The sequence below is a fragment of the Vigna umbellata genome, chromosome 4 (assembly GCF_029865625.1).
Source record: "Vigna umbellata cultivar VRB3 chromosome 4, Vumbellata_1.0, whole genome shotgun sequence".
In the NCBI taxonomy this organism is placed as follows: Eukaryota; Viridiplantae; Streptophyta; class Magnoliopsida; order Fabales; family Fabaceae; genus Vigna; species Vigna umbellata.
The window spans coordinates 27264804-27323145 of NC_142168.1; the positions used below are offsets into that span (position 1 = coordinate 27264804).

At 32.1% G+C, this 58342-nt stretch overlaps 5 protein-coding genes and 1 pseudogene across 14 annotated transcripts; 2 read left to right on the plus strand and 4 right to left on the minus strand.

The window, feature by feature from the left end:
- Positions 1-7975: 7975 nt before the first annotated feature.
- Positions 7976-10377, minus strand: LHCB5 (light harvesting complex of photosystem II 5). The gene is made up of 6 exons (XM_047291215.2): positions 10128-10377; positions 9854-9938; positions 9710-9760; positions 9493-9613; positions 8824-8958; positions 7976-8325 (listed from the first exon to the last, which is right to left on the minus strand). Exons 1-6 carry the CDS (start codon positions 10348-10350, stop codon positions 8065-8067), a joined length of 876 nt encoding a protein of 291 aa, XP_047147171.1. The 5' UTR covers positions 10351-10377; the 3' UTR covers positions 7976-8064.
- Positions 10378-12633: 2256 nt separating this feature from the next.
- Positions 12634-13757, minus strand: LOC148199732 (uncharacterized). Its single transcript, XM_088112769.1, has 3 exons — positions 13648-13757; positions 13313-13558; positions 12634-13243 (listed from the first exon to the last, which is right to left on the minus strand). The coding sequence occupies exons 1-3, from the start codon at positions 13755-13757 to the stop codon at positions 12634-12636; spliced, it is 966 nt and encodes a 321-aa protein (XP_087968895.1).
- A 2924-nt stretch (positions 13758-16681) lies between these two features.
- Positions 16682-20100, minus strand: LOC124843101 (glycine-rich protein). Of its 2 annotated transcripts, XM_088113691.1 has the most exons (4): positions 19911-20100; positions 18539-18703; positions 17841-18015; positions 16682-16939 (listed from the first exon to the last, which is right to left on the minus strand). In XM_088113691.1, exons 1-4 carry the CDS (start codon positions 20041-20043, stop codon positions 16846-16848), a joined length of 567 nt encoding a protein of 188 aa, XP_087969817.1. In that variant the 5' UTR covers positions 20044-20100; the 3' UTR covers positions 16682-16845. The 2 variants fall into 2 exon arrangements, with proteins under 2 accessions (XP_087969817.1, XP_047175695.2); XM_047319739.2 differs by lacking the exon at positions 18539-18703 and having other exon boundaries at positions 19911-20094.
- A 10294-nt stretch (positions 20101-30394) lies between these two features.
- On the plus strand, positions 30395-31418 carry LOC124820580 (uncharacterized). The gene is made up of 2 exons (XM_047292303.2): positions 30395-30560; positions 31101-31418. The coding sequence occupies exons 1-2, from the start codon at positions 30469-30471 to the stop codon at positions 31297-31299; spliced, it is 291 nt and encodes a 96-aa protein (XP_047148259.1). The 5' UTR covers positions 30395-30468; the 3' UTR covers positions 31300-31418.
- A 7948-nt stretch (positions 31419-39366) lies between these two features.
- On the plus strand, positions 39367-43195 carry LOC124820578 (APO protein 1, chloroplastic-like). 8 transcript variants are annotated; one of them, XM_047292300.2, is made up of 6 exons: positions 39385-39590; positions 39809-39902; positions 40195-40272; positions 40429-40496; positions 41592-41959; positions 42055-43195. In XM_047292300.2, the coding sequence occupies exons 3-6, from the start codon at positions 40224-40226 to the stop codon at positions 42887-42889; spliced, it is 1320 nt and encodes a 439-aa protein (XP_047148256.2). In that variant the 5' UTR covers positions 39385-39590; positions 39809-39902; positions 40195-40223; the 3' UTR covers positions 42890-43195. The 8 variants fall into 8 exon arrangements, with proteins under 8 accessions (XP_047148255.2, XP_047148256.2, XP_047148257.2 ...); XM_047292297.2 differs by having other exon boundaries at positions 39386-39590; positions 40188-40272; XM_088113688.1 differs by having other exon boundaries at positions 39394-39470; positions 40188-40272.
- A 790-nt stretch (positions 43196-43985) lies between these two features.
- On the minus strand, positions 43986-48192 carry LOC124820577 (TMV resistance protein N-like; annotated as a pseudogene). The gene is made up of 5 exons (XR_015786100.1): positions 47545-48192; positions 46081-47188; positions 45707-45994; positions 44795-45595; positions 43986-44706 (listed from the first exon to the last, which is right to left on the minus strand). The product of XR_015786100.1 is annotated as a TMV resistance protein N-like (transcript).
- Between the last annotated feature and the right edge of the window lie 10150 nt (positions 48193-58342).

Below are 58342 nucleotides of genomic sequence, written 5' to 3' on the forward strand. Positions count from 1 at the left end.
GTAGTGTAATTGATGTTTAATTTAGCGAGTCATTGATAACATGTATTGGTTTTGGTTATTGGATGATTTATAGGTTGAAATTTGGTATTTAAATGATAATATGCTTGTTGATTGATGCTTGTTCTTGAGGAATGTTGGTATGAATGCTTGTGTTTGATTTGTACTTATTTGGATCACTTGAGATTGTTGTTATAGGATATAATTTAGTGGAAATATGATGTTATTTTGAGATTGGTGAATATTTAGAGTTTAGGGTTAGTTTTGAATCAAAATGGGGAGTTTTGATAGGCAAATTTTTTAAATAATGGTTGAAGGGGAAAAACTGAGATTTAAAATTTGTTCTTAGACTATTTAAGACTTGTGTAGCCTTTTAGTTCAACTAAATATAAGGTTAAATGTATAGAATCTAATATATATAGGTTTTAGAGTTTTGATTTTAGTCAATAGGTTGGTGTATGGATCAGTCTTAGTCAAGAAAGGGGGGTTTCAAGAGGTGAAATACGAGATGAATGGTCTTATGAGTAAAGTTGTTGTTTGATGTTTACCTTGAGACCGTTTAAGATTTAGTTGGCTAGTTAGTACTTTAAAAATCTGGTTTAAAGCATTATAATTCTAATACACGAGTTGTGAGTTGTAGGTTGCTCGGTTGAACCTTGATTCTTGACTAAATCATCGGATTGGTATCTAAATTAAGTTATAAACTTGTTTTTGGATCAATTCCAGTGTCTATGATGTCATTTTTATCATTTGGATGTATATTAGGGACAACCAAAACTAATTTTTAATTTGTTGTCATCTGGTATGATATTGAGTTGAGCGGTCCTGTGTGACACTTAGCATTGTCAAACCCAAGAGCCCTTAGGCTCCATGATGTTGAATGTCACTTTTGGCGCTGAGCGTCACGAAGTCAATGAGCTCTCTGACTTCAAGTGTTGAGCAATAAGTTTAAACATTGAATGCCATTTTATACTATATAGGTTGGAGGAAGAGGTGAGAACATATTACACTTTTAAAAGAAAACGTGTTTATGAAATAGAAAAAGAATATTTAAATACATACAAATTTTAAACATAGAAAAGAAAAATGTGATTTATTTATTTTTCTCAAACAACTTAAACACGAATTTTAATTTGAAACCACTTGAATAGTGAAATTTATAGAGAAAGACAAATTTCAAACTATCTCAACTATTTTTATTTCATCATTCATCATATCTTCTTATCTTTCACTTCTTTTCCATCGCACCATTTATCACGAATACCATTTTCCTTTTTCCTCCTCAATTGATCCAAAAACTAATACTTGTGAGTTCAAATATTCTTTTTTCCCACGGAAGTTAAATTTTTATCACTCACTTTCACGACGCTAAGGCACATACAATTATAGCATTCTAGAATATTGTTGGCCATTATGGGTTTTAACGTGGTCTTCAACTTGTCCCCACCACATATTTCTAACCCTTATCCTATCACACCCTCATTTACTCTTCACGTAATAGTTTTTTGTGATTCTTTCTCTCTTTTTTTTCTCAGTTTTAGTTTAGTTTTACTTTTATGACTGTGGAAGCTCTATTACAAATAATTTATAGCCACTTTTTTTTTTGTTAGTATCTTTAGACAAGATATAACATGTGTTGTGTAAGGTTGAGACCAGGAAATTTGTATTTGATTATTATTATTATTTTTATTTATATTATTTATAGTTTTTAAGTGTACAATAACATTTTTTTATTATTGTGTATTTATTGGTGAAAAGAGTGCATAATAAATAATATATATGTTTTTATCGAAAAAATATAGATATATTGAGGTGGAGCAAGAGAATTTTAAAAAGGTTGAATTATATTTATAAGGATTGGTTGTTGAGTTCCAAGCATAAGTACAATGAGAAATCTGCATCCAAAAAAATTATGTTATGTTTTGGTAAGAATATTTGACATGAGAAGAAAAGGAGTAAGTGAATGAAAAAGTGGTTATGAATCCTCGTTTTTTTTATTATTATAAATTTAATATAGTACGTTGAATAGTTTTATATTGTTAAAAAATATGACATTAAAAATATTTTTTAAAAAATCATTTAAAAAAATTATTAAAAAATCTTATACTTTAAAACAAATAATACTTCAAATATAATAATTGAGTTTAATAATCGATGTCATCTTAACTGAATTGAAGTCAGAATAATAATAATAATAATTAATATATATTACATTAAAATCGTTGTTGTATTATTTATAATTATAGTTGACTTTTTTTTTTTACTTTCACAACCTCTAAATTAATATTGAACATGTTCTTGAAAAGATTCCGATAGAATAATAAGCATTTTATTACCTAGTTATGATTAATCGAACTATTTTAAAATAGTATAAAAAAATCGTATAGTAATAATCACGTTAAGATGAACAACTTTAAGTCGATATCTCATATATTTAAAGACATCATATACCTCATTCATATGGTCCCAGATTTGAAAACAACGTAGGATGAAAAGTCTATGAATCATATTCTTTAATTACATATTGTTGAGTGTACACCCTATTTTACTTTTTTATTAATATTTTTTAATAAAAAACAATAATCACGATTAAAAAACATAATAATGATGGAAACAATAATCACGATTAAAAAACATAGACGTGATTATTTTTAAGGTCATGTGGCTAAAAATTATTAGCCGTCATTCTCTCATTCCTGTTGGGCACAATGGAGCAACTGCCAACATAGAAGGAAGGCACAAACATGGAAATTAATTATCATGCTTTCACATTATTCACATCTTCTATATAATTCTTGTTCTCTCTATTTATGTGCATAATTATTGAAAGGTAACTTTGCATCACTATAATTTTCAATGTGTAATTTTATTTTATTTGGGTTAAATTTTTAATTTTGACCATCCTTTTAATTTTCAATGTGTAATTTTATTTTCTAAAAAAGATTGAAATTTTGATTAAATTATCAAGCTTCCTTTACTTTTGGTCAACTAAACCCTAGATCTAAGAACATATGCAATCAAGGCACCATAAAAATAATTTAATTAGTTAAATATGAAAATAAATGTACCAAAAACTCAACATGGGATGAAATTATATTATGAGTTTTTTAAAATATGTAAAAGGAAAAGTTAAAAAAAAACTACAGGAAAGTTAAAAAAAATACCAAACTTATAATTTATTCTTGTATATTTTTTTAAAGTGTGAAAATTTGCATGATGATCTAGAGTTGTCTTAATTGGAGAAACTTTCTTGGAAGTTTTCTTTTGTCTAGTATGAGAATTGAAGTGGGTTTGCATGTGTGCTTTGTTTTGTGCATTCCACTTAGAAAAATGGACTCTTTTGGAATGGGTCAACATCAACATCAAGAGCATCTCTTTTTGATAGAATATGCAGAAAGCTTAGGCTGTCTTTCATACATTACACTACAAGAAAAGGGTGAATAGGAAAAACACAAAACCTAAAAAAAAAAATCTAGATTTCAAGCATAAAGTTGGAAATGATGACAATGGACCCAAGTATCCAACTTAAGTAAAAAATATTTATTAGGGTTTCCTTTATCCCTTTCCATAGAATGTTAACTAATTAATAAGTAACATGCTAAAAAGAGGTTTTTATTATACTAGTTTATCATGCATGCCCATGCTAGGTAAATCCATTAAAATAGCTTTAAAGTTTTAAAGAAAGTAGCTTTAAAAGCCAAATATTCTCTTATCTCTCATGAACTCCTTTGTACTATCACTACATGAAAACTATAAATAAAAAAGTTTGTATTGATTAGTTTAAAAGAAACCCCTCTCAACAAAGTTAAGCATTGTTCAATGAAGAACATGGTGCGTGACTTTAAATGAACTTATTTTAAGGAAATGAGAATTTCATTTGTTAGACTATCAAAAGAATTGGTTTAGATATTGTGATAAAAGGAAAAAAAAAAAAAAAAATATATATATATATATATATATATATATATATATATATATATATATATATATATATATATATATATATATATATATATATATATGGCAAAGATTAAATCAATTACAATCTTAATCATATAATTTTTAATTAATAATTGAAAGAAACACACAAATATGTAAGCTTCAGCAAATACTCGATTTTAAGTGGGATAATTTGTATGTTCCCTCCTTTTTTTTGAGCTATAAAATAGTTTTTGAAAACTTAATTTTCGAAATAGGAAATATAAAAATGTGTAAATAGAAAAAGAACGAAAAACGGTGAAATATTATCATCAGTTACATAAAGCAACTCATGTGTTAGAGCCCAGCCTTATTTCTACACGGCCCAAGTTCCATAAAGGTGCTTCTTACTGCAATTGCTATTAGAACCCCTTTATTACTATTTGAAATCTCAATATGTTTGATGAAAATATCTTTAAAGAAACAAGACTTTACTCTGTTTTTCCTTTAAGAAAAAACAATGCAGCAGAAATAATTTTTTGATGTATTAACTTTAAAAAAAAAATAACATAATGGACAATATTAACATTAGAAAATAAGTTTCCATTGTGTTATGTTAACTTTTTTGAAAAGAAAAATTAACGGTTTTGTTTGTGTTAAACTAATTCCTTTTATAAAAGATAATTTAAAAAATTAATACATCAAAAATTTGTTTATATAGTGTTATTTTTTAACGAAAACAAAGGTATTGAAAACTTGTAAAACTTCTGAGAATGGTATCTTAGGAGTAGTAGTAGGTTAAAAATAGTGAAACTCGATTATTTTAATATTAAATGATTTATTTAGAAATAGTTTTGTTATAAACAAGTTTTATTATTTTAAAATGTGTCATCTTTAAAGAAAACATTTTTCTAGAGTTCTCTACATTCTCTCTAAGAGTTTTAACTTCTGGGTAATCTATTTGACAACCAAGAAGTTCCTATGAGATCACAACTGAGTAGTCTCTATTTCTAACCAATTAGTTCTTGGTTTAGAGCAAGTAAGTTTCTACCTCTTTTTCCTTTAGTTCCCTGTTTATGATTATGCTTAGGAAACCTCGACGCATGTATCATTGGTGTTCATTCCTTAGTTATTTGTCAATCTGTGGTCATAGGGACTCTTTCCTACCACAATTTGGTGATTCGTAGATGTTTCTAGAGTTCCTTGTGTGGGAAGCAAAGGGTGTACGTTCTTAAAGCTCCGTAGTTTTGGTGTAAGGTAAGAGAAGCTAGAGTTTTCTTTAATTGATGTTTGTGGTGTAAGTTTAGTGTTTATATGTGTATTAAACTGATTTGGTATGATTTTTGTTTTTGTGCTAGTGTTAACTCATTTAAATGAGTGTATTTGAGTATTTGATGATGAAATGTTGATGTGAGATATCTTTGATGATATTTTGGTCATGAATTGTATGTGAATATGTTATATTACTGATTGAAATGTGTGTTTTAAAGTTTATGGAATAAGGAGTTGAAAATGTAGGAGTTTTGGTAGTTAAAATGAAGGTTTTGATATGCACTTTGGTGAGATAGTGTTTGGATGGAGAAATATGGTATTGCAGGTCTGTTTATATGTCATTGGAGGTTTGTTAGCACCATGAGTTGGTATAAATCTAATAGGGAAATTGATATGGGTTAATGTGACGGTTTTAGAAGGTTTTAAGTTCAAATAAGGGGGTTTTGACATGTGAATTTTGATATAAGAGTTAGGAAGGAAAATCATAAGTTTGGGGGTTAGTTATTTGGTCTTTTATAATTGGTTTTGATGTTGAAATGGGGGGAAATTTGATGCAAGAGTGTTTGGTAGTTGATAGGTGGAGTTTAACTTGGTTTGAGCTAGTTTTTGGGGATTTAGACTAATGAGATTTTGAATTTTGAATTCTATGTCTAAATGATCATTTTGAGGGGTGTTAGTAAGTCATTTGTAACTTGTTGGAGTCCCTAAGTTGTTTAAAAATAAGCTATAATTTGTGGAATTCAATTTGGGTCTCTAAAGTGAGGTTTTTATTAATTTTGGATTGAAATCTTGTGGTCAATCAATTTAAAATGAGTTTAGGTTGGTTTATATATATTTGGTTAGGTCAATTTTAGTTTAGAATACAATCTAGGAGTGTTAGAAATTGGAAAAGATACATAGAATAGGTCATGAGTGGTTGATGGATGCAAATTCTATAGTTTGAATGTTGTATAATCATGCAGTCTAGATGAGTGAGTGTATTTTAGCTAAGCGAGCAGAACACTTCTAGTTGAGAAAGTATAGTCACTAAGCGAGCAGAACCCATTGTCTTTGTTTTCGCATAGCGAGCTTGGACGTTGAGCGACCAGTCCTGAACCTGTTTTGATTCTTTCTTTCTTTGTTTTCTTATAACTTTGAGCTATGCTTTGACTTTGAGGATGATGTAGAAGTATCTATTATATTATATGATGGTTTATTCTTGAGGTTATTTATATATTTGATGTATGATCATTGATGCTATATGTTGGGATTCAATGTGAAAGTGTATGGACATATGTATATGGTTTCAAATGATTTCAAGGTTTGGAAGGTGGGTTCCAGGGTCATACATTCTCATATAGAGAGGTTTGACACATGTGGTGAGAGTAGCAAGAGGTCTTAGTCTAGGTGCTTCCAGTATGACTTATGACGCGATACATACTAACCTTGTGATGTGAGGTAGGGAGAAACTCAATTGGTAAGGGCTTTGCAAAACAGTAGTGGCCACCATAAGTGCATAACTCGCCATAGCTCGTCATTCATTCTAAGTTCGGACAATCCAGGTCATTGCATGTTAAGATGCTTGGTTTGATTAATATTACACCTGATTCATGTATGATATGTTTTAATTTTATGATGACTTGTTTTTTCATCTCGCTTACCCTTGCTTTTGTCTTTGGTTGTCTGTGTGTTTTCTCTTTTGTGATGATCACCTAAATAGTGTGAACTTAAGGAGACAATCTTTTCAGTTATTCCGGCGTGAGGTGAGGGCGAAGCAGATGAGTTGGTTGATGGATCTACAAGATAGATCTATTGTCTTCTTGTTGGTTTGTTTTCATCTAAGTGATTCTATTATCATATAAAAATGTAATATTTTAGTAGTTTTATACTATTAAAATGAAATGTTACAAAATTTGTTCGTTATATTGGTTTTTTTAAAAGAAATATAGCATGTATAAAACTTGTTTTTATTATGTTTTTTATTTAAATTAATATAAGGAAAATAAATTTCTTCTTGTTTTCTTCAAAAAAAATAAGTTACTTATTCAGTAAAATCATGTTTACGTCGGAAGTATTTTCAATTAAATACCAAAAGTTTGACTTTTCACTTTGATTGGGAGTTTAAATAGTAACTTGGGGGTGTCAATGACTGGGATCATTTCTTAGGTGCTGTGCTTTGCTTCTAGATTGGGCAGCATGGCCTTATTTTTGTTTTCATAAGGCGGCTTCTTTTTGCACCTTCATATAATTTTTTTTTTGGTTTTTTGAAATGTACAATCGAAAATATAAAAAAATAAATTCAAAATTATACAATCTGGAATATAAAATATTATGGGGGTGTAGGTGAAATTATGGAGGAGCAGAATGAAAAATGGCCTTGAAAAAATGTGTAAATAGATTTTGCTTCCTAATGTCACATGAAATATCACCTCTCATTTCTTATGATTAGCTTACGACAAATTCTTGAGTATACTATAGCTGAAACTCTACATGTTTCTGCACTAGTTATTGGCACAAAACTGTAGTATTTACTGTGAGTTTAACTTATCGTGAAGTTAATGATTTTTACTGTACAAGTTCCTTATATATTTTTTGTTTTTGTCAAATGATGTCTGTATAAGAACTAACTTAGACATACATGATTGATCTACAGCAGAAAACCTCATTGGCCATGCCCCATTTGAAATAGCTCAAGCACTAAGAATTATAAGTTTTTTCAATTAAGAATTTGCTTGTGTAGTGTTTTGTGGAATGATTTTACTTAATTAGACAGAGAAGAAGTGGAAGAAATTAAATTTTGTGAGTTGAGTTGCAAGGAACAAAGCAAGATATGCCTTAAATTATCTCAGTGATATGTATTGTACATTAAGATTGGAGAAAAACATGAAGATGAATGGTTTAGAGAGTTGGAGCTCTTTCAGCATTTCCAGCAATGACTGTGAGCAAGTTGTTGCCAAAAGGGTCGCTGAGATGCTTTGCAAGGTTCTCAACAGGGCCTTCTCCAGTCACATAGGCTTGGAAGTAGAAACCAAGCATGGCAAACATAGCAAGTCTACCATTCTTGATTTCCTTCACCTTTAGCAGTGCAGCCTGATCTGGATCATTTGCAAGTCCCAATGGGTCAAATGGACCACCTGGATGAAGTTTGTCTTCGAAATTCTGCTCAAAAATAGGTCACAATTTGGTAAATCAAGTGATCAAGCACATCTTTGGGAGAGTGTTCATGCTCCAAAAACTTTATTTTGTGCAGAAAAAGTTATGCAGTTTGATTCCCATGATCATAGAACACATTCCATCTAACTGTGAAAATATGTAGCTTTCAGTAGGGATGAGAATGTTACACTAAACTTTACTTCAAACTTGCTTTTGAGATAAAGGGTCTAAACATAACTCTTTCAAACTCAATATTAGATGAAATCAATATCATTGAAAATCAAGTTTGCAAAAATATATCGAAAAGTTTTGTTACAGGTTTATCAACATGGTCCTTGTGTGCATTGCTGATTCAAATAGTTTCCAAAAGTAACAGTGATAAGATGGTTCAGTTGAATAAATAGTAACCTTGTTGTTGTAATAATCCTAATGCTACAGCAAAGATTAAGAAAAAATGCAATGAGAACTGCAGCAGTAAATATTCTGATCGAGAAATTTATATACCAGGCCATTAGTAATTCTGTAGTACTCTGCACCTCCCACAAGAACTATCTCAGCAATGACAGCCACAATAAGATTGATGGGAATGGGTTTCCCAAAGTAGTTCAACGTACCCCCATCAAGAAGCAGAGCTCCTGTCTGCACCATTTCCATAAAGAAAATTGATTTGGCTTAGTGTATGCAATATGTAATCACAAAATGATTGGTATGAGCTAAGTTGAAAGGTTGAGATTAACTCCAGTGAATAAAAAGTACATTATTAGCACAATTATCCGGATTTATTTAAGACATGGGTTAAAAATGAGCACTATAATTGAATAAGAGATGGGTAAAATACAAGTGAAAGAAACATTCTTTCAAGTTCAAGTCTATGTTGAATTTACATCACAATTGTCATTTTCACAAACAATGAAATCTGTTGGTGATTCCATATCCACCAGATATAAGACAAATTTACAGTATATATGCAGACACAAACATTTCCTTACAAGCCAGTTTCATAAACTTGAATTAAGCTTAAAGTTCACTTCTTAAGGATTTCAAACTTTGATCTAGAATTTCAAAATTTGGTTTGAACTTGTAAGGTCTGTTTGATTGCATTTGACTTATGAGAAAAAAAAACAATGTATTACTGAACTTGACACAGTGACAGTTGCTAAAGAACATGCAAACCTTGAACCAAACAGCCTCAGGACCACAGTTAGCTCCATATTTGTTGAAGGCCTCAGGAATGATGAATCCAGCAGCACCAAGCATTGCCCATCTGGCGTGAATCAACTCAAATGCCTGATATCTGCATTAGAGCACCAACCAACCTCCCAAACATTACAACACAAGTAATGTAACACAACACATAAATAGACATCTAAATCATGAGTCTTAGGCATACTTGGCAAAGTCCTCTGGCTTCTTGCTGAGACCAAAAGGGTCATAACCATAACTGCACGGACACACATTACAGAATTAAAACAAAAATCTCCACAAACATTGTATGTTCAATGACTTGTATATCAATGTAGGAGAAGCAACATACTCTCCGGGGACTTCTCCAGTCAAGTACTCTGGGATCTCAGATCGGTCCAAGAGACCCTCTGGCAAGAAAATCCTTCTATCAGGACCTGTAAGCAAATGGGACAACAAAAGTTTATCAGCAACTGTTTGGAACTGTGTTCAAATTACACAGTACTAGAGTAACTAAGAAGGGTATGATATGGATGTGAAACCAAACACACTATCAGTTATACTTCTTAAATTACACTGTTGAAACAACATAACTGAGATGAAACACAGATAACTGGAGGACTTACCATACCACTTGGCAAGTTCATCATTGGCAGGAGAAACAGCAGCAGCTTTTTTGGGGGGAGTTGGTGCTGCCTTCTTTTTGGAGAAAAGAGCCACAGTCTTGAAGGAGGCAGGGCTAGAGGGAGATGGAGCAGGCCTTGTGGCACCACTGAGGTTGATGGGGTTTCCAAGCATTTCTGACATGCCAAGGGATGCAGCAGCGGTGGAAGCTGCAAGGGAAGCCATGCTTTGGAAGCCTCAAAAACTCAGATGAATGTGTCACAAACAGAGGTAAAGGATGAAGGGTTAAGCAAATGCTGATGCAGATACTATATGCATGGACTGGTGGATGTAAACGTGCCATGTCAGATTCATCAACACGGAGTTTGATTGGTGTAGATGAGAGAATTGCAATCCAATGCAAGGATTTGATTGGTTAAGACTGATGTGTGAAGGATGATGATATCTCCTGAGCTGGAAGATTGCTTGGTTCTGGATAACATGTTTTATCCTGAAACCTCTTGGACCTTTTTCCATCAACCATTTGCATTTCCTAACCCACACAAGCAAGGTTTTTAGTTTTTTTTTTTTTTTCTAAAGGTGACATTTTTATATTTATTTGACAGTCGTAAACTAGTAGTAAAAAAAATTGAATTTTTATGTTTTTAGGAAAAAAAAAAGAATAATGTTTGTGTCAAAATATATTTTTGTTTTTGTAATTATGTTCGGAGTCAGCAGAAATAAGGGCTACCAATTGAAAGAATTTGTTTTGTTTTGGGAGAATTCTGTGGGCGGAGTTGTATTTTGAAAGGAAAATGTTATTTGGACAACAAAAGTTTGACACAATTTTGACAACGGCGACGTGGCAGCTGTGCATTGGCTCAGTGAATTGAAAACAAACCAGAAAAAACCCAAAATACCCCTCACCCCGGTTCACTGAGCCAATGCACAGCTGCCACGTCGCCGTTGTCAAAATTGTGTCAAACTTTTGTTGTCCAAATAACATTTTCCATTTTGAAAGAAGAATCTGAGCAAGTGTGGTGTGTGGACCACCAGATTTCGCAAAAGAAGATGTAGAAATACACAACGCTTGCAACCTTATGAGTGCTTCCAAGTTTATATCAAGCAAAACAGCTTATGGTTCTTCTTCTATATGTAAAAGTTCATTTATCTTATATATTATTTTGGTTCTATTTTTGTTATTTGTTTAAGGCATAATACCTGTTTTTGTTCCTCTTTATAAGGGAAATGTTCAATTTCGTCCTACCTTTTTCAAAAAGTTCAATGTGGTCCCAAGTTATGTAAAAAGTGTCCAATTTAATCCTTTTTGGTCACGGCGTTAAATATTTAACGATCCTGCTGACAGCATGGACTGATGTGTGCAACGTGGCTTTTTTCCTTCGTAACGTGGCAGTGACAGTGTTTTTCATTAACTGAGAACGTGGCAGTGGGCAATGATTTTCATTAAATAAAGTGTTTGGGTTTGGTTTCCTCCGAATTGGTCTTTGAGGATTGGGAATGGGTTCCCAAGGGTGTTCTTCGTTTTCGAAAAGCTGGGCCAAAGGATCTTCTCGTTCGTCCCATGGTGGTGCTTGTAGGGGAGGTGGGTTAATCCCTACTTGTTACTGTGGTGATATTGCAGTAATCAAAGTGGCCAGAACTACGAAGAATGCTGGCAGAAATTTTTGGGGTTGTCCTCATTACAAGGTTTGAAGTATACCCTTCTCAGTTAATGTTTTCTTGAGTTGATTTGATGCATTTGTTCAAAGATTCCCTAACATGGTGAATAACAGGGTGGATCTTCAATTGGGAGCTGCTGTAACTTTTTCAAGTGGTGTTGTAAAGACAACGTGGATGAAAAAGATTGCACAATTCTGAAGAGAATAAGTGAGCTGGAAAATGCAGTGAAGGATTTCCAGAAAATGCAGAAAATGATGAAGTTGTTAGTTGTAGCTTTGTGTGTGTATTGTGGTTGACCTTGTAATTTTCAAGTTGTGTTTAGGTTGATTTAATTAGATCGTGAATTTGGGTGTTTGTTATAAGTTGGCTTAATACCTGTTATTTATTTGGATGGTTGACAAAAGTACGTTGACAATGAGAAGGTGTTTTGGTTTAACATCAGTTATGCAATGCAATGTACAAATTGTTGGAATCAGTTCCCCATTTGGTTTAAAAATTCAATAGATGAAGTTAAATTCAGTAGAGATTATTCGAGTCAGTCCCCCATTTGGTCAACCCAATAATGCATATGAATGAGGACTAATGGCACATATTACAAATCTAAGTATAAGCTTTGAGCAAAACATGATGAAACCACTTTGATTCATTAAATAAAGGCAGTAAAGGTTTGTCACCAAAGTACATGATATTGAATACATATAACCTCCAATTCATCTAAAAAGACAATACATGTCTGTCACCAAAATACTAAAAAGTCAATACATGTTTGTCACCAAAATACTAAAAAGTCAATACATGTCTGTCACCAAAATAAAGACAGTACAGTACATAATAAACCAATTCATTTTTCTATCTATCTTTTCTTCTGACTCTGAATTTTGTTGGACGAGATGATTGGGAACTTGGAGGTGGCTGGGTTGGTTGTGTTGTTTCTGGTGATTGGGTTGTTTGTGTTGGTTGGGTTGCTTGTGGTGGCTGGGTTGCTTCTGGTGGCTGGGTTGCTTCTGGTGGTTGGGGCCGTAAAGGGCAGTTATTCCTGTTGTGCTTTGTCTGACGGCAAATGATACACTTTTTCCTATGCCCTCCAACACGCATTTGAGTGTGGTCCTTAGTTAACTCCCATGCCTCCAACTTGAGTTTTTTCTTTGGCCTGCCAGGCAACTTCCTTATCAGTGGTGGTAGTACATCATTGAAATTTGTGGTTTGCCATAGTTGGGGACCATTGAGTGGAAAAATTATGGACGCATACACCTCTTCATATGTAGATCTTCTGAAGCAAGTGGGTATAAAATTGTCTGGATGAACATTACAGTAGTTCATTGCTGCAATTGCATGACAGCATGGGATGCCACTGATCATCCACTTTCTGCAACTACACTCTTTAGTGTCCAGATCCACTATGAACTTGTTCCCAACAGATGAAGTGTGCCTAACCTCAAAAATCTTTCGTGCAGCCCAGCTGAAAGAAATAAAGCACATCAATGAACGTAAATAACACAATGTATATAAATTGTGGTGATAACATTACCTTGGCAGCCAAAATCTAGACAAATTACATTCTTTCTCAAGCCTCTTCTTTATCTTTGGGCATATTGTGAAGTCCATAGATGTCACCTTGCTTCTGTTGGTGGCCCACCTTTTCATGAGATACACTCTGATATCCTCCATCATTGTGATAATTGGTTTTCCTCTTGCATGAATGAGGACACTGTTAAAAGCTTCAGTGATGTTGTTTTCAAGGGTATCACACATTGGTTGAGCTGTGAAGCGAGACCTTGACCAAAACCTGTTGCACAAAACAATTCTGAAATGGGTTACAATGCATCTGTGACAGTAATGTGTATATAATGGCTAATGGGTTACCTTGGGGGAATGACTATGAGGTATTTATATGCTTCAACATTGACTTCTTTAATTTTCAACATTTCTCTCTCCCAAGCCTGGGGATATGTGGTGGTTGCAGCACTCCACATCAGATTTTTTAATACCTGCCCACCAAACCTTTTCCTAAAGTTTGCATATAGGTGCCTTAAACAGTATCTTTGTTTTGCCCGAGGCAAAAGCTCTTGGATAGCTAAGACTAACCCCTGCACAATTAAATTTAGTAATAAAACCATATCCTATACAAAATTATTAACTAAAAACGAAAATAAGCTGCACATTATACCTTCTGCTGGTCTGACATCCATGTGCACCCTCCACATACCATGTCTAGTTGTCTTTGTTCTCCACTTCTACTACTGCATAGGCAAGGGGTAGCATTTGTTCGTTTGGGTCCCTACCAACAGCAGTCAACAACTCCCCCTTGTAAACACCTTTCAAAAAACATTCGTCTAAACATATAATGGGCCTACAACTTATGAAACTATCTTTACAAGCTTTGAGACAAACATACATTCTTTGAAAGATTGGGTCACCATTATGAGAGTCAACTTTAATTTGCACTATTGACCCTGGATTACACCTCAACAGCTCATGTCCATAGTCGTACACCCTTTTATATTGTTCTATGAAATCTCCTTCAACCTGTGTTGTGGCAATTAACTTTGCCCTTCTTGCCTTGGATATTGAAACATTTGTATTCCATTTTCTTAATGCTTTAGTACGAATATCATTCACCTTTAAACTAGGATTCTCAACTAAAGATCGTCATGCTCAACATCCAACCAATCCTCATTGTCAACATCCAGTAAATCCTCATTCTGAACCTCCAATCCTTCACTTACATTCTCAACATCCCGTGCATCCTCATTCTCAACATCCACTGCATACTCATTCTCAACCTCCACTGCACCCTCCACTACGTCTTCCATTCCTTCTTCACCACCCTCAACATGGGGACTTCTTTGATCAAGGTCCCACCATGGTGGACCACTACCCGAAACATGTCATCAGACATCCCTACCCGAACCCTGCAAATGCAAACGGGGGACCACTAATTTTAGTTAAAGTAAGAACTATGGGACCACTATCATGCATCAAAAGAAGACAACTTTTCACACAAAACAATTTGACCCATAGTTAAACCCCCTCAAACGCGACAACAATGAAAACATTTTCGAAAAACCTCTAACCTGATTTGATTTGTGGAATTGGATTTCCTCTGCATATTTCACCTTCAAGATCACCCAATTTGGATTTGCAGGTCCTCCAAAATGCTTATCCCCAAATCGCGATGTCGAATTACCCAAACCAAACCCTAACACTCACAATTTTAATCACTGCCCACTGCCACGTTCTCAGTTAATGAAAAACACTGTCACTGCCACGTTACGAAGGAAAAAGCCACGTTGCACACATCAGTCCACGCTGTCAGCAGGATCGTTAAATATTTAACGCCGTGACCAAAAAGGATTAAATTGGACACTTTTTACACAACTTGGGACCACATTGAACTTTTTGATAAAGGTAGGACGAATTTGAACATTTCCCTTATAAAGAGGGACAAAAACATGTATTAAGCCTTTGTTTAATTGAGTTATAATATTATTTTATTTTATTTTTGTCCATTTTATTCAATTGTCTTTCTTCTGTTTAAATAATTAACGAAATACTGTGTTTATGGTTTTTATTTTATTTTTTATTTTAAAATAAATATCTACGGATTAATTTAACATCGTGTTTCAGTATAATATTGCAGTTAGTGTTTATATTCAATTTAATTTCTAAATTAATTAATTTTATTTGTTTCTAAAATTCACTTTAAACTAAATTTATTTTTCATATAAATATTATAATGATATTTTTATTAAATATTTCTAATTAAAGGTTATACTTGATTTAAAATTAGAATAAAAAATTAAAAATTGAAAACTAGATTTAAAATTTTTAAAAATTTAAAAATCACATAAAATATTAAAATTCATGTCAACTATTAAATAAAAATATCATACAACATTATATTAATTGATTATAAAATAAAATTGTCAAATTTAAATATATTTTTTTATTTTTGTAAAAATAACTATTTTTATATTTTATTTTCTTTATTTTTTTTACCATAATAATAATTAAAATGATTTCTTTTAATATGATAAGGCGTTTTAATTTTGATTTTTATTTAATAATTTAAAAAAAATTTAAATCAATAGTATTAGCCTTTAATTTTAAATTTTCTTTTTAATTTTAAACTAATTGTAACTCCAAATAAAAATATTTAATAAATTTGTAAATTTTAATAAAAATATTATTATAATATTTATATAAAAATTAGATTTTGTTTAAGAAATCAAATTGATTAATTTAAAAAAAAACTGAATGGAACTAAATATATAAACTAAATTGAATATAAAACATTACATTTTACTTAATTGACATATAAATATATTTTAAATTAAAAAATAAAAAGTAAAAAAAGAAAACAAACTAAAAAATCAAGAACTGATACATATATTTAATAGACATTAGAAAAAAGATACTAAATTAAGTAAAAATAAGAAAAATTAAGACTAAATAAAAAAAATGAAGACTGAATTTAACAAACTAAAAGAAAAAACTATAAAAAAAATCAATAGTAACAATTTAGATCAAGAAGACAGTTTTATAGGTTACGAAGTCATTGCTAACAGTTAATCATTAATTAAATTGCATAAACTAGAATTTATTAAAAATTCATGACCTGTAAATTTCATAGTTTAAAAATTATTAAATGGGTCATACTATCCACAACACACCAGTTCACTGTTTCAACCAGCCAGATCACCAATTCTCTCAAAATAACCGGTCCGAACAACCAGTTCGAACCAGCTATATAAACCGGTTTTGCTGACACTGGTTGATCTCTACTACAGGAAATTGACCAAAACCTGTAAAAATTAGCTTACAAGGCCAAACTAATGCTGGTTACTTCGCAATATTTTGACATTAAATTTCATACCCCAGTTAAACATTGGCAGAATTCAATAATAGCCCCGCTAAGTATTAATATGAAATTTTAGTATCTCGTGTACTTTTACGAGTCTGAATATGCAGAGTTTGCCATGAATTAACATATAGAATGGAATATACTAATAGAGTTTTTTCTTTACACTTTATACAATTGTACTTAAATTGCTTCTTCCATTATCTTCTCCACTTGTCAAATTCTTTTGATGTTGCCTTGATAAGCTTTTTAGTATTGATGACAAGGTCGTCCACAAGTGCAGTAATATCATCCCTGAAAATAACACGAAATATCCAAATGGCGTTAAAAATAAGATGAATTTTGAAAAGCAGCCAGAAGTCACGGAACAGTATCAGATGGACAAAAATCTTTCACGCAATAAGATCTTTGAAGTTATGTTATGGTATATCTGAAGAATAGCGAATAGAGCTCATTATAACCACACAGTGTGACGATGTCGTCTTTCATAAAAGTCGCGGAGTGCTATCATGTATATTAAACAAGATATTTTTTTGAAGAAGTATTAGTCAAATCATGTGAAGCGACAAGCCTTAAGAATTAATACTACTTGAACAGCAAGGCTTCAAGATTTTCATACTACTAAAATTTTTTGTTAAAATTGGCAGCAAAAATCTTAAGAGTTTTATTTCAGGTTCTGGTGTTTTTCATCGGAGCAGTCAATGGGCCTGAATGTGCTAAGTTGCTAACATTTTTTTAGTGTTCCAAGCACCTATCTATCAATTTTTATATCAGGTTTTATTTTGAAACCAGATCAAATCAAGTCCATGGGTTTTCTCAACGCCACATCTAAACACCGATCTTCTTACAAAATTAGTAGTCTCAAATTTAATAAATATGTAAATCTAAACATTCATTGAGCAGCTAATTGACCGAACAAAATTATACACCAAAGTCTTCGCATTTTTTTCTGACATTAATTTATTCCTTCTTATACTTTCTATTCAAATTTGCAAAATTTATTTTAGAATAAATATCAAATAAAGGAATTTTATCTCTTTTGGCAATTAAAAGTATTGGCAAAGAAAATAGAAAGGATTTTCACCAATTATTAGTAAACTAATAGGATGAAATAATTTAACAGGGTTCAAGACAGAATGATAATATCTACACAAAAAAAAAACAAATAATACGGATAGTTAGATGATTTACTTACTCAGAAATTATGCTTCTAGCTCCACGGAAAGGATTTCCAACATTAGAGTACTTCTTGTTCTCATCTTGTGCAATTCCTTTCCCCATACCATAGCCAAACCCCAAACCAACACCACATCCAGCACCAAATCCAAAGCCAACTTGTAAACCAGGAATTCCAGGGCCAAAACCCACTCCTGGAATCAAACAAATATTGTGTAAGATTCTATGAAGCATAAAACAGTACAGGAAATATGTTCAAACTTAATGATTAAAACAAGAACAAATCAGTAAGCAACAGAAACTTCATCTCCTCACTACAATAGGGCAAGCGATGGTCCTAATTATTAATAGCCGCATCCGAAGAGGCATGTACAAGCCTAAAGCCATGTACAAAATAATCTACAGCAATGTTGAAACAAAAAGATGAAAAGTAGCACACTACCTCTCACTATTATGCTATTTTAGATTGTTAGGGATGTTTTCAGTTTTTCACCAATTCCACCGAGGAATAAAAAACCATTGGTCAAAAGTTAACAAAGATTTGTCAGAAGGCATAAGGATGTCAACAAAGTGTATGGGTTATACCATAACGATCAAACCAACTACTGAGCACCAAAATTTACCAAAATCCTCCACAACTCTTATTTGGAAATTTAACTCTTAGACAGGTAATACAATAAAAAAGTGGATATTGTACTGCTAGAAACTGTAATTTACCAATGAATTGCAGCGCCTTAACGACCATTTCTTCCAGTACCCCATAAACATCGATTCCTCCCGCCCCCGCCTTTTTCCTTCTGGAGTAATGGGTACATAATGTAGTGTTTACATTTCGCAAAGAAAAAGACTGAGTAGATTTGTATGGATGCAGAAAGCAGCGACCTTCCTTAGATAGTTGACTCAGTCATATTTGGCCCAACAGAGGAGCAATAGCCCAAAACACAGTAAAACAATCACAATGTGCAACTGAGAAATTGTGGGAGAGCCCCCTTCCATTCATTTATAGCTAACACAAATTTATTAATCCCAGTCCCACCAATGATTCCCAAGAATAGTCAGCCCATGCAAGAACTTAATGGCAACATCTCCAAGAAAAAAGTATAATTCCTATTTTAGTTCTTCCCTTTTCTCTCACTCCATCGCACAGATTTCTCTCCCGAATCTTTAATGGCTTCAAGTAATTACTTAGTAGTCAACAACCGAAAAATACCGCACCTTTTGAGATTTCAATCATTCCACTGCAAACTAGAATTCAAATGACAAAGAAAGGTCTATAAAGGTACAGAATGGTTTCTCTGTTCATTTTTTTGTTCCCCACTTCTATCTTGCTTTGGAGGCAATCTTGTTCAATGCATCGTCAGACACTAAATGTGAACACAACTCCACTAGATATTCAAACCCTGGTTAACCGAATTGTGAAGAACTGGCCATTCCACCACACTCAACACCTTAGTATTTCTGGTTTTATTTCTAACTACAAACTTCACCTTTCTTTTTTACATTTTCTTTAGCACAGACCAGGCCTATCCTCCTAAGGAGGAAAATACTACTCATGCTAACTAAGACAAATATTAATGACAAAGTTCGTCCATTGAGTATTCAACAAAGTTACAAGTTGGGGGTTTAACTCGACATTTTATTCTTTCTTTTATAGAAAACCTTTTGCAACTTAAACTTCAACATAAAGTAAAAAAAAAAAAAAAAAACTGACAATGAAAAACGATTTCTCAATCCAGACAGTCCTTTTCTTCGCCGAGTGAATAAAAATGGGTTTAGACTAACTGATCTTTAAAAAAGAAAAAAAGGTTTTCTATAACGGTAACTTAACTTGCTAAAAAAAAGAACTAAAAAGATGACAAGAAATAGTTTCTACAGATTAACTTAATAGACTATTTTTCATTTTTCTTCTTCTTATTTTCACGGGTAGAAAGACTTACGTAAAAGCTTGATGCCCTAACTTGATTTTGCAAATAAATTTTGACGATTCACATGCAAGAAAACTCAATGATTTTTCCTATCGAAATATGGAAGCATCGAATAACAAGTATGCCAAATTGAAGCAAGTGAAGGGGAGGGTTGAGCAGCAAACCTCCGAGAAAGCCAGCGCCAAAACCAAGGCCGCAGCCGACGCCGATGCCAAAGGCGGGGCCCACCTTGCCGAATTGATCGGACTTGATCACCGGAAGTTTCCACAGCAAACCCTTGTTGTCATCGCCGTTCATCTTTAGCCGTTGCTATGTATCTGTTTTCAGTTTCTGTCGCAATCTGTGTGATATAAAAGAGGGAGATAAAGGTCAATTTCTTTTCTATTTAAATCTCTAATGGTAAAAAATATTCTATTTCTGATTTTCTTACAAAAAAGAGAGAAGAATTTTGAATGAAGTGTTAAAATAATTATTATTAACAAAAACATATGTATCCTGAATATGTGTATGCATAACTTTTATTATATTAAAATAATATGGTTCTAAAAATTTTATTTTAAAAAAATAGTATTAAAATAATAGAATTGGAATATATAATTTTTATAAAAAAATATTAAAATAATATAGGCAGTAGCTATTTTTAAATAAAGAAGTTATGCAATTGTACTTTACTTAAAAGAAAAAAATTCAATTATTTATTTTATTAAATAATAAGATTTTTTATTTATTAGAAAGTAAAACTACCTAATTAAAATATATATAGAAGGTGATTACTAAAAAAGAATTATCCTTGTATAGATAAAATTAATAAATTTATTATATTTTGATTTGAAACTATTGATATTGTAAAAGAATGTAGTTAGTCTTAGATTCATTACTTTTCATGTTGAGATGTCAACCAATAATAAAATCAAGCCTTAATTATATTTTTAAGTTAGTATGATATTTGTAAGACCCATAAAATATATATATATATATATATATATATATATATATATATATATATATATTTATAGTAGTAAATTTTAGTATTTTATTAGTAATAATAATTTTAATGGATGGAAAAATGTAAATTTTGGATATAAAATTATAGTAATTTTAGAAGGAAAGGTTCAAATTTTTGGTAAACTTATTTAGTAAATTTTTTTTAATTGAATAGTAAAAAGTAAATAGTAAATAGTAAAAAGTGAATAGTAAAAATAAATTTTCAGCATTTGGATTCCTTAGCATGGAAGAAAGTAGTAGGTAGAAATTAGGATCAGATTTGGTGAGAAAAGGATTGAAATATTATTTTTAAATAATATTAAAATAATAAATAATATTAAAATATTAATGAATAGTAAATTTTTTTTAGGGTTAAATATGTTTTTAGTCCCTAAACTATTGGCCGTTTCTGGTTTTCGTCCCTCTTCCAAACTAAGGTACAATTTGGTCCTCATTCTTTAGAAAAACGTTCGTTTTAGTCCTCAAAATTTTGTTTTTAGTCCTCGTTTTAGTCCTCAAAACGTTCGTTTTTTCGACTAAAACAAACGTTTTTTAAAGATTGAGGACTAAAGTGTACCTTACTTTGGAAGAGGGACGAAAACCAGAAATGGCCAATAGTTTAGGGACTAAAAACATATTTAACCCTTTTTTTTACTATAAATAGCCATGGGAGGGAAGGGTATTTTGCACCAAGAGAAGAGAAATCAAGTGAGAGAAAGATAGAGAGAAATTTTTAGTTGCAAGAAGGGTAGAGGTTCTGAAAGGTTTCGGAGAAATAAATTCAGAGCAAGAGACGTCTGGAATAGAGGTAGGGGAGCTAACCTTTATATGTTTTTATATTATGATTTAATAGTTCTATGCTTTTATATTATGATTTAGTATTGTTTTATTACTATTCATATATTGAAATTCTGCTGTGTGAATACTGTTAATGCTTACTGTATGTTAATCTATATTGAAATTCAGTGTTAATATTATATGCTGTTGTTTTGAATCTGTAAATAAGAAATTTGTTAAAAACTAGTTGAGGAACACTTTGGCTAAGGAAAGACTTGGTACTTAAGTTGTCCATTGTGACGCACCTCTCTTTCCTGGAAGTCTACTCGACAAGTTTTTAACTTAAATCCTATTGAACAGATTGAGTACTGTTAAATTATTATGCAATATATTGAGTTTGTGTGATTTATGCGATGATTGTATTTTATTATATTGCATTTGAATTTATGCATCTGAACATGTTATGAGTATTATGGGGAGATTTTGTAGGGGTATAATGTGAGTTGAGGAAAATGAGTATGGCATGAGTCTCGTGGAGAGATTCAGTAATATTATGGTATTTGTGTATATGTTGATGTTGAGGGTCCCGTAGTTGGAGGTTATCCTGATACTCTAATAATCATCTAGTCTCAAGTAGAGAGGGATGAATTATGTGGTGAGAGGAGCAGGAGGTCCTGGTCTATGTGCCGGTTTTGGACATAGTGAGGGGATTAACCTTGTGAATGGTATGAAGTATTTTGAAAGTGTATTTGTAAAAAGAAGTAGAAGTCATTACAAGTGCATAACCTCCCGTGACCGCTCATCAACGTATCATCCGGATGAGTGTCTATTGGGTATTGTGGTGTCTATTGGGTATTGTGAGACGAGTGTCTAATAGGAATTGTGGTATGAGGGTGTCGAACATAATTATTATATGATGTTTATATCAAGGTAATTATACATGTTTTATAAATGATTGGTTGCATGTTAGCTCACCCTACTTGTTTGTGTTTGTTTTGTTTGGGTATGTGCGATGATCGTATAATTCGTTATACGGGAGCAGATGAAGGAATGTCGTCTGATCCAGTGCCAATGAAGAGAGAGACAGAAGAATAAGTTGGAAGAATTCGAATTATATTTATGAGTTTATAGTTGAAATTTGAGTTTAAAACATGTGTAGACATATATTAACTATGAATTTATAAGTGTGAGATTACGGGATATTACCGTAAATGTAAGGTTACAATATATAAATTATGAATTATCCAGCGTAAGTTATTGGGATGTTACATTAATGGTATCAGAGCAGTTCGTCCTTAGGATGACCTCTGTGTTGTGGGTCTTCCGTGTCTTCTCTGTGAAGAATTGAGTCTAAATGGTATAATTTACCATTTCCTCCAAATCTAGATAGTAGAGTATTATGTCTAACTACTCATGACTTTTACCATAGATGATTTTCCTTTCTTAATTCTGAGGGTTTAAGGAAAGATATTAGAATTAGTTAAAGCCTTGATAGGAGATATAATATTAGAGTTTAAGTTTCAAAGGATGAGTGAAGATGTTGGTGTTTAGAAGTAAATTTTTTAGAAGTTTCTAGAACAAATTAATAGATGAGATATCTTAAGTTTCACAAAAAGGAGTTGAGTTCAAAGGCTAGATTAAGAGAAGCTTTGGATAAGCATGAATGTAGCAAGGTTTGAGAAATCAGTTTGGTTTAGTATATCAGTAACGTTAGAAGTCAGAAGAGAAGGAAGTATTGATGAGAAACAGAGTGGCATTGTGTGAGATTGGTAACATGGATTGATGTATCAGCGATGATTGGAATCTGAAGAAAGAAAATGGTGGAAGATTTGAAGATAAAGTTTAAAATAAAAAGGGATAGGAATACTGAAGTAGATTAAGAATAAATCAAATATTAGACGAAGAAGAGTAAATAAGAAGTTGTATAAGGCATAAAGAGGATTGAGAGAAAGTTTAATAGGAGGAGAAATTTATAAGTTAAGAGAACACGAGGTCTTTAGAGAAGAATGAAGTATTGGAAGGATTCTAAGCTAAATGGATGATTAAAAGGAGATGGTTAGATTTTTTTCAGTAAATGCATTAGAGATAAGATTTGAGAATATGTGAATTTGGTATGAGGAGTAGTGGAGAAAATCCAGGTACGAAAATTTTGGCTTTCGGCTTATGCAAATATTTGGTATTTTTATGATAGGATTAAAATGTCATGATCTATGGTTGTAAATTTTATTGATTTTGGAATATTAAAGTTAGTTGAGGTAGTGTAGGTTGAATTGATATTATTATGAACATGACAAGATAAGGAAGAAGAAGAGTTTGGAAATAGATAAAAAGGAGGGTTGCAATGTGATTAGGGAATTTGGAATAATTAAGAAGTTGTAGGTTGTGATTGGAGAAATTTCATCAGGTATAGTTATGTGGTAGTATTCAAACCTCAATGGTGATGTAAAGGATGAGGATGAGTATTTTAGGGATGTCTGACCAATGCAAGTGAAGGATAGATATTGCAGTCTAGGGTATGATCGAAAGGATAGTTTGGTCATGTTACAATATGTTTTTAGAAGTTTATGGTCTTCAAGAATTGTGAGTTGATTGTTGAACATTAAGTGTAGTTAAGGGTGAATGCAATATTACCGAGAATCAGATAAGTTCATCAAGGACGAGTGAAGGAAATGATGCATAATCTTAAGTGTGGAAGAGTTTCTATGGATGTTATAAAGCATACTCAATATAAGTATTATTTTTGGACAAGTCCTTGTTAAATGGGTATAGAAAAGAAAACATAAGGATGAATTGTTTAGTAATAGTGTTTTGGACTCCGTGTAATCATCAAAGTAATTAGAAATTTTACGGAAAATAGAAGTATAGGGTAAGGTGGAGCAATCTAGTATAAAATTTTGGTAATCATAAGTGGCTTTTGGAGGCTTACGATTTCTAGGAGTAGAAACTGTATTAAATAATGGAAAGTTGTTACGGAAAAAGAATGATTCTTAGAGTTTAACAGGGTCATGGAAGTCTTAAATAGGGATCTATAAGGAGAATCACTTTCTTGTTATAGTAGGAATGAAAAGTTTTATGGAATCTTGTGATTAATAGTTTATGAGTGATGAGTTCTTTTAAAACATTAATGAATTATTTTGAGACTAGTGAGGTATGTTTAATGGTGGTTTTCATGGGGCTAAAAGTGTCAAGTAAAAGTGTTTTGAAGGTTTATGATTTTAATTTTTTTCGTGAATACATTTCAAATTTGACATGCTAGAAATTTGATGCACAAAATAAGTAGAGTAAATGAATTTACAAGGAAACTAGGAGATAAGGTGAAATAATCATAACTTTATTTCGAATTTTTGAATTTTCGAGGACGAAAATTTTTTTGTGTTGGGGACAATGTAAGACCCATAAAAAAAAAAAAATATATATATATATATATATATATATATATATATATATATATATATTTATAGTAGTAAATTTTAGTATTTTATTAGTAATAATAATTTTAATGGATGGAAAAATGTAAATTTTGGATATAAAATTATAGTAATTTTAGAAGGAAAGGTTCAAATTTTTGGTAAACTTATTTAGTAAATTTTTTTTAATTGAATAGTAAAAAGTAAATAGTAAATAGTAAAAAGTGAATAGTAAAAATAAATTTTCAGCATTTGGATTCCTTAGCATGGAAGAAAGTAGTAGGTAGAAATTAGGATCAGATTTGGTGAGAAAAGGATTGAAATATTATTTTTAAATAATATTAAAATAATAAATAATATTAAAATATTAATGAATAGTAAATTTTTTTTACTATAAATAGCCATGGGAGGGAAGGGTATTTTGCACCAAGAGAAGAGAAATCAAGTGAGAGAAAGATAGAGAGAAATTTTTAGTTGCAAGAAGGGTAGAGGTTCTGAAAGGTTTCGGAGAAATAAATTCAGAGCAAGAGACGTCTGGAATAGAGGTAGGGGAGCTAACCTTTATATGTTTTTATATTATGATTTAATAGTTCTATGCTTTTATATTATGATTTAGTATTGTTTTATTACTATTCATATATTGAAATTCTGCTGTGTGAATACTGTTAATGCTTACTGTATGTTAATCTATATTGAAATTCAGTGTTAATATTATATGCTGTTGTTTTGAATCTGTAAATAAGAAATTTGTTAAAAACTAGTTGAGGAACACTTTGGCTAAGGAAAGACTTGGTACTTAAGTTGTCCATTGTGACGCACCTCTCTTTCCTGGAAGTCTACTCGACAAGTTTTTAACTTAAATCCTATTGAACAGATTGAGTACTGTTAAATTATTATGCAATATATTGAGTTTGTGTGATTTATGCGATGATTGTATTTTATTATATTGCATTTGAATTTATGCATCTGAACATGTTATGAGTATTATGGGGAGATTTTGTAGGGGTATAATGTGAGTTGAGGAAAATGAGTATGGCATGAGTCTCGTGGAGAGATTCAGTAATATTATGGTATTTGTGTATATGTTGATGTTGAGGGTCCCGTAGTTGGAGGTTATCCTGATACTCTAATAATCATCTAGTCTCAAGTAGAGAGGGATGAATTATGTGGTGAGAGGAGCAGGAGGTCCTGGTCTATGTGCCGGTTTTGGACATAGTGAGGGGATTAACCTTGTGAATGGTATGAAGTATTTTGAAAGTGTATTTGTAAAAAGAAGTAGAAGTCATTACAAGTGCATAACCTCCCGTGACCGCTCATCAACGTATCATCCGGATGAGTGTCTATTGGGTATTGTGGTGTCTATTGGGTATTGTGAGACGAGTGTCTAATAGGAATTGTGGTATGAGGGTGTCGAACATAATTATTATATGATGTTTATATCAAGGTAATTATACATGTTTTATAAATGATTGGTTGCATGTTAGCTCACCCTACTTGTTTGTGTTTGTTTTGTTTGGGTATGTGCGATGATCGTATAATTCGTTATACGGGAGCAGATGAAGGAATGTCGTCTGATCCAGTGCCAATGAAGAGAGAGACAGAAGAATAAGTTGGAAGAATTCGAATTATATTTATGAGTTTATAGTTGAAATTTGAGTTTAAAACATGTGTAGACATATATTAACTATGAATTTATAAGTGTGAGATTACGGGATATTACCGTAAATGTAAGGTTACAATATATAAATTATGAATTATCCAGCGTAAGTTATTGGGATGTTACAATATTGGCTTTCAAAAATTAAAATTTAAACATTTTAGTTTCTCAAATTTAAAAAAATATAATTTAAGAATTTAATTACTAATTTTTTTTATTTTCTACATAATAAATTTAGATATTTAAAAATACATTTTTTAAACAATGCGATTTTAATTTTTAATCACTAAATTTAAGAAACGAAAATTTTTTTAAATTACTTTTAAATAAGTAAAAATATATATTTATAAAATTTGAAAGAATAAAATAACTTTTTCTAATTACGGGAGACAAAAATTGCATCAATTCCAAAATTCAAGAGAAAAAAAATAATAGTCTCCATCCATTTGCCAACTTTTTCATACAAGGAACTACATATTTTTTGTATGTACAGAATAAATAAGTAAAATATAAAAGATAACAATCAATTTATTTATTTATTTATTTTATTTTGATATAAATTTAAACCTTCATAGTTTGTTTTTTATAATGTTATGGTTTTTTATTGTGTTACTTGACTTATCATTATTTATTATTTTTGTATGAAATTTTTACTGCAAATTTCAATTTTAATTACTTTCAAAACTTCTCACCGAATTAATATTTACACTTCCATAATGACTTTGTTTCCAATGTTTTAAAAAAAAAAAAACGTTCTATTTTTTCTCTTGAATATAAACAAACTAACAAACTACTGTGTTTTCTTTTTAACTAAATTTTATATATTATTTCTTATAACTTTAGTAATTTTTTTTGAAATTAAATATGTTTTTAGTCTTTAACTATAAAGTGTTTTTTAATTTAGTCTTTTTTTAAATTTTGTTTCATTTTCATCATTCTCCTTAATAAATATGTAATATTTAGTTTTTGAAAACCAATCACACTAAAATTTTAGTGAGCTGTCTAACAATATCTCATGTTTCATGTCATTATGTCATGTGTATATTTAGAAATTGAAATTCTGAAATTGAAAGTTTCATTCCTTCACCACCCTCTTCTCCTCCTTCACCACCTCCACCACCTTCCCCTTCAACTTCATCCTTACACAAGCCGCCATTACCAACCTCTCGTGCAAGTTGTCGCCGCCAATCGCGACAAAATCCAATGCAACAATCCTAAATTGCGCTCCAAAAAGAAGAAATTCATTCATGCAAATCGCAGAGCCATTACAAACTTTGTCTTTGCAGGAACTCTTCGCACACCATGACGTCTTCTCCTTTGCGCAACCATCGTGAAGTCTTCGTTCACTCCCAATTTGTGAACCTTAATATTAGAGAGACAATCCAAATCGCTTCTCATAGCAACCTCTAAACAAAGCAAACCTAGAAACTCAAACAACATCGTTGCAATCACGCAACCAAGACTCAACGCGATGTATCAACCATATTCATCTTCCTCGTGAGAAGCCTCAAACCAGTTACGTTCTTCCTCCTTCATCTCACAATGAACCTGCAAAAGATAAAGAGAGGAAGACCCATAAACGAAAACCAAACAACAGAGAAATCCCTAATTCATGAAACCGAGAATTGCGCCACTACCAATCTCCACCGCGAAGCACTTTGTCTTCCATCCTTCTTCACACATTCAGGAGCCTCCAACCTGCAATCAAAAAACAACAACCATGTTACGATACCTTGCCTTCACCGGAATAATCATGCCACATAATTGGTTCACTTGAGCCTTCACCAGAAACAATGCCTCCATGTTCTCGTGTGATGGCACAACTCCCTCAGCAGCTCTCTAAAAACCCTAAACCCTGTGGTGAAGAAGTCCAATTCCTACAACTAAGAAATGTTTTGTTTTTACTTTGCTTTAGTTTTATTTAATTTTGATTAATAAACTTATTTGGTTATTATTGTTGTTTACAGAAGAAGTATGGAGGAGGAGGATAGGGTGGTGAAGGAAAGAAACTTTCAATTTCAGAATTTCAATTTCTAAGTGTACACATGACCTGAAACGTGATACATTGTTAGTCAGTTCACTGAAAAAAACGTTATTGGTTTTTAAAGATTAAATATTACAATTTCATTTATAAAAAGAATGAAAATGAAACAAAGTTTAAAAGAGAAACTAAACCCAACACCGTTTGAAAGTTGATGGATTAAAAACATATTTAATCCAACATTTTATTAAATTATATTTTTAAAGTGCACATACGTATTTTTTACAAACTTAAATTTATCATTAATATAAGTTGTGTAAAGTAAGACATGCGCATTGTGTTGTGAATTGTTTATAACCTTATTTATTTATATATATATATATATATATATATATATATATATATATATATATATATATATATATATATATATATATATATATATATATATTAATCAACATAATCAAAATTTGTCACAATTTTACGATGAAATACTGAAATTAAGCGGAAATAATTTATTGGTCATATGTTATTAAGGTTGATTATGACTTTTATTAATCTCTTTGAAGTGAAATTGTTAAAATTATTTATAACCTTTTTAATTTAACAGGTTAGTTATATTTTTATGAAAAATCTCTAATGAAAATATGTGATTATATTTTTAATTTTAGCTTTCTTTTAATCTTAACGATATTATCTTTTATATTATTATTCAACGATAATATATGCACATCATTAAATGGTGAAATAAATACATTTAAAAAAATTTATAAAAATTGATAAATAGTATCAAAATGATACGATTATAAAAATCAATTATATGTTAATATACATAACTTTAGTTTAAAAAATTAAAATTGCGTTAAGATGACACGACTTTAATGCATAACATTTAAATTGAAATCATTTTGAGATGACTTCTACTAAAATTGAATAAAAACCTTGTTATTTTATCAAGATTTTATCTAAAATTAATGTACTAAACTAAAGTTATATATTTTGACGTGTCTTCTGCTTAAAAATACTTTAAAAAAACTTATTCTTAATGAAGTATGTGAAGATGACATAATTTACAATTTTTTTTTCCAAATCTACTATTTAAGTAATTTTGAAAAAAACTACACCAATGTTTTTGTCTCATTTTACCAATATTTACATAATAAGCATTATCTTCATATTATTTGAAATTAACAAAATTAAAAAAATGTTTTAAAATCATATATTTTCAATTATTTTAATATTAAAATTAAGTAGGTTTAAAATAAAATGACAAAAAAATATAAAATTTTAAACTCGGGTGATAACATATTATATTTCAATAAACTTTAAAAAATGTTTTTGCTTTTATATTATTTAACTTTAAAAAACTATATTCTTCCCTGACATCTCTATATGTTACTGAGAGCAATTGATACGGTATCACTCATGTAAAAAAGAAAAAACCATTGAAAACACATCTGCATATATGTGTCTATTTTAATTATTGAGATAAAAATTATTAATAAAGCATAAAATGGTTTCTATGAAAAGATAATTATAAAAGTAAATATAATTTTATTATTAGTAATCTTTTTATTGTATAAATGATTTTTTATTAAAATAATTATATTTGAATTAAAAAGTATGCAAAAGTGAAAAATAGTTTTTTAATAATTATTTAAATTCAGAAAAGTAGTTGGGTAAAATTGAAAAAAATTGTGTACATATAAATGAATTCGTTTTATTAATAGTAGATACAAAATTACTTGTAAGTTAATTTTGACTTTTTTACGTGAAGATTTCTTAATTACACTAAAATCAATGTTTACTATTTTCTGATAAACCAAACACTGTCTTTTATCATTATGTAATAAAACATACCCTAACCAACAACTGTGTTATGGTGATTGCGCAAACAACCTCAGACGAGAGAAAGAATGAGTAACGTGATCGAGAAATCGGGCCTTAAGATTATAAGGAACCCTCCGGAAGAGATGCTCACTGAACTTGGTGTCAGGCAATGGACAAGGTATGCATCTTTTCTTTGCCCTCTTCATCTTCTTCTCACTTTTACCCTAAATTTCATCTATTTATTGATTGATCTTCTTCAGCATTGAATACCAAAGGATTGTGTTAGGTTTTATTTATGATGTTTTCTATCTAATAAATCTAATGTTTCTGACGTTAGAAAATTTTAAATTTCATTGTTAAGGTCTTGAAATCTGTATTTTGGACGAATTTTTTCAAGGCCTTTCGTTGATGAGCCGTTTTCTTGACATGTCTTGATGGATTTGAAACAGTGTAGCAGATGGTATAATCTGAATGGATGTGTGGATGGTTTGGACCGTTTATTATTCAAATGCAACCTGGTTTAGGCATTGATAAACCTTTCAATAAGATAAGATAAGAAAATACGCAAGGAAGATTGAATCAAAACTTTTTTTCCAATGCAAAATCAAACGAGCCTCAAACTTTGAAGATAAAGCAGTTACATTTTCTTCAATTATATGTTTGTTCTTTCTTTTATGAAGTTCTTTCTCTCTGTGATTTGCATTCTGATCTATAACAGATGGAGTTGCTCTCCGAAATCATTCCATTGGATATATGGATTTAAGGAGACATGCTATATCTTGGAAGGAAAAGTGAAGATTACCATAAAAAATGAGTCAGTGGAAATTGTTGCTGGTGATTTAGTTGTGTTTCCAAAAGGGATGAGTTGCACTTGGGATATATTAGTTACTGTTGACAAGCATTTTAGCTATGCATGAATCTAGTAGTTGATATTCCTAATGAATGAGACAATATGACATTCATGAATAAATAAGAACTTTGAAATGAAATAAGAACTTTGAAATATATATATTTCAGTTTTTTGGGTTTGATTTTTCCCATTTGTCCTTAAACATCTGATATACACTTAAGCTCTCTTACCACATTGATCAATTTACTACATTTGTATATCTTCCATATGAACTCTCTAAAATTGACTGCATTGAAAGAAATGTCATTTTATTGAACACCTTGTGGGCACTATTGAAGTATCCATCAGATGCAAAAGAAACAGAAAAATACTCACAATTTCTACTTCCCATGGTTGACCAAGAGAAACTGTATGACTAAGCATGAAGCACACAGTGGATAATTTCATCCTCTGTTGGATTGCAGCCATTTCTTACATTTCTGGTTTTTGTTTCTATATATAATGAAAAGCAAATATAGCATCAAACGAGATTTGACAATATTTTTTCTTTAATGTTTATCTTTAGTGGGCATTTATTGTTGGATGTGTATGCCTGAAGATGTAGATTGAGATCCAAGGCTATCACATAGATCTAATTATTTCCACTTGGATCACATTCATTGATGAAATTCGTAACTGCCTAGATCAATTTGATATAATTTTTTCAACTTCTAACCTTCCTAGATTGTGTTATATAGTTAATTATACTTAACAAATGTTTTCTAAACGCTTTTAACCTCAATCTAAACAATTAGACTCAAGATCTCACTCAAAAACTCACTCAAAAACTCAACTTATAGACCCAAATTGAATTCTATCATTTATTGCAAAATTCCATGCAACTTAGGGACTCTAACAAGTCCCAAATGACTTACCAAGACTCTCTAAATTGACCATACACAAAACCTTAAACTCAAGTTTTCACTAGTTCACTTCCTCCAAAATGAGTTCTAAACCAAGTAGAGCTCTACCTCATTACCATTACACTCTCCTAACTTCAATATCTAACATCATCAAGTGTTAAACAAACCCAAACCAATTCATAAAGCACCTCAACTACACCAAATCAGTCCAATAAGCCTTTCTCACCATTTCACTACCTTAAACCTCCATTTTATACCACACAACTAATAACAAAGATTACTCTTTTCCTATAACAGTCCAATTTGTACAATTCAACTCATCAACATCAATTACAACATCACCAACATACCTACAACAAATTTCACACATGAAGAACAATCCATCCACATATAAAGCATGCAATTGCACCAAATACTACTAACACAAAATCATGTTATCCAATATAACAATTTAATTATAATAACCATCTATCTCACACCACATATTTCTATTAAAAGTAATTAACTAGCTTCCCTTACCTCTAGCAATACTACACCACTCTAGAAAATACTCCAACCGAGACTTGCACTGCAAGGAAAATCTACAAAAACCTATAACTCACTGATTGATGATGGGAAACCAACCTAAGAACCTAATTGAAGTCAAGAATTGAAGGGAAAGGCTACTTAATACATGCAAACAGAAACCATTGCATGATCAAGATTCAAGAACTCACGAAGAAAGAGGGAAAACAAATTATCGGCTCGAATCAAGAAATTGATCGGTAGTAATTGTAGCCCTCGACGCCATGATCGCCTAGACACTTCCTGATCATCGAACAGATGACCTGAGATCAAGAACTCTTAGAGAGAATGTAGAGAACTCTAGAAAAGTGGTTTCTAGAGAGATAGTACGTTTTAAAATAATGAAACTCGTTTATAACAAAATTATTTATAATAAAACCGTTTAATATTAAAATAATCGAGTCTCACTATTTTTAAACTACCACCACTTCTAAAACACCATTTTATGGGGTTTTACATATACACAATACTTCTTATTTATTTTGTTTGGTAAATTTTTATTTTAAAAAAATGTTTTTATAAAATCTTGAAGAATTCACTTTTATTATTTTTTCTATACCATTATAAGAATATTTACTTTTTTGTGTATATATTTTTGTTTTAATTTTACTCATAATTGTGATTTTAAATTAAAATAATTATTTTTTTTATTTTTATCCTTTAAATTATCATTAATTTAGGTTTTATTAATTTTTAAATCTATATCATTATGTATAAAAAATTGTGTGCACATTTTCTTTTCAATTTTATCATTATGTATAAAAAATTATTTCTAATGATTAAATTTAAAAGAAATAGTTAAATGAAAAAATAGGTTAAATTTAAAGAAACAATATCTTAAAAATAAAATTGAAAAAAATGTATACACTAAAAATGGAGAATATCTTTATCTATATTTTTTCATAAAAGAATTTGTCTGTCCATAATTTATTTTTCAATTTTATCATTTTTAATAGGTTGAAATATGTTTTTAGTCCCTAAACTATCAAGCGATTTTGGGTTTCGTCCATCTTCGAAAGTTTTGTTCATTTTCATCCTCTTAGTTTTAAAACTCTTATTTTTAGTCCTTAAAATTGAACAACGTTAAGTTTTCTTTGATGTGGCAAATAACGAGCCACATGTTATGCCACCTTCCCTCGTTACTGTGTGCCACATTGTTTTTCTTCTTCGTTTTATCCTCTACGACTCCATCATCACCTCCACCTTCACCTCCTTCATCTCCATCGCCAGCTCCGCTCCTCCGCTCCTCCGCCGGCGACACCTTCTTTGCATATGTTGTTGGAAGAAGAAGAGAAGACGCGAGTAGAAAGAAAAAAAAGGTTCCCAAGTAGCGAGTAGAAAAAGAAAATAGAAGCAAAGAAAACCTAAAACCTGCCTTTGAGTTCGCCATAACACTAACCTGATCTAGTTCTTTCAAAGTTATTCATTTATTTAAATTGTCGCCACCCAGATGCAACTCCCAGCTTGGTTTATGTTTCTCTTTTAATTCAGAACTCCATACCAGATTGTTACTTTTCCTTTGTTAGATACACTTGATGAGCCAGCACTACTAGTGTCCTGAGGAAGTGAAAGAAATCCAATTTTTGAAATCTTCAAGATTCTGGTAAGCATATTAAGTTATGTAAGAATTCATTCAGCGCCACTGGCTACAAATAACAAAAGTCGAAACAGATTCTATGGAGTTTGAGTCATGGATGCATTTAAAAAGGATACGCAATTCAAAACCTGAACAAAATTCTAAACTCAAGATTCAATCAGAATATCATAACAATTTCAAGAAGCTTAGAACAGAAACTGTGGGGTTGGAAACAAAATGCGAGTGGACTCGTCCTGACAAAATGAATGATGTATATGAATGTAAGATAAGAAATGTTATTAGGATGATCGAGCAGGGAAGAGAAGAGAAGATACTGTTAGAACTCAAAATCCTAACTACCACCGCTCGGTCTCAGTCATGCATCGCTCGGTCTCGGTCATGCACCGCTCGGTCTCGGTCTCGGTCATGCCTCACTGGAAATGCATCCTAATAGTAAAAGCTCCATTCAGGATGCACAACTCAATGCAATTGAAGTTTTCAAAATCAATAATGTGTAGTCTCGCTGAACCGAACCCAGACCCTCTTCCACAAACCCTTAATAAACAAATCTCAAAGAAGAAAAATAGCGGCACCAAGAGACCCCTTCCTACTGAAGTTGCTGGTGTGGTTTCCGGTGTCGTTTTCCTCTCCCTTATCATCGTTTTGTTTCTCATCAAACGCAGAAAGAACGTCTCTGTCAACAAGGGTCCCAATAAAAAATATGGAACTTCTCTGGGCAGTGGCTCATCGTCGCTACCCACCCACCTCTGCTGCCACTTCTCAATAGCGAAAATCAGAGCAACAATCAACAACTTCGATAAACTCTTAGTCGTTGGCGTGAGAGGCTTTGGTAACGTGTGAACAGAGACTCTTCTGTAGTGAACGGAGACTCTCGAGAAATTACACCTCCAGCGGTGCAGAAGCCACAAGCAGAGAGCTTTGGAGAGGGAGGGTCGATCGCCGGTGAGACTTTTCCCATGTGGTAGGCGTCGTGGAGCGGGTTCTCAACAATAACGACAACCTTTGGGTAATTGTTAAAGATTGACTGGATTTACACGTTTCAGAAAAAAAGAAAAGTGATATGGTTCGCCGTTTGCCATATCAAAGAAAACTTAACGCCGTTCAATTTTAAGAACTAAAAATAAGAGTTTTAAAACTAAGAGGATGAAAATGAACAAACATTTCAAAGAGGGATGAAACCCAAAATCGCTTGATAGTTTAGGAACTAAAAACATATTTAACCCTTTTTAATAAATAATTATTTTTAAATTAAAATAATTAACTTATCAATTTTTCATTTTCATTAATTTTTTAAAATTTAATTATTTTTTATTTGTTATATTTAAGTTTAATTATTTTTTAAAATTTAAAATAATGATTATAATAAAAAATTATCTACAAAATAAACATAATTTATTTTTATCATAAAAATGATTTCTATTTACTTTTATAATTATAATTTTATTATTTTTTGGAATTATAAAACAGTGTAAAAACACATGCACCCATGTGATTTTACTCCTATAATCTTACTAGTATAATAGTATATAAGTATAAATTTACTGTGGAAATAAAAACATATTACCTACAAATTTATCATCAATTGGCTATTTCAACTCATTTTCGAACTTTTTTTCATCCTTAACAAATATTTATTTTAAAATTATATACAGCACGTGTATCATGTTTACATAGATAATATATTTTTTATTTTAGTTCAAAATTCGATTTGTCGAAAATCGATTCTTGATATCCATTTTTTTGTAATAGTAGTGAAATACTAGTCAGAATTCGGAAATAGAATTCTGAATTAATTTTTTAATTTTATAATTATTTTGAATTTTATTCAAATAAAAAGAGAAGGAAAAATAAAAAAAATTATAAATTTTTGTAATAAAAAGATATGTATTTATATGTTTGAATTTTTTTAAATTATTTTGTAATTTTGTATAGTTTTCAATTTATTTAAATTATTAATTTTTATGACTTTGATTTATTAAAGATTAGGAGTTGAGAATAAAAATTAGTAAGAATTATTTAATTTTTGAATTCTTTTATGTGTAATTGATTAAATTTAATAAAGAAAATTTGTATTTAATTATACATTTTCAATTTTATTATCACAGTAGCTCAAATTAAAAAAAATTATAAAACATAAATAAAATTAAAACAACTTTTACACTTATATATATATATATATATAAGGACTGAGAAATTTTCAGAGAAAGTGGGGAAGACAGGTGTATGCATTTGACTGGACCGACCGGTTTTGACGATAGTATATAAATGGACTTTTCAAAATTTCGTGTCATTATCTGCATGTACTTCTTCTCTCCAAACTTCTGAGCTTTTCCTTTCTCCTCCTTCTTTCTACAAATTCTCTCTACAAATTCTCACATTTTCTTCATCTGATCATTAATCAGGTCGTGCCTGAGCTTTCCTAGTGCCAAGAGCTTCTCTTTTAACCGATCAAGTTGTTGTTTTCGAGTTGGTAAGTTCAATTCCTTTATCCTTTGAGGTTCCTGCATTTTCTGTTACATGCAAGCACTGTTCAGCTTGCATGTGTTCATCAACTACTCCTCTCAATCTGTTTTCTGTCTTGATCCTCTGGTCGGTTCCTTTTCACCGATCAGAAATTTGTAGGCTGCCTTAGAAGTTAGTCACTTGCGGGTTAGGCAAGACGATGGAAGTGTAGAATTTGTCTGGTTAATTCAAGGTAAGGAAAGCTAAATAATTTAACTTGTATGTTTATATGTTTGTAATGAATTGTATGATTGATTGAAATGCATGTTGAATTTCTGTTTTTGATTGAATATGAGGACTGAACTCTGTGAACTGGATTTGCAGAGTATTATGCAGAAAAAGTGTTCGGCCAATGTCAAATTGAGGAAGTGAGAGGGTGAAAATGAGAGTTTGAGGTTGAGAGTGATTTTTGGCAGTGAGATGAGTGTGAACAAGTGCATTGTAACCTATTAGAATCAGGTTTGGAGGATTAGAAGAAAAATATTTGGTTTTGGGTAAATTTTAGTGTTCTTCGTAATTCTGCAGAATTTTGCAGAATTATGCAGAAAGCGGAGTGTGCACGTTTGGTCGTTCGGTCTTGGTTAAGCGATCGGTCTTATACTAGCAGTTATACTAGTGATATCGCTCGGTCTTATACTAGTAGTTATGCTAGTGTTAGCGCTTGGTCTTACACTAGCAATTATTCTAGTGGTAGCGCTCAGTATTATATTAGTATTTGGTTTAGTCTTGGTATTTAGCCTAGTTTTAGTACTCAACTTTAATATAGTGTTAGGCTTTCCCTAGTTGTCGGCCTTTGCCAGTGTTTGGTCAATTGTTATGTCTTGTCTGTTATATACCGTTCAATTCTGTCCTGGGGTGGTGATAAATTGTTCGGTCTCCATCTTTCACAGAGTTTTCAGTCTCTTGAGTGAGTATATGATTGATGAATGACATGCTATATTAATTGATGAGAATTATGTTTTTAAGTAATGTGGAAGAGAATTCCAAAGCGGAATGTCTCATGGATGGTTATTGAATTGTAAAGTATGAATGTGGATATCGTGCTAAGCTGGTGTTTATCCTGATATTATGTGATTACTCATTCTCAAGTAGAGAGGAGTAACTCATGTGTGAGAATGGCAGAAGGTCCTTTAACCTGAGGTATCGAGGTAATATTCACTGGACTTACCTTGTGGGGTAGCTTGATGGGTGTCTTCTTGTTTCACCACCACAAGTGCAGAAACACCTGTAGCTACACATTCATACAATCCGGAGGGTCAAGTCAGGTGTTCGATCTATGCATGAATTATGGTGTTCGGTCATAATTACTTGAGTATTTGATTTGTATATGTTTGTTTGTATTCGGTTTTGGTATGTTGTAGTGTTCGGCCTTGCATGTTTTGGACTTGTACGAAATGTATGTATGTATATAAAAATAAATTACATTAGCTTACCCTTATTTCCTATTTTTGTCCATGTTCCTGTTCGTTTTTTTCTCTCTTGCAATGATCACCTTTGGGTGTGAGCAGAGGTAGAGGAGTGCTCGGTGGACCAAGCTTTGGAGGAAGAAGAAAGACCAGCCGTTTAGTAATAATTTACTGTTTAATCTTGTTAATAGTTTTATATGAACCGTTCGATTATAATCCTAATTTGGTAATAACCGTTCGGATTATGCACATAGTTTTGGAATAGTGTAGGATTTTTGTAAAATTTTAAACTTTATGGTTATTTTGTAATAACTACAAGATTAACTTTATTTTCCGTGACTATTCTAATATGATAACTCCTTTATATAGTTTTATGCTATATATTTTTGGATATTACATTTTATAAACATATCATTTCACAAAATCATATTATAAATAATTTTAAAGAATTATTACAAAATTAATAAAGACAAATTATTAAACATTTTATTTCTTAATACAATTTTTCTTTACTAATTTTTATTCTCAACTCTAAATATTTCAAAAATCAAAATCAGAAAAATTAATATACGAAATTACAAAAACAACTTAATTTTTTTTTCAAACATATAAATATATATATTCTCATTACAAAAACTTATAATTTTTTATTTTTCTTTTACTAAATCAAAATCAGAAAAATTAACAATTTAAATAAATTGAAAACTATACAAAATTACAAAAACAACTTCAACAAAAAATTTCAAACATATAAATTCATATCTTCTTATTACAAAAACTTTTAATTTCTTTTACTTATTTTTATTCTCAACTCCTAATCTTTAATAACCATTTAAATCAATTGAAAATTATACAAAATTAAAAAAACAACTTCAAAAAAAAAAAAAAATTCAAACAAATAAATACATATTTTCTTATTATAAAAATTTATAATTTCTTTACTTTTCCTTCTCTTTATATTTTAATAAAATTCAAAATAAAAATAAAATTAAGAAATTAAGAATTCTATTCCTAATGAACCGAATTCTAACTAATATTTTGGTCACATTAAAAAAAATAAAGATGAGAATCCCATTTCTAAAAAAATCAAATTTTGAACTAAAATAAAAAATGAATTATCTTTATAACTATGGTGCAGAATACTTATATAGGTAATTTTAAAATGAACAGGAAAAAAAAAATCTTCCATTTCCTTTGTCTGCTGGTATTATTGTGAAGAGAAGTTCCTCTCCAAGGGTGTGACCTGGAAAAGACTGAAGGTGAAAAGGTATGTGCAATTATCAGAGAAGACACTAAAACTAAGAAGAAAAGAGAGAATGAAACCAAACTGCTCTCAGCAAATTCATTTATCCTTTCTTCTTCAACTATCTTTAATTCCGTCGTCACCGTAAGTCTCCACTCTTCTTCTTCACTTCAAAATCAGTACCTGAAAAATTATGCTATTCCTGCTTCCTTAACTAAATCTCCTTTTATTCTCTTTTTTCAATCCAAAGCTGTTAACTTTATATGATTTTAGTGTTACCCTCCTTTTAATTTTCCTTAGTTTTTTTTTTCTTTTTGTTAATGTTGATATTAATATTTAGGGTTTTATTTTCCCTTTATCAGAATCTCTCTGTCCGCGAGCATCTTTAAGTGCCGGGACTTTTTCTGAGGTTTTTTCTTTGGAAGATTGCGAGTTTTGGGTTCTTTTTTGCAATTGGTAATTTGGTTATGCTGTTGCTGCTTTTTCTTCAATTGAGTATATTTGATTTTCATTTTCAGTTACGAAGTTGTGTTGTTCAATGATGAATTATATAGGTTAGTAGGAGGATTGGTTGTGTTTTTCTCTTCTGAAAAAATCTTCTCATTGAATTTGAGGGGGCTGTTAGTATACTATAGTGGACGAGCTCCACTAAATCTATTTTCTTTCTCCCTTTCTTACTCCTGTGTTGATTCATTGCTGCCAATACAGCATTGTTTGATTATGAAGTCCCTCTTATTCTAGTTTGCAGGGAGCTACAGGAACAGAGAATAGACATACATGGGGTTTCCCCTACTTTCTTCTGCATTATGGAATCCTTCTCCTAGCTGTGAGTTATGCTTTTCTCTTAATTTAATTTTGTTATATTTTACTTTTAACAATATTCTTGGATACCATCCAAAAGGGAAGCAACAACCACTCTCTATCTTGTTTTAATGTGATTTTATATTTGCTATCTTGTTTTAATGTGATTTTATATTTGCAGGTTGTTCCTCTAGTGTGGAGCTTATCTGGCCCCACCTATCTTCTAAGTCATGTTGTCTTGGGTTGAAGGTTGATTTTACTTTTCTCCCATTTATTTTTACCTAATAATGTACATATTTCTAGAATCATATTGGTTCATTCCTCGAATGGAATTAGGTGTCCAAGCCTAGGGGAAGGGTCACATTAAATTAAGCTGTTGATATTGGCCAGCCAATAATATTATTATTATATTTGCGTAATGTGTGTGACTGATATGGTTTCAGTCTCTGTCTTTTGGAGTTCTCTAATCTGAAGATTACATCTTCATTTTATATGGTTGGCTTTTATTGTGATGGTTGTTGCTGTTTGTCTCTGAGGTTATTATAGACAGTTTAGATGTTTATAAAGCGTTAGCTGCAGATCAGTGATTTATGTTAGGACTATCTTTAAGCTGTAGTTCTTGGTTGGTATTACTGTTAGAATTTCCTGGAATACCTTCTATGTTGTTTCAAGGGGTGTCCCGGTATTTCACTTTTTTGTTTTAACCTTTTCTAGTTATTCAATGCAATTTGTTGTTCGTCAATTGAACTTGCTTCTTGTGCTTAAAGGCAGAGTTGTAATAGTCTCGTATCTAATTGCAAAAGTTGTTAATCTCTACACAATATTGTGGGGAATACAAGGTTAGGTCCTGTGCACTTTCATTATTCTCAATCCTCCCTCATATTCCTAATCTACTAGTTCCAACTTCCCCGTGTGAATTGCAATGAGTTCTTTTGGATAAACCTTTTAGAAAATATGATTCATTTCTAATGTATGGATACTAGTCACTTATGTGATATATATATATATATATATATATATATATATATATATATATATATATATATATATATATATATATATATATATATATATATAAAGGATGCGTGTTTGTAACGCTAGTGGGCAAGATTCTCAAATTTTTTGTAGTCTAATTTTCTTGAAATCCATTTTGTGTTCGTAATAGTATATTGTGGTCTTAATCCTACTGATCAGCCGTAGAAAATTCTGAGGGACTTTGCTGTAATCCTCTGTCTGACATTGAAGAAAGTATTTTCAAGTCTTCTAAATATATTGTTGTCCTTTTGTTTTTTCTTTCCAAACATCTTTGTTGGAACTTACAGTTTAGTTTTGTTTATGTTGCAGTTTAAGTGCCAACAATTTTACAAAGGTAGATCAACAATGCTGGGAGTTTTAGTTTGTTCTAGTCGAAGGCCCACAAGCAAAGAAACTGTGTGGAGACGAAAAATATTACCACAAAATGAGGATTTACCGCCAATTTTACCAAAGAATAAGAAAAAACCCTACCCAATTCCCTTTAAGGAAATACAACAGGCTGCAAGGGAGGACAAGAAACTTGCGCAGATGGGAATAGAGAAACCTCTTGAGCCTCCGAAGAATGGATTGCTTGTTCCAGACCTAGTTCCTGTTGCTTATGAAGTGTTTGAAGCTTGGAAGCTTTTGATTAAAGGTCTTGCCCAGCTCTTGCATCACATTCCTGTACATGGCTGTAGGTAGATTATATTATATTTTTTAATAAATGTCTCAGTTTCTTTGCATTTGTTTAGTTGATACAAGAGTTATATTCTAACCAATTGAATTCATGCAGCGAATGCTCAGAAGTTCATGTAGCTCAAACTGGTCACAACTTTCGGGATTGCTCTGGTCCCAGTGGTAGGGAGCGTCGGAGTTCTCATGCTTGGGTAAAGGGTTCAGTCAATGATATACTTGTCCCAATCGAGTCCTATCATCTTTTTGACCCCTTTGGTAGGCGTATTAAACATGATACACGATTTGAATATGACCGGATTCCAGCCATTGTTGAGTTATGCATACAAGCTGGTGTTGATATCCCAGAATATCCTTCACGCCGAAGGACCAATCCCATACGGATGTTAGGGAAGAGAGTAATTGACAGAGGTGGAAATTTAGAGGAACCTAAACCATGGCGCTTTGCAGACCCCTCTTCACTCAATGATTTCGATACATACAGAGCTTTTGAACGATTTTCTCGACCATCATTGTCAGATCTACCTAAAATTGCCGAAGAAACAATGGCTGCATGTGAAATTGTGAAAAAGGGTGTCAGGAAGTTGATGAGGAAGTACACTGTGAAAGCGTGTGGTTATTGCACTGAGGTTCATGTGGGGCCATGGGGCCACAATGCTAAGCTTTGTGGTGAATTTAAGCACCAATGGAGGGATGGGAAACATGGTTGGCAGGATGCTACTGTGGATGAAGTTTTCCCTCCAAATTATGTGTGGCATGTGAGAGACCCTAATGGGCCTCCTTTGGCATCTGCACTAAGGAGATATTACGGAAAGGCTCCGGCTGTTGTTGAAGTGTGCATGCAAGCTGGTGCACAGATACCATATGAGTACAAGCCCATGATGAGGCTTGACGTTATAATTCCGGACCCTGAGGAGGCAAGAATGATTGCATGATGTGATCTGAAAGGGCAGCTATCTTCGTCTGTCATTATACATGCATATTGTGTGATCCTGGCGTGAGAATGCATTCAATGATCTACCAGAAGGGGAGGCCTTGAGATCAATCTTCAATATTACGTATCGGATTTATTTATTAGGTGCTAGATTCCCATATATCCAATGTTAGTCTACATGTATACAAAGCCAACAGTAGAGCAAGTAGGTTTTATCAGATAACTTTGGTTCGCCAGTTTGTAAAATGTCTTAAACTAGCGAAAAGTTGGTAGAAGTTCAATGCATGTGTTAATTTATTTTGTCACAGTTACATTATAGTCAGATGAGCTTTTTGTTGCATTTTCTACCGTCATAAAAGTTCCCTCGTTCACAACCCTTCAATTAGTAGTAGGGCAAGTCCGTGGTTCTCACATAAAATCTAACTGTAATGATTTTCATTGTAAGAGAAAAGTGATTCTTAGACACGAAATAAGAATTTCTCCCCTCCAACATACAACTTAATGATGTAACATGCTGTAAGTTGGCGTTCCCTCTTGAAATATCTACGTTGGGTCAGAATTCAGGAGGATTATCTAGCTTGTATTGATTTCTTAACCATTTCAATCTTTACTTCATCCTTCTTTGTGTTAGTTGAATACCACAGGAATTAAAATCAATACAATGGCTAGGGATCAGCAGGGCTTGAAAATATTTTATAATGTACTGAAATAAGGCTTCTCAAATCCCTTTTTTCTCTCCTTCCAACATATATTCACTGCTTTCGTTACTTATTAATAGTGGTTCGTGTATGTGCTTTCTATTTATTTTCTAATTGTTTGACTACGTGGACTCCAGTTAAGACCAATGTTTTATATCTTATGTGGTTTTAATAAATCCTTAAGATTAGTTCACTGGCTAGAGCATTGTGATTGCTATTATAGAAGCAAAAAGTCAAATTTGAATATTCTAAAATATACTGATTATGATGTTTTAAAATATACTAAACTTTTTTTAATATACCAACATTAGAATATTTTGAAAGTTTAGCAGAAAATCCAACGAAAAAAGTAAAAATAAAGATAAAAGTCCAAATAATGGATACCAAAACTACAGAATAGAACAGAGCACAATAGGTAATAAAAATATATATTATGTTATTGAAAAAATAGGAAAATCAAAAGGAGAGAAACTCCAATTCCCATAACAGAGCTCCTAAACAGAGAAATCAATATTCTATATCCCAAAACCTTCTCCTTCCCTCTCTCTCTCAACATTCGCCTACAACAGAATTTCTCTCTCTCTCACCATAACAACCCTAACAGCGGATTAACCCTACTACCCCTGCCAGCTCAGCATCCTTACATTATGCTTTTCTTCCTTCTTCTCACGTATCTTTGCATAAGGATTAGTGAACATAATATCTTCATGGCTACTTTCCTGCTTGAATACATGGATTCCGCTTTTTATAGGCATTGAGGCTGCTTTCGATCAAAATATATAACCTTCACATGGTTCCATTCATTCACTAAAGGCACTTTATACAGATTGTCGGTGAAAATTAAATTTCGTAGATCGAAAAGAAATGTGTGTTCTGCTCCCAACTTCAAGAACTTGATATCAAAGAAACATGCATAAAATTTGTCATTGATGACCAACATGAGTTTAACATAATCACTAATGTCTCCATCCTTCGGTGCAACAAAAAGACAAAGAACTTTGCCGGGGAATTTGTTGCGAATCCAGAAAGAACTTGAACGTTCATAACAAAAGTAATTGAACCATTCAGGTTTCCTAGATCCTGGCAAAACTAACATGGTTTTTCGATTCTCATACAGATCCTGTCAATCAAAAAGAAATTCATAAATTTACAATCATTAGGTACACCATATGTTATTAAATAAAAATACATAAAAAACAAGACAAAACCTCGTTTAGGAACATGCTTATACTCGAGGGTGTCAGCGATAAACAGTTTGTTGCGTTGAAATGTTTCAACTTTGGTGGGATTCCTCTGATTTCCCGAAGATGCTTGCAACAACTCACGTCAAGCTTTTTTAAAAATTGACATTCTTTGATGCATTCAGGAAGCTGTGTGAAATTATTGTTCGATAGGTCTAAATCTTTCACATGAGCAAACCGTGTGAAACCTATTTGAAAAAAATCATCACGCAGGTTGCATTTTGGCGCCCAAAGCAATTCTACTTTTGAAGATACCATTGAGCCATCTTTTTCTTCGTCCTCTTCCCACTTTATCCACTGCCACCCTTCCCATCCCCAAGCCTCAATAAGTGTCAGTTCTGGCATCATGACAATGCTGCTTTGTAACTGAACAATTCCACAGAATAGCAGGGACAACTTTTTAAGCCGAGTTAGATTTTGAAATGAAAGTGGCAACCCTTTTATGAGAGTTCCTAGCAACCGAAGTTCCCTTATGTTTTCCATCTTTCCTATAATTTCTGGAAACCTCTCAAGACTAGAACAATGTGAAAGTTCAAGTTTTTCAAGAGAAGTCAACTTCAGGGGTGGAAAATTCCTAAGCTTGATGCAACCAGAAGCTTCCAATATCCTCAGTTTCTCCAGCAAACCAACCGAATTATGAACTCTAACTAAATTTACACAATTTTGAAATGAAAGTTCCTCCAAATTTTGGAGATCAGATACGGCATCAGGTATCTGAGTTAAACCTTCACAGCAGTCAAAATTCAAAACCCGTAGATTCCTGAGCTTCTGCAAAGAAAAGGAGAGAATACAAAGAAGGAAGGTGTGAGTAACCTTAAATGACATAAAGAGACTATGGGGTAACTTGCAAGACGTGGAGAGTGTACAATGTAAACTTGCCTTGCTTAATCCATCCATCTCAAATGACATAAAGAGACTATGGGGTAACTTGCATATTGCAAGCTGTTTTGGTTGAAAATAAGATGGTAAACAATGTGAAGGATATCTCCACCATTCCAACACTCTCAAACTATTTGGAAAACATTTGGGATCATCAGAAAATATTCCACTTCTAATAATAAGTGTTTTGAGGTTTTGCATCTTCTGGAAAGCCATCCCATTCCATTCTACCATTTTCTTTTCAAACAAGGGGAAATCCAGACATATGATTTTAATTTCACTTGTTCCCTGTGAACGTAGAAGGCTTGAATCAGGCAAAAATTACAATGCAAGTATATACAAGACTTAAATACATTTAGAAAAAGTTCACTCACAGTGTTGTCTTCCAAAACTTGGATTATATCTTTTGGTGACCATAACCTACTGCGCTTCCCTGGTTCTTCTGGTGACTCTTGTCTGACAATTTCCTTACCCATGTCCTCTACCAAGTCATGCAATGTAACACAATCATACTGACCAATCTTTATGAGAGATTTTTCAGCCAACACGCCAATATGATATTTCATACAAGCACCATGATGAGCATGAAGTATATCTTCAACTTCGGTTAATTTATATCCTTTGAAGCAACAAGAAATGTCAAGAAAAACTCTCTTCTCTTCTTCCTGCAAAGCATCGAAGCTTACTTTAAGAGTCTCTTGGATTCGATTGTTTGGAATTCTTTTATATTGATCTATGACAGATTTGCATTCTTGTATACTTTTTCCACACAGGTTGGCACCTATTACTTCCAAAGCCAATGGAAGGCCACAAGCATAAGTTACTGCACGATTAAGCACCTCCTCGTATTCTGGATAAACTTGTTCTGATTTGAAAACTTTCCATGTAAGCAATTGAAGAGCATGGTTCTTATTTAATTTCTTCACCTTATATGTTTTTTGAACATTATGAGATGCCAGCAGTTGTTTGTCCCGAGTGGTGATGATGACTTTGCTTCCAGGACCAAAACAGTCAGGCCTTCCAACAAGTGTCTGCAACAGCTCATGTTTGTCAACATCATCTAAAATCAAAAGAAGCCTCTTGTTTTGGAGCCTGTGTTGTATCATTGAAATTCCTTGTTGCTCACTTGCAAACATAATTCTCTTATCTCCAAGTATTTCGGAAAGAATGATGCTTTGAAGATGTTCCAATCCGTGTTTGCGTGATTTCTCTCTCACATTTTGAAGAAAACAGGAACCATCAAAATGGCTAGCAATCAAATTATAAACTGCTGAAGCAAGTGACGTTTTCCCTATCCCTCCCATTCCATAGATCCCTATCATGAGGACACCATCACTAGATCCTACATCCAAAAGCTTCATTACTTTTAACTCTTGTGAGTCTAATCCAACCGGGTAATCCGCCACATGTAAAGGAGTACGATTAATCTCACTAGAGACCCACTCAACAATCTTCCCAATAAACTTGTATTCATATCCTTCTCTGTTCCAAACACAAGTTTAAGAGCTATGTTTGAATGAATTTCTAGAAAAAGAAAATAAGAAAGTACAACGAAATAAACTTCTCTATAAATTAAAACAATTTATGTATAAGATTTGTAAAAGTTTCTCATTGAACTTTCCCAAAATCAGATTTTGAACTTTTGTATAAGCTAGTTTTAACTCAGTGAGAACGTTTTTCTTCATTTAAAAGTGACTAGGGAGAGATTAAGCTGAAAAGCCCTTAAGCAAGAATAAAAAGTTGTCAAGGTTAGCACTAATCTATATTCTCTTTAGATCATAGGAGCAGTGAAACTTAATGAAACAAAGAATGGAATAAAAAATTGGTGAGGTGGGTACCCATATTTGTAATGAAAGCCAGACAAGTTAGCTACTTGATGAAGAGCCATCTTCCATTTCTCCAACTTCTCCATGTGATGGTTTAACCTCTCCTTATTATCAGCTTTGAGCCTTTCCTCATGCCAAGCCAATGCTTCGCCAAAACTTCCTTTTTGGTGCCTCACAAAAGAAGGATCCACGTCATAAAAAACTGGCAAAACCAGCAACTTTTTTTCCTCAGCACGTTCAAGGATGTAAACCAGTTCATCTAAACAAAATGAAGAAGAAGCATAGGTGATAGAAAGCACAGTGATGGCAATCATGGACCCTTGAATTGCCTTCACAAGTGTTGGTGCAAGTTCATCTCCACCCCGAATCTTCTTGTCATCAATGAAAGTGTGGATTCCCCTGTCATCCAGAGCTTTGTAGAGATTGCCAGCAAAACCATAGCGTGTGTCTGAGCCTCTGAAGTTGAGGAACACATCGTAGGTGAATTCTTGGGAGTGCGATCTTACAGCCATGAACAAAACATATTCCGATTGCGGTTGACTTGTTAGGGCTCTCGAAAACCAAGCCTGAACTGATGATGAATATGAAACTGATAATAGGAAAGTCTTAACGCGGAAATATCTCCTTTTTCTTTCTCCATTTTCAGGACACCTTCGTGGACAGGCATGTTGAAAACTTGATACTTTGACCGATATAAACTTTTTTATTAATTTGACACTGTTATTTTTTATTTATTTCTTTTAAAATATTAAAACTAATATTTTTATAACTATTTTTTAGCTTTACAGTTAAATAAATGTAAAAGTATGTTACGATATTATTAGTATGATAGACAAAAGAGTAACATTATTTTGATACGTAAAAAATTTTACATACACTTTAAATTTATTATTTTATCTTTTAATCTCTTTTCTTTTTATAAATAAAAAAATTAACTTTTTTAATGACTAAAGTAACTTAAAAATAGATTGTCAAATAGTGTATATAATATAAAAAAAATTCTAGATAAAATATTTTTTTATGTTTGAAAATATTTTATCTTATTGACCATTTAAAATTTTTGCTTTGAGTATTTATGGTTTGATTAATCCTTAAATTAAATGAAGTTATATGATTGTTATTTACTTGTGGATTTATAATATTTGTATACAATTAAGTTATATATACAAGAGGACATAACACAAGAATGAATAACTTATTTTCTCTATATATGGACTTAGGAAGATTTATATTTGTTGTTGAACATTAATTACATTTAGTTTAAGTTTAACTTTTGATAATTGGTTTTGGATTGTTTTTTAAATTATTTAGTACTTTGTTAACTTGAAACCCATAAATTATATTATATTTTTCTATGATGGGACAATTTTATGTTTTTCAGGTGTGATTTTATTGTAAAAATAAATTAATTTAAAAAAAAACACCAAGACATATGTTATGGACTGTCCGACGTCTATTGACGTCTGTCAATGCACATATAGACATCTAATGGCTTATAGTGACAATTCTAGAGGTAGTGCAGTCAGCGTATTAGACATCGGCTGTTGGGTCTGACATCTCTATAGACATCCAAATTGAGCAGTCTGATGTCTCTATAGACATCCGACCTCTGCAGACCGACGTTTATATAGACGTTTGGCTGTGAGGTCTGACGTCCCATTGACGTCAACCAATAAGACGTTGGAGAGGGGCCAAACACCAAAAACCCCTGACGATAAAGGTCTTTTTTTACACTAGTGTTAAAGTATTGATATCCCCTTTAACCAATGAAAATAAAAATAAAACAAAATTTAATGGCCACGGAATATAAAAATAACATAGATATCTACTAGTTAAGAAAAATGACAATGAACAAAGATTTAAAAATTATGAGAAACCTTCACATAATAACTTTTATAATGATATCATTAATATAAATATTTAGTTTCATTAATAAACGAAAAAAAAAGTGTTTTAAAAGATACAATAGTAATTTAGTGTAGCATATTTTGTTTTATCCAAGATTTAAAATAAGAAAAAATGAAAATGTGAAACAATTAAATGCATTATTTTTTTTTCTCAAACTTGAAGAGAGAGAAAGAGATGAATGTGCCCTCCGTTTTTAATGGAATGAACTTGATTGGTGCAATTTAAAGACTAAATAACAATTAAACCTAAAATACATTTAAAATAATTAAGGGAAATGATGCAGTGTTATTGTCTTCCACCAGAGTTGCAAATAAACATATGAAAAATAATGTAGTAAGCTAATATGCAAAAGAGTTTTTATAAAACAAACATAGATATATACTAAAATCAATTATCCGCACATAAATATTAATGTGAAATCTTTGCATTTATACTTACCTCTACTATTATAGAGAACTATTAATGGGTTTTACCTACCACGTAAAAGTTAATCTATTATCTTTGGACAAGGTCAATTATATATATATATATATATATATATATATATATATATATATATATATATATATATATATATATATATATATATATATATATATTTGGTTTAATACCTCTTTTGGTCCCTCGAAAGAAGGGGAATGTTCAGAATTGTTCTACCTTTTTAAAAATGTTCAAAATGGTCCCAAATTTTGAAAAAACTAGTCAACTTAATCCTTTTTGGTTACGACATCTAATTTTTAACTGTGCAGTTACCACCCTAAACAAAAGATAATGACGTGTATAGTTTCTCTGACTGCGTGGCAACCCTAATTCCCAAACCCTAGCTTCCTTGGGCCGCCAGCACCATTGGCAACCGTAGGCTGCCGTCAACTACCCTGCCATCCTGCCGCAACCTCGCCTCACGTTTCAGGCTCCCTAAAGCCGTGATTTAGAAACCATGGTTGCGCGATCAGGATTACAATTTAGATATGGAATCTCTGTCTAGATTTCTTTTCTTGCAAGTGCTCGCGGTTTGCGAAGGTGGAGAAACCATGGTGTGCAGGTTGCGATATGAAGGTGCGGCATGATGGTTCTACCGTGCGAAGAAGATGATGAACATTGGCTATGGTGGGTTTCTATCGCAGTGGGAGATGGCGCGATTCAGGTCTGGTGGAGGCGCTGATGGTTAGCTCAAGGTTGGGCGAAACTCACAAGGAGATGAATTGAAGAGCTGTGGCGGTGACTTAGGTTTCGAAAGATTTTTGGAATTGGGGATTTCTCTGTTTGGGTTTCTACAGGTGTGTGCGAGAGAGTGCTCTTACAATGGTCATGGTGGATGGCGGTCCTTGTAGCTCTATGGCAACCTAAAAAGTGTCTCATGGTGGAGATGGAAGTCGAGAAAGATGTTGAAGATGATGATGGAGGACTCACAACTTTGGCATTCACGTTCTGTATTGGTGACGGTGGTGGCTACCAGCGGCGACGCTGGTGTTGGGTGATGGCGAGGTTGCGGCAAGACGGCAGGGTGGCTGACGACGGCCTACGGTTGCCCATGGTGCTGCCGGCACAAGGAAGCTAGGGTTTGGGAATTAGGGTTGCCAAGCAGTTAGATAAACTGGACACGTTGTTAATTTTAAAAAAACAACACAGTAGCGTGCTTGAAACAAAATACTTCAATATTATTTATTTAAAATGATGGAAACGTTACAGTATTTAAAACATAAAAAAGTAACTACCCACTAACGCTATTATCCTAATTTTAATCCACCACTTCAGCCCCTAACTAAATCCTAAAAATAAGGAACAAACTTTTACTCAATTAAATTTAAAAATAAAAACTCCTAAAGCATGCATTTTCTTAACACTCCTCCTTGCTTTAGGAGTTGCAAACACCAAGTCTTGACCTTAAAAATTCAAACTTGCAAGTGGGCAATGGTTTAGTAAGGATATCTGCAACTTGATCTTCTGTTTTGCAGTAAATAAGAATCACATCTCCATGTTTCTGTACTTCCCTTAGAAAGAATAACTTGATGTTAAAATGTTTAGTTTTTCCATGAAACACAGGATTATGAGAGATAGCAATTGCAGCTTGATTGTCTACAAAAATCTCTGTACTTTCCTTCTGCTCTAGATTAAGATCAATTAAAATCTTCCTCAACCACAAAGCTTGATTAACTGCAGATGTTGCAGCAATAAACTCAGCCTCAGCAGTGGATTGAGCCACTGTTTCTTGCTTTTTTGTGTTCCACGAAAAAACAGCAGATCCAATAGCAAAACAATGACCTGAAGTGCTCCTCATATCATCAACAGAACCTCCCCAATCACTGTCAGAGAAACCAACCAGCTTGAATTCCTTGCTCCTAGTAAATTTAACACCAAAACCACTTGTTCCTTTGACATATCGAATCACTCTCTTTGCAGCCTTGAGATGAATTTCACTTGCACAATGCATAAATCTAGACACAATATTCACAGCATTCAAAATGTTAGGACGAGTTGCTGTAAGATACATCAAACAACCAATCAAACTTCTAAAATACCCTTCATCAACTTTATCGGTACCATCTTCTTTGCACAACTTCTCCTTTTGATTCATTGAAGTATTTGTCACTTTGCAATCCTCCATTCTGAATTTTTTTAGAATTTCTTTTGCATATTTCTTTTGACAAATGAAAACCTGGTCCTTTTCTTGATTGATCTCCATCCCAAGAAAATAAGTCATCAGACCAAGATCAGTCATTTCAAAAGCCTGCATCATATCTAGTTTAAACTCATCAATAAATTTTGCAGTGCTCCCAGTAATTAAAAGGTCATCCACATAAAGAGAAACAACAAGCATCTCATTACTATTGTGTTTAACATAGAGCGTAGATTCTGAAAGACTTCTTTCAAAGCCAAGGCCAAGCAAATAATCATCTATTCGACTATACCAAGCTCTTGGGGCCTGTTTTAGGCCATACAAAGCTTTGTGTAAATGATAGACTTTGTCTTCTTTGCCTTTCACAACGAAACCTTCGGGTTGTTCAACATAAATTTCTTCTTCAAGGATTCCATTAAGAAATGCTGATTTGACATCCATTTGATGCACTTTCCAGCCAAGTTGTGCAGAAATAGCAAGAAGTAACCTGATTGTATCAAGTCTGGCAACTGGTGCAAATGTGTCAGAATAATCAACACCAAAAATTTGTGCATACCCCTTAACTACAAGCCTTGCTTTATGCTTATTGATTGAACCATCAGCATTTAACTTGGTTCTAAATACCCATTTTACCCCAATTACCTTTTTATGTTGGGGTTTTTCAACAAGCTCCCATGTTTTGTTCTTCTCAATCATAGACAGCTCCTCCTTCATTACAGCCATCCAATTTTGATCTTTCTCTGCTGCTCCAAAATCTGCAGGTTCACAAATAGCAACGTTGCACCTCTCATAAATATCTGAGAGTGATCTAGTACCTCTTACAGGAGCATCATCTACCAATTCATTTTGCCAGCTTTCATCTTCATTTTCTGTGTCTAAAGCTGAAAACTTGAAATTCACATTTGTAGAGGCTAGATATGTTTTCTTTGTATCATCTGAATTCCATTCTTCATCTTCCATAAAGTGAACATCCCTGCTAATAACCATTTTCCCAGTTTGTGGTTGAAAGATTTTATAGGCTTTGCTAACTGTGCTGTAGCCTATAAAAATTCCTGCTACTGCTCTTTTATCAAGCTTATCTCGCTTGCGCTGCGGAACATGAGTGAAGCACAAACAACCAAATATCTTAAGAAATTTTAGAGATGGTTTGTAACCATACCAGACCTCAAATGGTGTTTGATCCTTCAACGCCTTTGTGGGAAGTCTATTTTGAAGAAAAACAGCCGTACCTGCTGCCTCTGCCCAGAATGTTTTTGGTAGATTCTTCTCATAGAGCATGCATCTTGTCATCTCCAAGATATATCTATTTCTCCTCTCACTAACCCCATTTTGTTGTGAGGTATAAGGAGCAGTAAGTTGATGTTCAATGCTAGAATCTTCACAAAATTGATTAAACTTTTCAAGTGTGTACTCCTTGCCATTGTCTGACCTCAAGTTCTGAATTTTCACACCAGTTTCATTCTCAACCTTGACTTTGAATTTCCAAAAATTTTGAGCTACCTCTGATTTGTACTTGAAGAAAAAAATCCAACACATCCTGGTGAAGTCATCAACAAATATAATATAATAAAGATTACCTTTTAATGAAGGTGTTCTTTGAGGACCTGCAACATCAGTGTGAATTAATTGCAGCTTCCTTGATGCTCTCCATGTTACCTTTGGAAAAGCTTTTCGATTTTGCTTGCCAAATTGACAAGCTTTACAATTAGAAATTTGATCCTCAAGCTCAGGAACATCAACTGCCAACCTTTTTTCACTCAACTGCAGCAACCCTTTATGATGGTAATGTCCAAGCCTCTTGTGCCAGATTTCTGTCAAATTTTCTTTGAGTGAGAAAACAGCTTGCTCCTCCTCTAATGGATTTAGAGTGAAGCTTTTCCCTTTCATTTTTACCTTGAACATATCTTGACCAGCTGCATCTTTAATCAAGCAATTTTTGTCTTCAAAAACAACTCTAAATCCTCTTTCAATTAGTTGACCAACACTTAACAAATTCTGGTCAATTTCAGGAACAAAAAGAACATCTGGAATAAATTTTGTGCCTGCGCAGCTTGTAATTGCAATTGTCCCCTTTCCTTTGACTGAGATATAGTCACCATTGCCTATTCTGACTTTGGTGACATCAGTTGGCCTCATATCTCTAAAGAGTGCCTTGTCAAAGGTCATGTGGTTAGTACAACCACTATCAATTAGCCAAGATTCGCTTGAAGCATTAGTTGAAAAACAGGTTGCAACAAAAAGTTGATCTTCCTCCTCTTCATTTGCAATTTGAGCATCTTCTTCCTCCTGCTGAGTTTGGTTTTTGCATATAACAACTTCATGCCCAAGTTGATTGCACTTGGTGCATTTAGCGTCAGGCCTTCTCCAGCACTTGAATGGAGGATGACCCATCTTGTTGCAATGCTTGCAAGGAGGATACTTTCCCTTGGAACTTCCAGCTTTGCTTTCATTTCTGAAAACACCTTCTCTATTTGGTTGGTGGTTCCTTTTTCTGTTTTTCCAACTGTCTTCATGTTTAACAGGCAAGGCTTCCTCAAGAAAGCCTTCTTCTCTCATAGCCCTTCGTTGTTCTTGTGCCTGTAAGGAATTCAGCAACTCTGCCAAGGTGATCTTGGATAGATCCTTAGTGTTTTCTAAGGTGGTTATGGTAGCTTCAAATCTTTCAGGTACGGTAACCAAAATTTTTTCAACAATACGAGAGTCCTTAAATTCAGAACCAAGCAATCTTACTCTGTTTGCTATGTTCAGAAGCCTCTCAGAGTACTCTTTGATAGTTTCAGATTCCTTCATCTTTTGCAATTCGAAATCTCTAATGAGATTCAACACTTGCATGCCTTTGATTCGGTCATCTCCATCGTATTCCCTTTTTAGGTAATCCCATATGGCTGTGGCTGACTTTAGAGTCATGATTCGAGTGAAAATTGTTGGTGAAACTGCAGCAAAGAGGCACGCCTTTGCCTTAGCTTTTTTAGTTTTTCCGTCTTTGTGATTCTTGATTTGAGCCATCGTTGGATTGCTAGGTAGCGTAGGAATTTCATAATCCTCTTCAATTGCTTCCCATAGATCCAGAGCTTCTAGGTAGGCTTCCATTCGTACCGCCCAAATTTGATAATTTTCACCATTGAAGACTGGTGGTGCCATTGCTGAAAAACTTGAATCTCCTTCCATGCTTTCAGATTTTTCTCACAGGTCCCTCAAGAAGAAGGCTCTTGATACCAATTGTTAATTTTAAAAAAACAACACAGTAGCGTGCTTGAAACAAAATACTTCAATATTATTTATTTAAAATGATGGAAACGTTACAGTATTTAAAACATAAAAAAGTAACTACCCACTAACGCTATTATCCTAATTTTAATCCACCACTTCAGCCCCTAACTAAATCCTAAAAATAAGGAACAAACTTTTACTCAATTAAATTTAAAAATAAAACTCCTAAAGCATGCATTTTCTTAACACACGTCATTGACTTTTGTCTAGGGTGGCAACTGTATCGTTAGAAATTTAACACCTTAACAAAAAAGGATTAAGTTGACTAATTTTTTTAAAAGTTGGGACCATTTTGAACAGTTTAAAGAAGGTAGGACGATTATGAACATTCTCCCTCTTTCTAGGGACTAAAAGAGGTATTAAGCCTATTTTTTTTAAGTGTCTTAGTTTCTTTGGATTTGTTTTGTTGATACAACAATTATATTCTAACCAATTGAATTCATGCAGCGAATACTCAGAAGTTCATGAAGCTTAAACTAGTGACAACTTTCGGCATTGCTCTGGTCCTAATGGTTGGTGTATTAAACATGCATGATACACGATTTGAATATGATCGGATTCCTACCATTGTTGAGTTATGCATACAAGCTGGTGTTGATATCCCAGAATATCATTCACGCGGAAGGACCAATCCTAACTGACAGAGGTGGAAATTTAGAGGAACCTAAACCATGGCACTTTGCAGACCCCTCGTCACTCACTCAATGACTTCGATACTTACAGAGCTTTTGAACGATTTTATCGACCACCTCAAAAAACAATGGCTGCATACAAAATTGTGAAAAAGGGTGTCAGAAAGTTGATGAAGTACATTGTGAAAGACTGTGGTTATTGCACTCATTTTCATGTGGAATGTGTAGGAATAAACTTAAATTAGAAGTTATCAAATAATTATTAAGGATGAAGTGTTTATTGCATATGGAGAGAAAGAGTCTAGAATACTATGATTTATAGTAATTATAATGAGTTATTTATAATAATTGGAAATATTATGGTTTGTAGATGAAAAACTTAATGTTAGTCTTATATATTATAAGGTCCAAGTGATATGAAAATACATGATTAGCATATTCAGAAATATTTTAACAAGTGTCATTTTTTAGCAAATTTACATCAGAACTGAGAGAGTCTAAGTGTTCGAGTGAGAAAGAGACAGTGAGAGATGGCTCAAATTAGGAAACAATATGTTCCTGCCTCAATTGACAAAGAAAGTCAACTTTGATAATTGGAGTATGCAGATGAGAACCCTTCTTGGACCCCAAAATGTTTGAGATGTTGTAGTGAATGATTACGAAGAGTCCGCAGAAGATGTAGAGTAGACAGTTGCCCAACTTGCCGCATTAAGAAAATCACGAGTGAAAGATTAATCAATCTTGTACATACTTTATCGAACTATTGATGAGTTTGACTTTGAGAAGATGGTGAATGTTAAAAGTTTCAAAGTATTTATAACTTAAAAATAGTACAATTAGCTTCTTTTACCAAACCAACAACTCACAAAATCCTAACTAGCGAAAGTCCTCCCAACTTACAAGATGTTTTATCTACACATAATAACATCACAAGATCGATAAAGACATATGGTTAGGATCATGGATCAACATAGACTCAAATATGTAACTTAAAAGATGCATGCAAGTGAGAGAAAACTTACATGCAACAAATAATAGAAATGACCAAGAAAATGGATTGAAACTCATACGAGTAAAGTATTTTCAAATAATTAAACTTTTTCATAAGTGTTAAGAATTGGATTTTAAACTTAACTCAATCCCACAACAAACTTGTTAAGATAGGCTCGAACCTGACTCTGATATCATATGACTCTGATATCATAAGGTAAAGTTTGCATCCACACATATGCTTTAAATTGATTTTACCTCTAGTAGATATAAGACTTCTAACAATAACAAAATTATTTATATTAAAATAATTTAATCTTGCTACTTTTAAATTACTGTTACATTTCATTTTCTAGATATTTAAAAGCAACTACATCAACTGAAATAACAATAAAATCAACCGAGAAAAATTTAATTTCAAATATATTTTTTTTAATATTCAAATGAAAAGAATTGTTTAGTAATTATTCAATTAAAAATGTCAAGAAACCTTAAGCCGAAATTATAACAAAAAATGATTTTAAAATAATTATTATAATCGTTAGCAGTCTTATGTCAAATTTAATAACAAACGAATCATTATATAAAAGCTTGTTATAGTTTGTATTTTGCTTTTAAACATGATTTTAAATCCTGAAAAATTAATATTATATATTAAATAAAAAGTTAAATATATTCTAATATTGTTTTTATATAATAAAAGGAGTATTATAAAATCCTGAAAAATTAATATTATACATTAAATAAAAAGTTAAATAACAAATGAAATTATATAATTTATTTTATTTATATATTTTATAAAATATTCCTTTCATATAATAAATGGAGTATTACATCGGATTGTAATAAAACATCAAACTATTGTTTGTTAAAAAAATATTTTACATTATTTTTATAAAATATTACAAAATAAATATATATAATTTCATTTATAAATTAAAAACAATTTGAAGTCAAAATCTTAAGTAAGTAATATATTATTTTTAATATTATTAACAAATAAAATAATTTATAGGGATTGTATATGACAAAAATATTTGTATTGTAAAATTTATATTAGATAGTTTAATATATTACTAGTAGATATTTTAATATTTTAATATCTGTTAGGTAATATTATATTGATATATTTAAAAAAATTAAAATTAAAATTTAATTATATTTTATTAAGTTAAATTTAATTAAAATTAAAATTTAATTTTTAGTTAATTTAACTTATATTGTAACGTTCCAGATTATATAGAACTATATAATTATGTAGTTCCCATTTTAATATAATAGAAAGTTAGAAGAAAACTTGTAGATAAAAAGTCTTAAGGTTACAGTCATTCCAAAATGGTTGTAATTTAAAACTTTAACACAATAGAGTATTTCAAAATAAACAAAAGCCTAT

Bases quoted from the DNA above. Each gene is read 5' to 3' on its own strand.
- LHCB5 (XM_047291215.2), bottom strand. From the start codon at position 10,350: ATGGCTTCCCTTGCAGCTTCCACCGCTGCTGCATCCCTTGGCATGTCA. The intron at 9,761-9,853 runs GTATGTTGCTTC...GTGTCCGTGCAG, and splicing joins ACTGGAGAAGTCCCCGGAGA to TTATGGTTATGACCCTTTTG. The intron at 9,614-9,709 runs GTATGCCTAAGA...GCTCTAATGCAG, and splicing joins AAGCCAGAGGACTTTGCCAA to ATATCAGGCATTTGAGTTGA.
- LOC148199732 (XM_088112769.1), bottom strand. From the start codon at position 13,757: ATGTGGAGTGCTGCAACCACCACATATCCCCAGGCTTGGGAGAGAGAA. The intron at 13,559-13,647 runs GTAACCCATTAG...GTTTTGGTCAAG, and splicing joins CTCATAGTCATTCCCCCAAG to GTCTCGCTTCACAGCTCAAC. The intron at 13,244-13,312 runs GTAATGTTATCA...TATTTCTTTCAG, and splicing joins TCTAGATTTTGGCTGCCAAG to CTGGGCTGCACGAAAGATTT.
- LOC124843101 (XM_088113691.1), bottom strand. From the start codon at position 20,043: ATGAACGGCGATGACAACAAGGGTTTGCTGTGGAAACTTCCGGTGATC. The intron at 18,016-18,538 runs GTAAATTACAGT...GTTTGATTCCAG, and splicing joins TAAGGCGCTGCAATTCATTG to GAGTGGGTTTTGGCCCTGGA. The intron at 16,940-17,840 runs GTAAGTAAATCA...TGTTATTTTCAG, and splicing joins GCTAGAAGCATAATTTCTGA to GGATGATATTACTGCACTTG.
- LOC124820580 (XM_047292303.2), top strand. From the start codon at position 30,469: ATGAGTAACGTGATCGAGAAATCGGGCCTTAAGATTATAAGGAACCCT. The intron at 30,561-31,100 runs GTATGCATCTTT...GATCTATAACAG, and splicing joins GGTGTCAGGCAATGGACAAG to ATGGAGTTGCTCTCCGAAAT.
- LOC124820578 (XM_047292299.2), top strand. From the start codon at position 40,224: ATGGGGTTTCCCCTACTTTCTTCTGCATTATGGAATCCTTCTCCTAGC. The intron at 40,273-40,428 runs GTGAGTTATGCT...TTATATTTGCAG, and splicing joins ATGGAATCCTTCTCCTAGCT to GTTGTTCCTCTAGTGTGGAG. The intron at 40,497-41,591 runs GTTGATTTTACT...TTTATGTTGCAG, and splicing joins CATGTTGTCTTGGGTTGAAG to TTTAAGTGCCAACAATTTTA.